The following is a 72089-nucleotide window of genomic DNA, read 5'->3' as shown; positions in this document are numbered from 1 at the left end:
TCAGTTGCATATGTTACCACCACTGTATTTTGTCTGTTGTTAGCTGATAAGTTGGGAAAGGGAAAAGGAGAATAAATTCAATTCAAGATAGAACTGTAGAGAAAACCATCATGTTTTAATTTCCTCTGTTCTTCTGAAAGTTTCCTTTTTATGTTATTGTAAATGTCAAGTTTCCTTCTACTCTGTCTTCAGTGACGCATCTAAGCATTTCTTGTGTACAAAGCCTCAACTGTAGATTCCCTCTGTTTTAACCAATCAGAATGCAGGATGTGCCACATTATGTAAAATACACACACATGTTCTAAAAGAATATAATGGTTAAAAGATTTCTTTATATTTACTTAATATACTTCCTATTTCTATAAAGTAAACAATTTCTAATCTACAAAATATATTGTTGCAATTACAACACTGTAAGGCTTTCTATACTTTCTATACATTAGAATTGATTATATCAGATTAATAATTACTAATGAAGTGTTACTTAATTACACTTGCATATACTTGGCTTGAAGTAATGCATTACTTCAATAATCTTTTTTAATCAAACAATTCTTATTGTGAAATTAAATTCTTCAGCACATTTATAGTACACCCTTAGAGTCTAAACAAAACACCAGAGGCACTGCAGTGACTGATACAATTTTAAAAATTCCCCATAAAATTATAATAATATAAAACCCCTAATACAATTTATAAGCGTCTTGTATTAAGCTCAATGCTCTTTTAAGTATCTGTGGTAATTCAAGTGTTTCACTTAATATCAGTGCTGGATCAAGTGCTATTTTATAAGCTGCCAAATAATGAAGAGTGAAGTCTTTAGTTCACTAGTGTTACATTAAAACTCAGGAATTTAAATTATTTAAAGACATATCGATATTTAACTTTGTTTTACATTTTTATTGCATCAGGGGAATAACAGCATGAACCTTAGCAGAAATAATTATTTTTGATTAAAGATTAACATTTATTTTTAAAAGATTTCTTCTCTGATTGTTCAACCAATAAGTATTAACAACATATGTAAGAGGATCATTGTTGATATTTAAAGGAAATAAACAGCGAAGTTTGAGAATTAAGAAAGAAACCTGTATTTGAATGAAACAGATAAACATCTCCCCCTGCTGAGAAAAAAATCAAGCTTGACTTTTTTACAGTCTGTTTGAGTTTTGTGTCTCTGTGGGCTGCATGGCTGTAACAAACCTCCAGACACCGGGTGAGTAGGATCCATGTGCAGTTTATTAATATAATTCAAAACGACAGGCAAGAAAGGTCAGAGAACCGTAAAGACGAACCGCGATGCAAACTAATCCAAAAAACACTAGACTGACTCAGAAAACCAATGAAACAAAATGAGATCAAAACCACAACAGCAATCAGACAAAGAAACACGAGAAACAGCTTGGTACAGAGCTAGTCACAATACTCTGTAATGTGCATCCAAGACTGTCTCCATGATCAGACCAGGAGAGGAGCAGAGATTAATCACTGAGGCTCACAACTGATAGATTTGTATCTGAAAATACTGTCTCCTAATAATACATGTGTCAAAAATCTAATGTGATTTATAAATATACTCTTTATAAATCACATTAGAGACAGAATTCCTCCAAACATGGCATGTAAATTCAAAATGATCAGTAGATAATAGATTTCCATATAACAAAACTGTGTGAAGGTTTTTGTACAGTGCAGCTGGATTTCCTGTCACTGTGGGCTCCAGAGCACAGTAGTATAGAGCAGAGTCTGATACAGCAGCAGAGGAGATGATCAGATCCACTTGTTCATCTTTAACGTTAGCAGTCATTCTTGGGTCAGTGTTGGAAATTAGATTTCCTTTTTGGTCAACATTAAGAAGGAACTCAGGTTTAGATTTTGGATATTGTCTGTACCAGTGCAGGTAGTCTATTCCACCACTTTTTTTATATGTGCAGGACAGAGTAACATCATCACCTTCATCTACAGCTTTATGAGGGAGAAGTGGCTTTATTGAATCTGCCATGGAGTCACCTGTCATAGAGAAGAGAACATAATGTTTTTAACCTTTAAATAATCAACAGGAAATACTTAAGTCAGACCCACACTCTGCATTTTCACACTGCATCACCACACAGACTAATATTTAATATAATATAGTTAATATTTCTGTAATAATAAAAAGTCAATGTTAACTCACCTAGTGAAAGCCACAGATACATGAATATAACAGTGAACATGATGACTGGTCTTAGCTCAGTGAAAATAGTGGAGATCTTTCTGTAATCTAATATGTTAACACCATAAAGCTTCAAAATTGCTCCACCCCACAGCATCACATGACAGTGTCACCAATGTTGTTGTCAGATTGTTGATTCTTACTGAAACATCCTGGCTTTACATTCAGCCTCATATGGGAAACCTGTCCAGAGGACATTTAAGTAAACACATACTGAAAGCAGGAAATTAATGTATTCCCTTAATGCTCAACTCTAACAGTTAAATCTTAAAAAATAAAACTTTCCTGTACTTATGATATCAAGAGAAGAAGAGAAAGAAGAGTAAAGGCAGATTTACAGATAAGATTCCAGTTTTCAGTGTTTCTCACACAGCAGGTGCTTTTGTTGATTTTTGTATGATTGAAGAACGTCACAAAGGTTTTACTGTGAAAAGTAGCTTTCATCGTCTCAAATAATGTGAGCAGGTTGTGTGGTGCTCTAGTTGTTGAGGCACAATAAGATAAGTGACTGCCCCATCTTGTGTTCACTGAAGAGAAAAAACATAACACACTAATAAATAAATAAAACCCTGCAAACAGGTCATATAGTCACACGTATGCTCTGGATTAATATTTTTATATTTGACCTTAGAATTTAATTGTATTCACAACACACAGAATTCCCTTTAGATAAATTTTCTTATGCTTGATCATGATTCACAACATTATATTTTAAACTAACATTCTTTTATGAAACATTTCTCTTCTTCACACTTTCTCAAACTGAACACTGCAAAAGAGCAGAAGACAACAATGCACTAAAGAATAAGACGGTTCTAGTTACTTGTTTAAAAATACAAGGAATTGGTTTACTGATTAGTTTGACTATTATATATGTGAAGTTACTACACTTAGACAATAAAATGCCCTTCATCTGCAGTGTAATTACTCCAGACAGAACAGAGAGGATCATGAGTCCACTGGCATTGTGGAATTCTGCTATGAGGATTGACCTGAGCCTTGTCTTTAGTGCACTTGTTATCAGTCAATATGGAATTGTACCATGAGGGTAGAAATCTTTCTTTATTAACAATGACACAACACCACACTACAAGAAAACACTTTAAGCAGAAGGATTTTAACAGTGTGATAGCACAGTGACACAGCAGGTAGTGTTGCTGCATCACAGCTTCAGGATCCCCAGTTTGATGATGTGTTCAGGTCACTGTCAGTTTGTGTGCAGTTTTGAATCACCTCCAAAAAACATGACAATCACCAGAAGAGAGAAAGAGAGAATCCCCCAAAAGGGCATGGAACTTTCTCTAAAGCATTGGTAAAGCTGCTTTCAATATAACAAAACTGTGTGAAAGTTTGCTTGTTCCTACATTTTCCATTTCTTGATCATTCTGTAAAATTCTATCTAAGATAGTTTTAATGAATTAAATGTTGCAGTGGTATTTATTGGTTTTGTGTTGAAATTGGTTTTGTCTGTTTTCCTTCCTCTGTGTGTCATGTGTGCAGCAGAAGGGAGCTTATTGTTAGAACCACTATACTTGAGAATAAGGAAGACGTTTTTTTTTTTTACTTTAATTAACCCCTTAATGCTCAGTCCTAACAAACACACAATGTTACAGGGAGTTAAATAGAAAAAATAAAATGTTCCTGTACTCAAGATAGCATCAGAAGTGAAAGAACAATAAAGGCAGAGTTTCAGATGAGTTCAGTGTTTCTGACACAGCAGGTGCTTTTGTTTGTCACAGAAATGACATTAGATGAGTATTTATTTTTATTTCAGTTTAGTCTTAAGTGGTCATATGTGTAGAATTGTGTAGAATGAAAGGGTCAGTGATTAATCCTTGTAGTTTGTGCTCTGCCTCAGATATCAAGGTTTCCAAGTCTGTAAGCAGCTTTACTGTTTTTACCGCCATGTTTGTCTCTTTATTCAACGTTTACACTGTAGGCAAACAGCCTCTGCAAGATTATATAAAAGATAAAAACATTTCCAAATTGTTTTGGTTATATATGTTCATGGTCCTGTCCTACATCCTGTCCTACATCCTGTCCTATCAGGGGAGTAAACACACAATTACACAATTACCTTAAATTTACTTAAATACTTGATTATTAATCACAAGATAATATTTGACACCGAAAAACTTTTATGAAATTATTTATTTATTTTGCCCAAACTGAACACTGTGCAAAACAACAGAAAAAATCACTGTAATAATGAATGAGTTCTAGTCAACCTTGAATGAGTAACCTGTCCTAAGCACATAGTAAACAAATACTGACAGCATATCATTTCTATTAATGAAAACAATCAATCTATTCTGTAAATATTAAATAATAATTAAATGTTATGTTGTTGTAAATTCAATATATATACATTGGGGCATTGTTTGTGAGTTCACAGTGTAGTATTGATTCACCCCTAATTATTATCAGTAGTACAGATTTATTATCAAATATAATTAGGCTCATTTGTGTCTTGGGGCCTGAAACAAAAATCTCACTTAGAAGTTTCCTAAACAATCTTGCTTTCTTTTACAGGTTCCACAGATGCAGGGTCTCAGAGGGTAACAGACATATTCCCAAAACCCACAACAATTAAGTGCTGAAGTATTTCAATCAATGTCAAAAACACACTGGGAAATCAAACTAGTGGACATTCTTATTATTCAAGACTCAAGACCAAAGTAAACCTGCACAGAAACATATGTTAAACACATCAGATCTCAAGCACAATAAACAAAGAAATAACTGTTCATCAAATGGAATGGTGTAACATTTTTGGGTATTTCAGGCATGTAAACTTTACACTGTCATTTACTAAGCTAGCTAAAGTTATTATTATCTAGGCTGATTGGAGTCTCTAAATTGCCCGTTGTGTGTGTGCCCTGCGATTGGCTGGCACTCCATCCAGGGTGTATCCTGCCTTGATTCCTGAGATAGGTACAGGCTCCCTGTGACCTGAGGATAGATTGGATAAGCAGTACAGACAATGAAAATAATGAAAACGTTTTCCTATTTGATTCATTTGTTAATTACATTACTCTTTTTTTCTACACAGAGCACATCAATACAAATGACTAGGTCTGAAATGCACGGCCTATACTGGTATATTGTATATTGTAAAATTCTGCTGTGATGATTGAACCAAGCTTTTACTTTTTATTTCCAGGTTATCAAGGAATATGGAATAGTATCATCAGTGTATAAAGATGTATACCTGACTATCTGAGTAAAGTGTCTGGAAGAGGCTCGGAGGCAACATCCACAAAGTTGTATATATTTTCTGGTAAGGATCCTCAATGGTGGATAGATAGACCCTAATCATCTTTCTAGTGGTTTTCATTATCTTCCATAGAGTCTTCTGCTCTGACACTGAGTGCAGTTTAATATTAAACAGCTGAATAGTTTCACATGATGCTATCAATATTTCCCTGAATGTAATGATGAGGATGGGAGAGAGGGGTCTGCTCTCCTATCTCTACATGAAATTGAGACACTTCTGGGATTTTCTGGCTCAGATAAGATTCTATGTGATGCACCATAAAAACTGTCATCACTGTGATGCCAACAGTCATGTATTTTTTAACCTGTGGATTGTTGCTTTTACATGGCTTTAAGCCTCTTCTTCTTCTTTCTGCATGTAGACTCATCAGAGCATCTAAAGAAATCCCCAAGAAGATTGAATACCAAAATAAGGAAAAGCTACTTTTAAAAGTTATATTAATAATCCCTCTCTAAACCAAATATTATACCATTAATGAATGCAAAATATTTAACTAATTTTTACTTTTCAGGCACTGATGAACTGTCAGACAAAGACATCAGATAGTATTGCTGCCTCACAGTTCCATGGTCCCCAGTTCGAGATTGAGCTCAGGTTTCCCTCATTTCCAGTGTTGCCAAGAAAAGCTATAGATCTCTGAACAGGATAAAGTGGTTAATGAAGCTTAAAAAACAATTAGCTATCTCCTAATAATCCAACATTTGTCAAACTATAACATATTTATGAACCCTTTATAAATTGCAAGAGAGACAGAATTCGCCAAAAATAGCATGTAAATAGCAGCTCAACATCATCAGCAGAACTGCTTTCAATATAACAAAACTGTGTGAAAGTTTTTGTACAGTGCAGCTGGATTTCCTGTCACTGTGGGCGCCAGAGCACAGTAGTATAGAGCAGAGTCTGATACAGCAGCAGAGGAGATGATCAGATCCACTTGTTTAGTTTTATCGTCAACTTTAGCAGACATTCTTGGGTCAGTGTTGGAAATTGGATTTCCTTTTTGGTCAACAATAAGAACGAACTCTGGTTTAGATTTTGGATATTGCTTGTACCAGTGCAGGTAGTTTCCTGTAGTAATGCTTGATTTGTATTTGCAGGACAGAGTAACATCATCACCTTCATCTACAGCTTTATGAGGGAAATCTGGCTCTATTGAATCTGCCATGGAGTCACCTGTCATAGAGAAGAGATCATAATGTTTTAACCTTTAAATAATCAACAGGAAATACTTAAGTCAGACCCACACTCTGCATTTTCACACTGCATCACCACACAGACTAATATTTAATATAATATAGTTAATATTTCTGTAATAATAAAAAGTCAATGTTAACTCACCTAGTGAAAGCCACAGATACATGAATATAACAGTGAACATGATGACTGGTCTTAGCTCAGTGAAAATAGTGGAGATCTTTCTGTAATCTAATATGTTAACACCATAAAGCTTCAAAATTGCTCCACCCCACAGCATCACATGACAGTGTCACCAATGTTGTTGTCAGATTGTTGATTCTTACTGAAACATCCTGGCTTTACATTCAGCCTCATATGGGGAACCTGTCCAGAGGACATTTAAGTAAACACATACTGAAAGCAGGAAATTAATGTATTTATGTTATTTCACATATGTTAGTGATATCTCTAAATTAGAGAAAGTTTGTGTAAACACCAGCAGGCAGATTAATGTTAGAAACACTAAGTGGAAGAGAATATGTTTTATTTAAGAATGAGGAAGAAATTAGTAGTTTCCCTTGGTAATTAAGGTTGAATTAATCCCTTATTTCTCAGCTCTAACAGTTAAATCTGAAAAATAAAACTTTCCTGTACTCACAATAGCATCAGAAGAAGAGAAAGAAGAATAAAGGCACATTCACATATAAGTTTCTAGTTTTTAATGTTTCTGACACAGCAGGTGCCAAAGAAATGACATTAGATGATTATTTATTCTTATGACAGTTTAGTGTTAAGTGGACAGTTGTGTTGTTTAATCAGAATGGTATCTCTGAAATTAGCTTAGGCACTAAGTGTAACCAGGGCAGGGGTTAGGATATTATATCAGCAGTATGTATGATAGAAGAACAAGTATACTCTATGTCTCAGAGAATGTGAGCAGGTTGTGTGGCGTTCTAGTTCTAGACCAACATTAAGATAAGTGACTGCGCCATCTTGTGTTCACTGAAGAGAAAAACCTTAACACCAAAAAAAATTGTTTTTGAACTTACCAAATATGTGCAGAAATATAATTGAAAAAAAAAAAATGTTTCTCTCTCTCTCTCTCTCTTTCACACACACACACACACACACACAGCCATTTGCTCACCCATTCACACCTAGGGGCAATTTAACATTATCAATCAATCTACTTAGACTAGCTTTATTTAGATATTACTTCAAACTTGTTGCAAAATATACACTAATAATATTAAAAATTAGATGATTGTTCAGTAAGTGGCAATATACAGTATCTCACAAAAGTGAGTACACCCCTCACATTTTTGTAAATATATGGCAACCTGTAGCTCTGGTGAACTCCATGCCCAAGAGGGTTAAGGCAATGCTGGAAAATAATGGTGGCCACACAAAATATTGACACTTTGGGCCCAATTTGGACATTTCCACTTACGGGTGTATTCACTTTTGTTGCCAACGGTTTAGACATTAATGGCTGTGTGTTGAGTTATTTTGAGGGGACAGCAAATTTACACTGTTATACAGGCTGTACACTCACTACTTTACATTGGAGCAGAGTGTCGTTTCTTCAGTGTTGTCACATGAAATGATATAATAAAATATTTACAAAACCGTGAGGGGTGTACTTACTTTTGTGAGATACTGTATGTCCATGTGTCCATACAGCCCTAAAACATCAGGCATGTGTGGCTTGGGGTGCAGTCAGAATTCTAATTCATCCCAAAAGTGTTGAGTGGGTTTGAGTTCAGGGCTGTGTGCAGGTAACTCATTTTATTCCACACCAAACTTGTAATAAACATCTTCATTGAGCTGGAACATGTTTTTGTAAGAATATAAAAACATCCTATACAATTGTGCAGCAGTTTGGAGAATGCCCACATACTGGTGTGATGGTTAGGTGTCCAGAAATATAGCCATATTGTACATATTCAGGACTTTGTTAGAATTAGTATTGTTGTAATAATGTTGTAATAACTGGTTGTGCATGTCAATAAAGAAACATATGTAAAAATATGTTAATATAAATACTGAACCCTTCTCAATATCTCAGTACCTCAGGTTATGGACTCTCCTTTCATACATATGCATACTTGTACCCTTTTTTAAAGGGCTACTGTAATATAAGCAGAACATTCATAAAGCTGCAACAAAATGTTCCCAATTATATATTTGCTTGAAATCTAATTTGTGCAAAGCCAATATTAAGGTATAACTTGTACTCAATTCACAGACAGATTAAAGTGCACAGTGGAATTGCACATTTTATTAGGTAGAATGTGTGTGTGTGTGTGTTCAGTGATTGTTTGCAGTCCGAATGGCCCAGGGGAAGAAGCTGTTTGTAAGTCTGGTGGTGTGAGACTTTGTTGACCTGAAGTGCCACCCAGATGGCAACAGGTCAAACAAGTGATGAGCAGGATGTGAGGAGTCTCCTGTGATGGCCTTGATTTTGCTGAGGCAGCAGGACCTGGACATGTCATCCAAGGAGGGCAGAGGGCAGCCGATGATTTTTTGAGCTGTTTTTCACCCTCTGCACAGTTTGTCTGTCCTCATCTGTGCAGCCTGTGTACCACACACCCAGACAGTATGTCAGTGTGCTCTCCACAGAGGTCTATAAGTACTGTTCCCTGGGGTAGCGTGGCCGAGTGGTCTAAGGCGCTAGATTTAGGCTCCAGTCTTTTCGGAGGTGTGGGTTCAAATCCCGCTGCTGCCAGCTGAGCCTTTTCAAGGCAGTGGTTGTGGGCTCTGGCACCGCAAAGGCTTTACAGGGGTTGTGGCTCCTGTGCCTTCTGCAAATGTGCTTAAGAGTTGCTGTTAGCTGGCTGCCTGGCTGCAAAAAAAAAAAACGAGCTCACACGGTACCGGAGCCCCCAGACCCAGGTGCTGAAATAGCTCCCAGGTTTCGGCAACTGGTGTCAACGCCGGCTGCTCCGTTTCACACCTTGCTTTTTCAAACAGCAAGTCCAAACAACCACAGAACGGTACACAAAACACGGTTTCCGCGTGTGTGAGCCGCATCAGTCGTGCCCTTACCATGGTTACGAGCTACCAACAAAACAACAATTCAACCAAGAATAAAAAATCGACATAAGAAGTGGTGGCCAAGAGGTTTGGGCAATGGAGTGCAAGTGCCAGGTGCACTGAGGTGTAAGGTCATGTGGGTGACCTAGGATGCCAAGAGGTTAAGGAAACAGACTGCTAATGCACGTGGGATGGGCTCCAGTTGCTTTGGGAACAGGCTTGTTTAAACGCGTTGAGTTATGGTGCTCCGCTACGGAATTGTTGCGGTCTCTGTGGACATTTGGTCGTGGGTGCCTCAATTGCACCTGACGAGGTGGCCGAGAGGTTAAGGTGATGGACTGCTAATCCATTGTGCTCTGCACGCGTGGGTTCGAATCCCATCCTCGTCGCTTGTGTGCCCTTTAACCTCCTCTTTACCACAACTCTTGCACGCGGAATGCTTCGGAGTGCTAGAGGGGATCGAGAAAAGCTAACCCTGGGTCTAGGTGTTTCGCAACCGTGTGCTGTATTTCCATGCTGGTTGGACGCAGATGCTGTAAGGCTGACGGGTCGCCGCTGGAGATCCATGCAGATCAATGCAGACAGCAGCCCGGATCGTGCACCTTTATATATCTCATCAAAACCAGATGAAATTTCTAATTGGTCTAGATTAACTGAGTGTGTTAAAGATATTAGAGATTGGATGGCCGATAATTTCCTATTATTAAATTCTGACAAAACGGAGATATTACTTATTGGCCCAAAAACTAGTACACAGAAGCTCTCACAATTCAGCTTGCACCTAGAAGGATGCACTGTTACTACTAGCTCAACAGTGAAAGACCTGGGTGTAATATTAGACAGCAACTTATCCTTTGAAAACCATATTTACAATATCACAAAAACAGCCTTCTTCCATCTTAGAAATATTGCCAAGCTTAGGAACATTTTATCTGTATCTGATGCAGAAAAGCTAGTTCATGCATTCATGACCTCCAGACTGGACTACTGTAATGCATTACTAGGTGGTTGTCCTGCATCTTCAATAAACAAGCTACAGTTAGTCCAGAATGCAGCCGCCAGAGTTCTTACCAGATCAAGAAAATATGATCATATAACCCCAATATTATCATCCCTGCACTGGCTACCTGTTAAGTTTAGAATTGACTATAAACTAGCTCTACTCACATACAAGGCTCTAAATGGTTTAGCTCCCACCTATCTATCCAGTCTTCTAACACATTACAATCCACCACGCTCTTTAAGATCACAAAATTCTGGACTTCTAGTAGTTCCCAAAATATCAAAATCCACAAAAGGAGGTAGAGCGTTTTGTATTTAGCTCCAAAACTCTGGAATAGTCTTCCTTCCTTTAAACTGGGAGACTGTGTCTGAGCCCCGAACACAGTCTCCCAGTTTAAATATAGACTAAAGACTTATCTCTTTAGTCAGGCATACATCTAACACTTCCCATAACCTTGCACTCCAGTACATCTGATTAAATGCACATTCAGCTAGTACTGCTAATATTATGAACAGCAGCTACGCTAATGCTGTTCCATTGTTTCCTTTCTTCTACCCATCCCGAGGCATACAGAGACTGTGCCGGCTCCAGTGGCATCCGGAGATGGACCAGCTCCAGCCGGGTTCTGCTTGTGAGGATTGGGATATTCAAGCAGCGCCATGGACAACAACCTCCTTATTGATTCACATAACACTATACACATGCTGTATCTACATCACACAATTGTCACCCAAATGAGGATGGGTTCCCTTTTGAGTCTGGTTCCTCTCAAGGTTTCTTCCTCATACCATCTAAGGGAGTTTTCCTTGCCACAGTCGCCTCAGTCACCTCAGGCTTGCTCACTTGGGATAACATCTAGGACTGTTTGTCTGTTTGTCTGTTCATATGTTTGTTGTTTTCTTATGTGGTTTCTCATGTAAAGCTGCTTTGAGACAATGCTCTTTGTTAAAAGCGCTATACAAATAAAATTGAATTGAATTGAATTGATTGCAACAGACTGGGATGCGAGTTCATATCAGCAAACCTTGTCAACAAGAGCCTAAGCCTTTCAAACCTTTCCTGGGTTTGGATCTTGAATCACGTCTGGTAATGGAAGCATGCGTGGTACAACCATTGCGACCGCCTGCCAGAGTGCCTCTCTTTCCCGACCTGGCAGGCCTCCCTTGACCACAGCCCCACAACCCTCCAAGTGCATGGGTAGCGTCGCCAAAAAAACCATGGTTATTAATTAATGTAATTAATTAACTGATTAAATATGATTGTGATAGTTAAAACTATTGATAAACTGATGAAAATGAATTACCTGTAACTAGAGTGAGAATCAGTGGTATGTATCTCACTATGTACAGTAAGTTGTATAGTTGATCCATTTCTGAACACAGCTCTGTGAGGATTCTGTATAATAGTGCTGTATGTGCTGAACTTTACACATCTCTAGAAGGACACACCCAGGAAGTGATGCAGTTTTAGTGTTATTTTGTACAGATCACTTCACACAGTGTCAGTGACAGAAATCTAGAGTCATTATGGCTGGTGTCGTATTTCAAGATTCATCATCTATACAATACTATAAGCCTTTATCTGTTTGTGTGTTTTTTAAATTATTTGTACATTTATAAATAATTATGATAATTTGCTGTGGAAAATCATAGGAAACTGATCCAGATTTAAACAAAATCTCTCATAAGTAAATTTGCTGTGTCTATAACCAAAAGGTAATTAAATTCAGTTCAATTCAATTCAGTTCACTTCATTTTTATTTGTACAGCACTTTTAACAATGGACAGCAGCTTTACAGAAATACAGAAATTCAGAATAGAAATTACAATGTTGAAAATTAACTTTACCCCTAATGAGCAACTCTGAGGCAACAGCGGCAAGAAAAAACTCTGTGAGACGATATGAGGAAGACTCAAATGTGAACCCATCCTCATCTGGGTGATACCAGAGAGTGTGATTATGAATAAATTACCTTCTAATTGTATATTATCAAACATTAAAAGCAGCCGAGGAGATGATCAGATCCACTTGTTTAGTTTTATCATCAACTTTAGCAGACAGACGTGGTGGCATAGGGATTTACCTCCACACGGAGTGATAAAAAAAGGAACTCAGGTTTAGATTTTGGATGTTGTTTGTACCATTGTAGGCTGTTTACTGAACCACTGTCTTTGTAGCTGCAGGACAGAGTAACATCATCACCTTCATCTACAACTTTATGAGTGAAAAGTGGTTCTAATAAATCTGCCATGGAGTCACCTGTTATAGAGAAGAGAACATAATAATTTTTTAGTTTTGAGTTATATAACTCATATTCTATTTTTTCTTAACATCACACAGGCTAATTAATCATTAATTTATTATCTCCTTTCTGAAAAGATCAATGATAACTTACCTAATGAAAGCCACAGACACATGAATATAACAGTGAACATGATGAATGGTGTTAGTAAAACGACAATATTCTGAGGTCTTTCTGTACTCTATTATATTAATATTACAGAGGTTCATGTCTCCACAAAGTGTGACATTCTCTATCCTGCTCCCCATATTCCAAAGAGAGGCTCCAGGTTGGAGCTTTAATTTTCAGAGGTAATTACAGTGGGATTTGAACCTTCTTGGACCTCTGGAAAAACAAGCTTCCAAGCAAGAACCAAGCCAGCAGCACAAGTTCCCATTAGTTTTGTCCCAACCACTTTATTCCATGTAGGACCAGGGCTCGTCCGGGATTTGAACCCGGGACCTCTCGCACCCAAAGCGAGAATCATACCCCTAGACCAACGAGCCAGGTTGTCCCAAGCTAGCTTGTTGTGTGCCAATGGAGGGTCACTGTACTCTGTAACTGTATGACCTTCCTGTTCATATGGACTGGGGTCCGAGTAAAAGGAACTCGGTTACACAAAGTCAAGTTAACAATAAAGTGAGGGCTCCTGTGGGATTTGAACCTTTTTTGGAATGCAGACGTTAAGTGTGAACCAAGTAAGCAGCTCTTGCCATTGGGCCAAATATATCATTAATCTCGGTGGACATGAAGATCAAAATCAATTCTTGTAGAACAAGCTTGCTTTAGTGTCAGGTGGAGGTTTCAGTATAGGTCAAGTTTACAGGATTGTAGCTTCTTTGCTGGAAACTGTACTGTTGCTCCAGTATAGCTTGGTGAATATTATGAGGCTTCAAGTAGTTTCTGTGATATTTGCAGTAAGTTTAAAAATGATTCCAGTTGGTAATAAAATTGAATTAGCTGGTTGCTAAAGAAACTCAGGTGGCTGGTGGGGTATGGTTTGATAACTGTTACAAGGTCTCATCTGTTCGATAGGGTGACACTAGGAAGCTATAATGGAGTCCCATGTGGTTGCTATGGATTTTAAAAAAATATTTTAGTATGATTTATGTCATTTACAGGGTTGTTACTGTAGTCTTAGATTTCTGTTCTTGGTGAACAGGAATGAAACCCGATGTGGTCTTTAGCTGTTGTAGCTCATCTACCTCAAGAATTGATTATGGAGCACTATTTCAGTAGAGCTTATTTATTTCCTGATTGTGTGATGGAAACTGTGTTTTTATTTTCCACAATTCTTATTCTTAGTTATACATACTTTCAGGTATCCTGTAATTCTCAAAAATATATTAAAGATCCTGCAAAGACACACATGATGAACACATTAAATCTCATGCTCAGTAAAATAAACAAACAAACATAAAAAAAAAATTAAATCAGATCAGCTGCTTGTCAAAAGAGTTGTACAATATCCACATTTTTATTCCTAGAACAGAATCAAATTCCAGCATGTGATCTTTACACTGTCATTAAGTAAATAAACCATCAAACCTGCCACTATTGTTTATGAGAACTGCACTTAATACTGCAGAGGGAGTGAACATGTGGCTTCTTCAAACACACACCTAACTTTTCTATCTGTATTTGGATTCACTTAGAATGTTTTGTCTATTCAATTCAAATAAAGTATTCATATATGGTTATATACATACATTTCTATTGGATCAATAATCAGAATGCTGATGTTATGCATAGCTTCCAGTCTTTTCTTCTTATTGTGATTCTTTAACACTTTCATGTTTGAGGTCTCTGTATGTTTTTGGACAGTGAAGTTGACTTTCCTGTCACTGTGGGCTGCAAGGCGCAGTAGTACAGTGCAGAGTCTGATACTGAAGCAGGCGAGATCTCCAAATCCACACGCTTCAGACTCTTATGAACTTTAGCAGACAAATGAGGATGAGGAGTATCACCTGTCTGATTCCCTCCCGATTCCATCAACAGAACGAGGAATTCTGGTGCTGCATTGGAATATTGTCGATACCACTGTAGATTGTTCATAGAAACAGTGTATTTATAATCACAGGAGAGTGTAACTGCTTGCTCCTCTTTACCATAGACAGCAGAAGATGTTGGAGTAATGCTGTCCTGTGTGCTCTCACCTGAAGAGGACATTTATTTCAGAATATTATCATTTTATATTATACAGTATACATACAGTACATGCTTACAATCTAAAACACTCACACATGGAAACATTTCTTTACTAGTTATAAAACATTTAAACATGATATATGGGGATATATAAAATATAAGCTTACCTATGAACATGGTAAAAAACAGAAACATACAGAAAACCATCATGTTTTAATTTCCTCTGTTCTTCTGAAAGTTTCCTTTTTATGTTACAGTAAATGTCAAGTTTCCTTCTACTCTGTCTTCAGTGAAGCATCTAAGCATTTCTTGTGTACAAAGCCTCAACTGTAGCTTCCCTCTGTTTTAACCAATCAGAGTGCAGGATTTGCCGCATTATGTAAAATACACACACATGTTCTAAAAGAATTTAATGAGCAAAAGATTCATATATTTAGTTCCTGTATTTCCTATTTCTATGAACTTAAACCTTTTCTAATCTACAAAATATATTGTTGCAATTACAAACAATTCTTATTGTGAAATTAAATTCTTCAGCAGATTTATAGTACACCCTTAAAGTCTAAACAAAACACCAGAGGTACTGTAGTGATTGATAGGATTTTAAAAAATTCCCCATAAAATTATAACAATATAAAACCCCTAACAAGGTGGTGTTTGAGAGCATGTGCACAAATACATAAGCATCTTGTATTAAGCTCAAGATTCTGCAGTAATTCAAGTGTTTCAGTCGGACTGCACTCCACACACCATGTATCTGTGCTGAAGCTTTGTTCAGGTTTAATGTTCATGGCTACTTTAACACTCCACATGGTTCTGTTGTGTCCAGGTCCAGTTTCATTTGGAATCATTACAGCATTTCAGCATATCAGAACACAAGAATAACCCGTCTTTTTCTTTTTTATCTGTATTTCTGACATTAACCTAGACAAAAACAAGTCCTCAGATTCAGCATCCTTAAAGAGACAAATTTGCTGGTCTGCTTGTGATTATTGTCCTTTAATATGACCCAGTTTCAGCACAACATAAGCTCATGGACAGTCTTACATTTGTCTCAAGAATATTCTAATATAAAGTGGAGATCATCAATGTCCAAATGATTAAAAGTTTTCTAGAGCCTGTGGCTGCAAAACAACCGAATCCTCACCCCTCCACCAACATGACACTTGGTATGAGGTGTTTGTTGTGATAAACTCTGTTTGACCTTCACCAAACATGAAACTATGAATAATGATTAAACATCAGTCCAAAAAAATATTGTTCCCCAATTTGTTAAGATGCTGCCATGTTTTTTTGTAGAGAAAGGGCTTCTTCCTCTCACCTCCTCCATGAAAGCCATATGTGGAGGCAGGACTGAGGTGGAGCACAGGTTTGTGAATGGAAGGTGGTGCAGGGAAGAGTAAGTGCTGTTTCCACTGGTCAGGGTCGTAACACTTAAGACCTGGGAAATGCAACTGTGAATGGATTTTTGCTGATCCATTTAAAATTTGGCAGACATTGTACATCCATTTAACTGAAAATACAAATGTTAATACACAATTTCCATTTTCATTTCCTTTCCTTTTCCATAATATTTTATACCAACATACTTTTATGAAATGATTTTTTTCTCACACTGAACAGCAGGTAGTGTTGCTGCATCACAGCTTCAGGATCCCCAGTTTGATGATGAGTTTAGTTCACTGTCAGTTTGTGTGCAGATTTGCATCACCTCCAAAAAACATGAGAGTAGGAATTTGCTAGGAGAAATTTCCCCTTTGTGTGAAAGAGTTTGTGTATGGAGCTCTGCAAAGGACTGACATCCCATTCAGGGTGTTTTCTCACCTTATGTGTGACTCCTTATTAACCATGACCCTGACCAGTAGAGAAACAGAGAATCCCCCAAAAGGACATGTAACTTTCTCTAAAGCATTGACAGAACTGCTTTCAATATAACAAAACTGTGTGAAGGTTTTTGTACAGTGCAGCTGGATTTCCTGTCACTGTGGGCTCCAGAGCACAGGAGTATAGAGCAGAGTCTGATACAGCAGCAGAGGAGATGATCAGATCCACTTTCTTATTCGTTTTATCTTGTTTTATGGACAATCGTGGATGAGGTGGTTGAGCCTTTATGACAGTTTCAGTGCGTTCAAGAATCAGCAGCAGAAACTCGGGTCTTGATCCAGCTTTTTGTCGATACCAGTGGAGACTGTCAACTGATCCAGTATATGTGCAGGACAGTGAGATGTTGCTGCCTTCCATTGAAAATACATTGGTTTGATCTGGTTTAATGTTATTGTCAGCAGCCTCTGCTATAAAAACATTACAACAATATTGTGATATTTTAATCATAAATGACACATTTCACATGAAAAATTGTGTCTTCTTAATTAGAGTTATTGAAAAATAATATTTTGTGTGCAGTGTATATGACTTACCAACATCAGAAAGAGTGAAAAACACCACGAAGAGGAACAACATTGTTTTCCTGAGTGTTTAGTTCAAACCTCTAGCTTTAGAAATGAATGTCAGTGTTACTATTTGATGTACATCTCCACCTCTAGCTCCACCTACTTGTATTTATGTATATTCATGACAGATCTGCTGTTCTGTATACTGTTTATATAAATCTGTAGAAATGTTTTTGCATTAATAATAAAATGTGGTTCTAAGAATCCTTGGATTCACTAATACCATTTCTCAGTTCCATTGCCTCATTGTTCTGTGAAATTCTATCTAAGACAGTTTTACTGGATTAAATGTATGTTGCAGTGGTATTTATTGGTTTTGTGTGTATAAATTTGTTGTGTTTGTTTGTCTTCCTCTGTGGGTCATGTGTGCAGCAGAAGGCAGCATATTGTCAGAACCACTAAGGAAGAAAATAAGGTTTATTTGAGAATAAGGAAGAAATATTTTTACAAACTTTAATTAACCCCATAATGCTCAGCCCTAACAACCACACAAGGTTACAGGGAGTTAAATATAAAATATAAAATGTTCCTGTACTCAAGATAGCATCAGAAGTGAAAGAACAATAAAGGCAGAGTTTCAGATGAGTTCAGTGTTTCTGAAACAGCAGGTGCTTTTGTTTGTCACAGAAATGACGTTAGATGAGTATTTATTCTTATTACAGTTTAGTCTTAAGTGGTCAGATGTGTAGAATTGTGTAGTGTAAAAGAGTCAGTGATTTATTCTTGTAGTTTGTGTTCTGCCTCAGATAGCAAGGTTTAAAAGTCCATAAGCAGCTTTGCTGTTTTTACCGCCATGTTTGTCTCTTTATTCAACTTTTACTCTGCAGGCAAACAGCCTAGGCATGATTCTATAGAAAATAAAAACATTTAGACATAGTTTTGTTGAAATATGTACATGGAGGTGTCAAAATACAGTAGAAACAGAAGCCACAGCAACATCTGGCATGTTTTTCCAGACAGCCACTTACATATGCTCTGGATTAATAATTTTATATATTAAGATAGTTTGAGATATCTTCATAACCCCCATATATTTATCTCTCAAATACCTCTAGATTTGTCATTTTGCATTTTCTTTTCCACAAAAAACAACATTATTAATGGAAGAAAACAGATGTGGAGCATCAACTCCACTGAATTAGCCACAATTCCCTTTAGATACATTTACTTAGAAGCCTGATCATGAATCATAATTTGAAACCAACTTAATTTTATTAAATTAGTCTTTTCTTCAAATTCTCTCACACTGAGCACTGTGCAAAAGTGTAGAAAAAACAATGTACTAATAAATGAGACAGTTCTACTTAATTGTTTGAAAATATGATTACAAAATACAATATAATAAGACTGACAAGATGTCAGGTGAAGCTCAGGCCAGTCAGTGGTTTCATCTGTAAAAGATTACGCTTCAAAACAAACAAATCAAACTACACACCATATATAATAAAGCAACAAAACTTTACATCAGACGCACTGCAACAATTAATTATTCATCTTAACAGAAGCAACAAAAGGTCTAATTCCTGAACCATATTCCTTTGTTTTGGGGATTATCTCATTCTGATGAGGTTTAAATTGTTGTTATTAATGGCCACAATATACAGTTTCAGTATTATACATATGGATTTACTGCATTCAAGATAAACACTGTACAGTTTTTGTACAGTGCAGCTGGATTTCCTGTCACTGTGGGCCTCAGAGCACAGTAGTATAGAGCAGAGTCTGATACAGCAGCAGAGGAGATGATCAGATCCACTTGTTCATCATCAACTTTAGCAGACTTTCTTGGGTCAGTGTTGGAAATTAGATCTCCTTTTTGGTCAACATTAAGAAGGAACTCAGGTTTAGATTTTGGATATTGCTTGTACCAGTGCAGGTAGTTTCCTGTAGTAATGCTTGATTTGTATTTGCAGGACAGAGTAACATCATCACCTTCACCTACAGCTTTATGAGGGAAATCTGGCTCTATTGAATCTGCCATGGAGTCACCTGTCATAGAGAAGAGATCATAATGTTTTAACCTTTAAATAATCAACAGGAAATACTTAAGTCAGACCCACACTCTGCATTTTCACACTGCATCACCACACAGACTAATATTTAATATAATATAGTTAATATTTCTGTAATAACAAAAAGTCAATGTTAACTCACCTAGTGAAAGGCACAGATACATGAATATAACAGTGAACATGATGACTGGTCTTAGCTCAGTGAAAATAGTGGAGATCTTTCTGTAATCTAATATGTTAACACCATAAAGCTTCAAAATTGCTCCACCCCACAGCATCACATGACAGTGTCACCAATGTTGTTGTCAGATTGTTGATTCTTACTGAAACATCCTGGCTTTACATTCAGCCTCATATGGGGAACCTGTCCAGAGCACATTTAAGTAAACACATACTGAAAGGAGGAAATCAAGTTTTGTTGTAAATCTGAAAAATAAAACTTTCCTGTATTCATGATAGCATCAGAAGAAGAGAAAGAAGAGTAAAGGCAGATTTACAGATAAGTTTCCAGTTTTCAGTGTTTCTGACACAGCAGGTGCTTTTGTTTGTCAAAGAAATGACATTAGATGAGTATTTATTCTTATGACAGTTTAGTGTTAAGTGGACAGTTGTGTTGTTTAATCAGAATGGTATCTCTGAAATTATCTTAGGCACTAAGAGTAACCAGGGCAGGGGTTAGGATATTATATCAGCAGTATGTATGATAGAAGAACAAGTATACTCTATGTCACAAAGGTTTTCCTGTGAAAAGTAGCTTCCATCATCTCAGAGAAAGTGAGCAGGTTGTGTGGTGCTCTAGTTCTAGACCCACAATAAGATAAGTGACTGCGCCATCTTGTGTTCACTGAAGAGAAAAACCTTAACACACTAATAAATAAAGCCCTGCAAAAAGGTCATACAGCCACACATATATTGGATTTTTAATTTTTATTAGACCTTATATTTAAATTGTATTTACAGTTTGGGGTGTCATCCATTTCTCTCTTAAATACTGCTGGGTTTGTCACTGTATCTTTGTTTTTTATATTTTCTTTACGTTACTTAATACAAAGCAGAAAAAATAAATAATAAGGGAAAACTAAAAGGAAACAGATGTTGAACACGGTTGTAAAAATCAACAACTAAACTAAATTGGCCACTGAGAAATGCTTTATATTCACATGATATACTTTCTGTCCTATCAGGGGATTAAACACACACAACTGCCTTTAGATAAATTTACTTAGATGCTTGATCATGAATCTCAACATAATATTTTAAACCAACATACTTTTATGAAATGATTCTTAGTCTTTTCTTCAAATGTTCTCACACTGAATACAAAAACAAACCAATGCAGTAATGAATGATCCAGTTCTAGTCAACTGTAGTGTTTATAAAATCTGATGACACTGATAATGCATGATGACAGGATAATGCTAGGTGAAGTGCAGGCCAGTTGGTGGGTGCATGTGTAAAAGTTTAGGATTTAAAATAAACACCGTATAAAATAAATAACAAAACTTTACATCAGACGCACTTCAGCAGTTCATTATTTTCTGTGATTTTGTGCACCTTAGTTTATTAGCTTTTTTTATACCATGAATGGTCTTAGCTGAATAGAAATATTCTTTCTGTACTCTAATATGTTCATTTTATGAAGCTCCACCCCACAGCATCACATGACAGTGTCACCAATGTTGCTGACAGATTGTTGATTCTTACAGATAAATCCAGGATTTACATTCAGCTTTAGTTAAAGGACCTATATATATTTTAAGCAAACCCAAAGCAGGGACTATTTGTAATATACAGAAAATAGCAACAATATAATTAAACAAATGTAATTATTCTAATGATAATTATACAACTGTTAAGCCATAATATAAAAATTAAACAAGTTTTAAATTAATTACATCAATTATATGTTTGCAATCAGGTGGCTTAGTGGTTAGCACGTTCACCTCACACCTCCACGTGTCCATCTCCATGTGTCCTGGGTTCAAGTCTTGCTCCTGCTCACTGTGTGTGTGTGTGTGTGTGTAGAGTTTGCATGTTGCTTGGTGGGTTTCCTGCGGGTGCTACAGTTTCCTCCCAAAGACATGCTTCTAGGCTGATTGGAGTTCTGTAGTGTGTACATGAGTGTGTGTGTGCACCCTGCGATGAATTGGCACTCTGTCCAGGGTGTATCCTGCCTTGATGCCCGATGATGCCTGAAATAGGCACAGGCTCCCTTTGACCTGAGAATAGATCAGATAAGTGGTACAGAAATAAAATGTTAAAAAGTAATCAGTGGTGTCTGCATCTACATCTGGAATATTCCAATCCAAAATAGTTTCTAAAGTATCTAAACCAGTGGTGGGCCATCAGTGCCAGCAAGGCCTTCTCTGCTGGCCTAAACAGCAGTGATCTGAATCACTGATTTGCATTTTAATATATTTTTCCATGCGTGTGTATTAAATTATTCCCAATAGTCTATTCTCTACATTTCCTAGCTTTGCTCTTGGTTGCGCTGCTTCCAGTAATGATAAGAATATTTATCTAATCATATTTCAGCCAGTGGCTGACATCATGTGTTGCCAGAGTGAAAGAAATCTGTCTTAAGGCCTTCAGAATGAATAGTGCAGGCGCCCGTAGCTTATTATAAGTGGCAATTAAAATTGTTACATTAACCAATCAGATTTCGAGTTGGCGTCATTGGCGCCATCTAGCAGGCATACGATTACGTCAGCAATTTCCCGTCCTTTGATTGGACAACTGGAGTAGTCAGAGGCAGAGAACCACACAAACTAAATAAAATTATTTTAACTCACAATGACTGACAGAGGAGAAGAAATCGATTTGGTGGCAGACATCCTTACACATGCATTTTCAAGGCAGACTGTAATAAAATTGACTATTCCTTGTGAGGTGTGAAATACTCTAGCCTAATTTCTATTTTACTTTGCTATTAAACGGTTGAGGACACCAGTGAAGACCGCAGGACGCGGTAACCATAGTAACCAGTGATTTCCGGATTGGACCTAAGATTTCCAGCCCAGCTACAGCTTAAAACCCGTCCATTTAAAAATAAAATAAAATAAAATAGCAGCCCCAAATGCATACTGTGATAACTAATACATTAACAAACAGAAAACCCAAAACAAATGGGTAAGTGCAAAGGGCACTATTTAGACACACACACACACACACACACACACACACACACACTGACAGACCCGCAGCACAGGCGATCTCACCCAGTGTCCAGCTCTTCAAGTCCTGCAGAAATCCGCGGAAGTTTTGATAATTTTATGATCATTCCTAAATATCATTCAACATTACATTAGTAATATTGACTGTCAGATACTGAGCCAAAAGTGGTCACGTGATGAAAGAACGAACGAACCAGACCCGAAGACGGTACTGACTGCAGAGCCGAAGTCTATGAGGCTGTCACGTGACGAGCAAGTTTCCCCGCACAGAACCAGGTAGGATCTTGCGCATGCGCGGTCAATAAAAAATGAATCTCTCCCGAGTCATATTACGGATTCATTCAAAATGAACGAATCTTTCAAGGAATCGAATCAGAGCCACGGAGGCCAGCTGTACGCCAACTGCATCTTGTTAAAACGTAAAGAAAACAAAAAAAATCTCTGTAATTCACTTATGGTGTTCTAGATGGCTACTTAATTTACACCTTAACACGAAGCAGGATGTAAGCCTAAACATGTCCTGTTCTCCAAAAAAGATGATGTACTGTACATTTCCTCCCGCCGCCCCATCATAAGTGCTTCTTCTCATCGCAGTTTCATAATAACACATCTAACATTCTGTCACGTTCCTTACAGTAAAAACAGCTTGAGTAAAATAAAGGAAAGGTTTGTTTACTGGTTAAAAGGTTTGCTTTACTCATTACGATATTTATCTTAAACGTCAGAGAGACCCTGATGTTTCTAGTGTTTTTTTTGTTCTGCTGTAGGTACTTGTGCTCTGAGACTCTGGGACTCAGAGACTGAGGGAGATGTCTGTTGTTCTGTCTCTGCAGGAAATTGAATCGCTTTTGGGATTTTCTGGCCCAGAAAAGATCCTAGGTGATTTGCACCCCCATACCTGGAAGCTTTCAGTTTAGACAAGAATGGCATTCAAGCCCAGATTGTCTCCCACTACCTGGACAACTGTGAACTTAACAACACCATGAAATTCGGGGGTATCAACAGTGATGCCATCCCTCTCAAGACACCTGATCTCTTCAACAATAGGGCACAGCACTGCATCAAGACCATAGGTTGAATTGCATTATCTGATTTGAAAACTGCTAGAAGGAAGTGTGACCGTAAACTTGATAGCAGGTCTGGTGGCAAGCTCTTCATGATGAAATATATAAATCCTAACTTGTGAATCCCAGTCTTCGATCCAAGAGGATTGACAGTTTCACAGTCATCACTATACAGCAGTAGCAGAACTGAAACCTCAAGTGGATACGTTTTACAAAACTCCCCATCAAAGACATCCTGAAGTGCATCACCCTCTCTCTGCTGCCATTCTATCATGGCCTTCAAAATACCAGGAATTTCAAGTAGCTTGACAAGAAGGCACTGTAGTGGAATACGCTGATAGGAATCAGGAACTGCAACTTGTCGGACAGTGCCAGTGGTGGAATCCCATTGCTGTACATAGGAAACCCCAGGCAAAAACTCCTCAACTGGCTGAATAAAGTTTCCTGATTTAGCAAAATACTGCATCTGTTTATAGTCTGTTTCCAGTTCTCTGAAAGGCTCAGCTGCAAGAGCATGAGCTCTTCTACTTTTGGGCTTTGATCAAGACCAAACTGACTAAATAACGACATAGTCTGCAATTGTAGTCTGCTCACAATATCGAAGATTAAACTAGAGGTCTGTTGTACCACAAAGTTTAAGTTAGAAAATGTCTGGGCAGATCTAGACTTCAGATTAGCTAAAAAAAAAAAGGGTCACCCATTCGATAATGTCCTCTTGCTGTAGTTCATCCCATTCATCCTCAACTTCCTGTCCTAACTCCTCTTCGGCATTAAGTTCATCATCAGGCTGGGCCAGCTGTTCAACTTGGTTTTCATGCTGCTCACTAGGTGTCTTCTGTAAGACCTGATGTAAGAAAAAGTTCTGCCACAACCATTTTCACTACATTGGAAATATGTTGATGAACTGTTTATATGGTGTACTGCTTGTAAATGTTTAAAGATACTCCTGACATCCCCAGGAATTTGCCCTTTACACCAAAAGCAAACATATGCCTTGGGAACGTTTAAAAAATGATCTGCTAAAATAATAGTGCAAAAAGTGGGGAAAATTAAGCCCTTTCCATCTGCAGTGACCGTAACTACTTACAAATTCTCTGAAGTATTTCATGAACTTTAGCCTTGGGCCAATTTTTGGGATTATGTAGTTGATGGTCCCCTCATCTAAAAGCAGAAAGCTTTCTTCATCTATTGCCTGATCTGAAAGACAAAACGACACAGAACACAAAGACATCTTGTCAACATTAAAATCATGGAAGCTAGTTATAATAATAATAATAATAATAGTTATAATAATATTGTCATAGCTCGGGAGAAATGCGGGAGAATTTTGATCACGGAGTAAATGGGGAGAGGGTAACGTTAATAGCTATTGTCAGCTAGAGTCAGCTAAACTATCAAGCTATGTAGCTCAGACCAGGCTGAAAGTTCGAGTGTAACGTTAACACGGTAACAGTAATAAATGTTACAAACACAATGATAATTTTTTCTGTCATATGTGACTTAAGTGGGAGAAAATGTGTATACAGACCTTGTATTTAGCGTTATTTTCGCTTAAATGCATGAGGGAGATGAACCGTCAGCGGTGTTGGAGCCCAAAAGAGAAGACACGAAGTTGACACAGCTGTTGAATACACCGCTGAACTTTGGGGGAGGGGCGGTCTTGTCTGTGATGTGTCAGCAGTCACTAGCTAACCCAACCCAAACCCAGCGGCTGGGTTACACAAAAAGTACCCAATTCTCTGTAAATAACCCAGAAAAATGACCCAACAGAGGCAACCCAGCATTTGGGTAGAAAAAATAACCCAGCATTTTTTAATGTATACAGTTAATCATGCTAAAGCTGGTGAATCTGATCAAATCTGTTGCTTCAGGTCTTAGCTAGCCACTGAGCTGAAATTTTCAAATTTTCAAGCATGCAGTTATAGCTTTTTTCATAACCTTATGTTAAATGTTAATTAAAAACAAAGTACCTGCTTCAGTAAATCCAAATACATTTTTTAAATCAGGGATGTCAAAAAACATAAGTTCACATTTATTAAATTACTAAACCTTTTAAACTATCAAAACTCTATCAACTTAACAAAAGAATATAAGTTAGGAGACCTGTGACCTTACTTAGTAAATTGAGTTAAGTCAACTACTTGGGTTAAAAGTTGAGTTAACTCAAAAATGCTGTGCAGCAAGTTGCCTTAAAATTTTAAGTTGAGTCAACGTTGTATTTTTTACAGTGCAGTTGCTTTGGGAGTATAATGGTATAATGTGACCAAACTCTACTTAGCTACTTCCCATAAATTTTCCACTATAAAATCAAACATTTAAAACCAAGATTTTTTTACCACAACTCTGCTCAAAACACATATCGGCTGTGATTACCTCCGACCAGATCTCAGGGTGCTGATATAACAGCATACCCTTTTGTTTTTTATATTGTTTAATATCTCACATAGTTAAAACATTTTAGACAATAAAAGCACATACTGCACTCATAAAATAAAGGACAATAAAATTCTTTACAAAGTGGTCAAAAGCAGAGCTTGCAAACACTGAACATTGTCTGTAAGTTTAGTACAGCTTTCCTAATTCAGTTCTCTTTAAAATTGTCTTCTAATAAAACTATTCTAAGACCAATTTAACATTAGGTAAACTTGACATTGTTCAAAACATCCTTATAGATATTTTTCTTTTTCAACAATTGGAAATCACTGAACTATCAATGTAGTACTGAAAAATTTCCTTTAGAGTTCTCTTAAAGACAGCTCTATTTACTCTAGCTCAACTCAGGAATGGTTTACCATGGGGGAAAAATCACATCATAGCAATGATTTTACTATTACTGCATCAGGCGATTTTTTAGTGATTGGATTTTAGGTTTGAGTGACTTGTGGCCAAGAGACAAAATCACTCTCTGTATGAAATCAAATGTGCTCTTCAGAGCTGCAGGATACTCTAAGTTTAGATCATAAATCAGTCCAAAAAGCAGACACATTGCTTGTGGAAGATTTTCCACATCATCCACAACCATGGTACCTTCCAAAATAATAGCTGTTGTTTTGGCATCAAGATGCAGGGAGTAGGGTAATGTTGCAGTTGCAGAGTGCTCGGGAATCACCAGTCAAAATTCCAATTGCAATTTCGGACATTTCTTCATTGTCATCTCAGTCCTAAAAACAGGGCATATAGCAAAAATAAGGTCAAAGTAAGACACAAAACATCTTTTAAGAGCATATACTCACAGTAAAATGTGAAACAAAATTAATAACACTACAATATGTCTAAATGTACAGGCCTTTTCAATCAGGACACAGCAGTGGATGCAGGAACGAATACAGACATTCAAACCACTGCATGAAAAGACAATAAATCAAACGGAAGGCCAGCTATATAAATTAAAACCTATTCTAAAACTCACAATTTGATATTTGAAAAGTTATCAAAATACATAATTATGAAGGAGAATTGACTGAATTTTTAAAATTTTTTTCTTTCTTTCAATCTAATCTCCTTTCTGTATTTTATATTTATTTTACTGTACTTTGTTACCTCTTTTACTGACTTCATCTCTGTTGCATCTGTCCTTTATACTTCCTACCTGTCTAAATTTCCAACCTCCTGTTTATTGTCCTTCTTACTATTGTTTTTCTTTCTTTTCTTTATGTATTATAAAATGTCTTCTTACTGTCTTTTTTTCTTAATTTATCTTTACTTTCTTTTCTCTACCCCAGGTGTAGGCAAGTTCGGTCCTAGAGAGCAGTCCTGCAGATTTCAGCTCCAACCCTGAAAAAAAGATTTGCTTGCCTGTAGCCTTAGTAATCCTGAAAACCTTGATTAGCTTGTTCAGATGTGTTTGATTAGGGTTGGAGCTGAACTCTACAGGATTGCGGCTCTCTAGGACCTACCCCTGCTCTACCCCTTCTGTGTTTCAGTTTCCGTACTGTTTAGATCTCAAAACTGTTTAAAGAGCAGTTTGCCTGTCGAAACTACTTACAAAACAGGTCTTGTAAAAATCGGTGGGGTCCTCTCCAAGAAGGAATGGTAATCCATAGAGAACGGCTGTTCATCTCACGTTGATGTTGGATTTCTGCAAAGTTATGAAAATTATTATTTAATAGCGCTCATGGCACTAACACAACACAAAGCAAAGAACAACAGCAAAAGCAACAGTTGTTTTAATATAAAAAAAAATTGTGATGTGTGTGAGGAGCTTACATCATTTTTAATCTGGTGCAAAATCTTCTTAAGTTTGGATAAAATTCTGTCATCATTCACTTGCCCTCTGGTTTTTCCAAACCTGTATAAATGTCTTTGTCCAGCCGAACGCAAAGGAAGATGTTTGTGAGAATGTCAGTAACCAAACAGATCTCATCCCCCATTTACTACCATAATAGGAAAAATAAATACTATGGAAGTAAATGGGGGATGAGATCTGTTTGGTTACTGAAATTCTTACAAATACGTTCTTTTGTGTTCAGCAGAACTAAAACATTTATACAGGTTTGAAACTATCTGAGTAAATGACAGTTTTAATTTTGGGTGAACTATTTCTTTAATGATCCATAAAACCAAGAATATTTATTCACCTGACTCTGTGTGAAAAGGGCTGGCCACCTTTCCACTGTATTCTTCACTGCAGGTTCCTTCTCTATCAGTTCCTTTCTACACAAGGCAAATGTAGAATTCATGTTCTGGGCTCAGGCACTTTTAACACGCGGTTTCTACAGTCCTTCAACCATCTCCTTCCTTTTAGACTCCATGCTGGCTTCATCTTCACCATCAGGGAAGTTCGGTAGAAAGTTGATTTCAAACCTCTTGGGACTTTTGATGTTTCTCTGAGGCTGCTGTCCCCTTCTTTTCCAACCATTTATGGATATCTCCAAACATCCAGCTTGATGCAGTTTTGAGTGGTAGTTACCCATTTTCCATCTGAGGCTATCATACCACCTATTCCGCCCCTTAGATGAGCTCTCCTGACACTTGTAGATATGTTTTATCTCGCATGTATTGTAGATTTCCCTGATGTAATCTGTATTCAACGTCAACAGGAAAAGTAGGGATCTCAAAATATTCTGGCCATGCAGTCCATAGACTATGAGATGAATGATCATCAGAAGCCACAGACAGGACTTCAGTGTCAGCTGTGTTAGGGGTTGTTGTCATCACTGTTCCATGTGGGCTTATCTGGCAAGTCAGCAATGTAGGTAAGATTCACAAGGGAATTGCTGAATTCTGGATCTTCATACTGAAGCTTTTCTTCAAGTTGCTCCATCAGGGAGTCAACTGTCTGTGGTTTCGCAGGAAGTATGATTTTTCTGATGTCATTTTCACAAACTATAACTCAGAGTACAGTCCTTGTCTCCATATTTATTCTCTCTACAAAGGTTAAAGAATTGGGTTGGTTTTCTTAAATTAAAGTAATAGCTTCAACCGAAAAACAGTTGTCCAATTGCATAATTCTAAACCCATCCTTTGAAAAAAATGATTTGAAAAGTTTCACTCATCCTTGTTTAAATGTACTTTAAAAAGTACACAAAATAATTAATAATTTAATGTGACATCTGCCATACAGTCCAAGCATTTAAGGCAAATAAATTGGTTTGCTGAGAAATCAACTTCAATATATAATCCATTTCACTGGATCAACCCTTCACATAGAATAGCATTTAACTGCTGCTCTCTCAGGAGTGCATGCAGGATATGACCAGTTCCTATGACCAGGATATTTCAGTTTGTTTCTTAATAAACCCATTGATACTATTCAAACACTTGAAGTTGAATGAAATTATATGATGCTTTTGTGTCCTCCTGAAGTTTGAGAAGCAATGCTTGCTATCTTCTTACATAGTAGTCAGACATCAGCAATCAGAAATCATTTCAAAAATAAGCCTTTTTGTCTTCCAAGTAAGAATGAGAGTAAATAATTTTTCAATAATTTCAAGTCTCTTTAAGCCTGAATTATCATTCATTCAGCATATGATATAATGTTGGAGTGTAACACAGGTCCTTCCCCGAAGTTTATAAGAGTTCTGAGAGTTTGGTGATTGTCAGTGATAGCACATGACAGCAAAGTTCAAAAGAACGCAGGTGCTGAATGTACCAACATGTCAGATCTTTACACACAAACAGAACAGCACTGTTGATGACAAGAATTTTGAAAAAACTGTCTGAAATCAGACAGGCCTGGAAAAGTACCAACAGATACAACCATATCTGGATTATACTTGATTCCATCATTGCTCACAGATGATGCTGTGAGGACAGGATATCAAGGGCCACCATGAGGGGCAGAAGTCTAATAAATGTCCAATTCTCATGGGCATTACCCCCAGTGGTACCTTATGAGGCAAATGTGCCTGGGATGATCTGAGGCTGATAAACTTTGTCTGAGAATTTGTAAGGTAACTGCTTGATAGCTTGAGTCAGGGATTCAAGAGATATTAATTTCCTTGATACCAAATCATTAATGCACAAGGACATTTCAATAGGGATGACACCCTCCATAAGGTTGTGCATTATGTCAGGTGGAAAACCACCAACTGTGTGAAAATGTTCCAACCTTTCACTTAACACACAGCCACCTTTCACACCATGTTCCCGACCAGACCTCCTTCTCCTGGATTTCACTCCTCTTTGCAAAGCAGAACCGACATGGGTGCTCAACACTGAAACTCTCCTGTAGTCCTGCAAAAGAATGTGCACCCAGATTATCAGATGAAACAAAAAGCAAACTTCCTTTCAAACAGTCTCCTAACTGTTCAATATATACACCATGCTTTTCAAGAGTTTCAAGGTCCCTAACAAGTGGGTGCAAGATGTCTTTGTAACCATGATGTTAAATTGCACTAGCTCTGCATAAAAAATGCTAGCTGAATTGACTGAAGTGATGAAAGATCTTTTGAGGAAAGGTTGGCTAGAACCCAATAGAGAGCAAATATTTTATGTTTCTTTTGAGAAGTGCCAAGGGGATTGGCAAGCTCAAATTCATCAAAATAAAGACCTAGGACAATCCTGAAGGTCTCAGTGTTGAAAAAGTCATTTTCTTGATACTGAGAGAATCCATGGCCACTTCCAGAACAGCGGAGACTCCCGGCACATGTGGCAGGGCATCCAGGCGATCACCAACTACAGAACATCACTACCTACCTGTGACAGTGACGACTCCCTTCCAGATGCGCTGAACGACTTCTACGCTCGGTTTGAGGCACAGAACAACACAACAGCGAGGAAGACCATCCCTCCTCCAAACGTCCAGGTGCTCTGTCTCACCACAGCTGATGTGAAGAGAACTCTATGCAGAGTTAACCCACGGAAGTCTGCTGGACCAGACAACATTCCTGGCAGAGTGCTGAGGGAGTGTGAGGAGCAGCTGGCATATGTCTTCACTGACATCTTCAACATCTTGCTGAGCAGCTCCATCATCCCAATGTGCCTCAAGACAATGACCATCGTCCCTGTGCCTAAGAAGTCTACGGTTTCCTGCCTCAATGACTATCAACCCGTCGCACTCACACCAATTGTGATGAAATGCTTCGAGAGGCTCGTCCTGAGGCACATCAAGTCACAGCTACCACCCTCACTGGACCCCTTGCAGTTTGCGTATCATCCTAACCGCTCCACGGATGACACCATCACCACAACCCTCCATCTTGCCCTCACACACCTGGACTGTAAAGACTCCTACGTTCGAATGCTGTTCATAGATTTCAGTTCAGCATTCAACACAATCATCCCTCAGTGGCTGATTGAGAAGCTGAGCCTGCTGGGCCTGAACACCTCTCTCTGCAACTGGATCCTGGATTTCCTGACTGGGAGACCTCAGTCTGTCCGGATCAGGAACAGCATCTCCAGCACCACCACACTGAGCACTGGAGCTCCTCAGGTCTGTGTGCTCAGTCCACTGCTGTTCACTCTGCTGACTCACGACTGTGCAGCAATGCACAGATCCAACCACACTGTCAAGTTCGCTGATGACACAACTGTGGTGGGTCTCATCAGTAAGAGCAATGAGTCAGCTTACAGAGAGGAGGTGCAACATCTAACAGCCTGGTGCAGAGCCAATAACCTCTCCCTGAACGTTGACAAGACTAAAGAGATGGTGGTTGACTTCAGGAGAGCACAGAGTGACCATTCTTCGCTGTTCATCGATGGATCCTCGGTGGAGATCGTCAAGAGCACCAAATTCCTTGGTGTTCATCTGGCAGAGAACTTCACCTGGTCACTCAACACCAGCTCCATCACCAAGAAAGCCCAGCAGTGCCTCGACTTCCTGAGGAGGCTGAGGAAAGCCCATCTCCCTCCCCTCATCCTGACTGTGTTCTACAGAGGGACCATCGAGAGCGTCCTGAGCAGCTGCATCACTGCCTGGTTTGGGAACTGCACCGTCTCGGATCGCAAGACCCTTCAGCGGATAGTAAGGACAGCTGAGAAGATCATCGGAATCTCTCTCCCCTCTATCACGGACATTTACACCACACGCTGCATCTGCAAAGCTAACTGCATTGTGGATGACCCCACACACCCCTCACACACACTCTTCACCCTCCTGCCATCTGGAAAGAGGTACCGGAGCATTCGGGCCCTCACAACCAGACTGTTGAACAGTTTCTTTCCTCAAGCCATCAGCCTCCTCAACACCCAGGACTGAACTGTAGAACAACTCTCTCTCACACACACACATAAACACACACACACACTCAAGACTGAACTGTACAAAACTCTCTGTCTCTCTCACACACATACACACACACACACTCTCTCTCTCTCTCTCTCTCTCTCACCTGGATGGATACACTCACACACACACATACACACACACATAATTTAAATTGTTCATTACTTGTGGCACTACCACTACCTGTCATACGCTGCTATAGTTATACTTATGTTTATTTCTATTTGCACTACCTCAACTGCTGCTGTTGAATTTTTTTTGCACAATATTTTTTACATCATTTCTTTTTATCTTATTTTATTTCACTTATATTCCATTACACATGTTCTTTTCTTTCTTTTCGGCACTAAGTGTCCTGTGTTTTTGTGTTGCCTTTTGTTTGTATTTATTATTTTTGCACTGTCTTGTCTTCGATCTGTTTGCACCTAGCTGCACACTGTGCACTTTATGTGGCTAAGACAAACTTCTGTCCTAGCTCTGTGTTTTTTTTGTGTTTGATCTTTATGTTGTATGTTTCTGTAGCACCAGGTCCTGGTGAAACGTTATTTCATTTCACTATGTACTGCGTCAGCTATATGTGGTTGAAATGACAATAAAGCTTCTTGAATCTTGAATCTTGAGTGCCATCTCTGTAAGTCTTAAATTCATTAACTAATCGATCATTGCAAAGAACCCTATATAGAATGTCAGCCCAGTTTAGCATTTTCTGCAACATTTGCAGAACTGGCACATAAGAGACTGACTCTGAATCAAGCTTGTATTCAACTGGCATGGCAATCAGAAATTCACTCTGAAAATATGATGCTCCTCTGCTTATTGTGGAAAGAGGCTCACCATCTTTGGTCATTGTCAAGATGAAAGAAGTAAAATTTGATTTATATGTTGAATTATTTCCTGTGCAGCCAAATCAGAAACATGCAAAATCACCTGCATTTTGAGAGAGTGAGGCTATAATTTGAGAAAGAGTGAGGCTCCAACTGAGGACGCAATTCATCAAAGTTTTCAATCTCTATATCATTTATCTCCAAAAGTTCATCTACAGGATCAGCGCTCAAGGGCTATTCTTGTTGCACATTATCTACACTGTGTGTAGCAACATACAAGAGAACGTCAGATTTTAACTGCCTCTGATCAAATGCTCCATGCTCTCTACATTTATGGGAATTAAATGTAGAGTAGATATTGCTCTCAAAATTGCAATTGTTGTAGGGAAACTGCACAGTTCTATGATTTTTGAGATGCTGCCGCAAATGAGAAAAAAAATAGACTCTGTGCAGGGCGCCTCAAAACTGCAAAGTGGGCAGTGAAATATCAAAGGGATGTTATCACATGGACTGGATAGGCTACCATGTGCCTGATGTGAATGATGTTTTGTTAAGTGTACACTTATTGCATTAAATGATTTGAATGAGCACAGACAATCTGTGTAGAGACATGGAATTGGAGTACTTCTAGTGTAGCTTCCATGTTTTATTCTGTAGTGTTTCAACAGCTGAGCCCACTTTTCACACGAAAACAAGCAAAACCTACACTTCCACTGCATGAATTTAAGTCCCCAAAATAAGCATACACTAAATAAAAAACACAAAATATGGTACATGCTTGTTAATTAAGCTATCTTAATTCAGGCATCATGTTGTTCATTTCCATGTGAACCACACGTGCGGATCAAACGTTCTAGAAAGAATGTTCATAAAGGCCGCACAGGTTTTTACATATCATTAATTATAAACCATGAACTTACAACCGATTAAAATAGCTTAGAAATGTAATAAAACAAGTGTTCAGTAAAAGTCGATTTTTGCAACGTAGCACTGGTCGCATTTGACATAAAACTACTTCAGTGTGCCTTTTTATGTCTTTTCCTCTTTCCACACAACTAGCAAATAAAATTGTATTTAAGTTGTAAGAGACACTGATGTTTATAAACAGATCATTGTGAGCATACCTAGTCATTCTACTACATCCCTAAAACGTGCTGTTCTTTGAGTTCTTCTTCGTCAATGTCTTCTCCAAACACCTGTGTTCTGTCACATTGCGCATGCATGAGACAAAAGCGTGTTTAAGAAATTAGAAGAGTAATTCTAATTGTGATAGTAATAATAATTGTAATAGTAATTGTTTCGTCCTATGCTGAAACTTGACCAAAGGCCAGTAAATATATCAAGCTCTGTTCATACAAATATGGTGGATTGTGATGTAGCAGCAGCTGATTGGCAATAAGCTTAAATCTTACTGGTTTCCAGGTTATTTTATAGCGCAAAGGGGAAAAAGACCCAGAACCTATAAATAAATAAATAAATACTCTTAAGTACTCTTAAGTTTAGTTCACACTACACAGTCTAATCAATTTAAATCAACAAATTTTCTAAAGTCAGTTAAATTTACAAGTTTTTCTTGAGTAGATTCAACAATTACTTTTTACAGTGCATGTGTTTGACTGGTCTATACCACAAAAAGAAAATACTGTATATTACTGTTAAATTCTATGGTAACCTGCTTAAGATTTTACAAGTATGTTACTGTATCGTACTGTTTGGAAAAACAGTATGTTGCTGTTAGAATTTGGATGTAATTTTACAGTCTGTCACTGCTCGAAGTCCATGTTCATAGCTTGATATTGGCTAATATGGCCCACAAAAATTAATTTTGTTATAAATCATGATCATTTCTGAAAGTAATTGAATGAAAACATTCAGGGGGAAAAACACTATCTTATCTCTATTATCCCAATAGGTGGCAAAATAAGTCAACAAACATGATTTAATATACAGTATTATATATATAATCATGATATACTGTGTAATCCCAGTTAAGTTCATTTCAGGTCCAGGTTGTAACAGTACAAAATGTGAAAAAAATATATAAGCACTTAAAAATGTATATTTCTTTGCAGTATGTCTTTCAATAGATTATGCAGTATGTTGGCGATATATCCATGTGTACAATCAGAATATAGTATGTAGATGCTGATAAATGAACGGATTCAAGAGGAAATGTGTTTTTTGGTCACTAATCTGGTTTTATTTCTGGCCCACTTGTTCATTTCTTTGGCATGTCCCATGTTATCTTTTCTTGGTGAAACTAGTTTCTCTGTTGTCCTGGTTTCATGGTTGTTAAATTTTTTTAGCTACTTATTTGGGTAAACAGGTTCATAACATAATTATAGATACTTTAATGTAATGAACGTGAACAGAGTCAGAAACTTTAATTTAATGAAATACTTTGCAATTGTAGATTTAAATCAATCATGAGTAACCGAAAGGAAACAGTTACATGGAGGAAACCTTTGAGATGACATGAGGAAGAAACTTTATGACTTTAACTTATTAGAGAATACAGGTTGTAGCTACTGTGGAATAAAAATTCTACTGTACTCACTACTAAAATCTGACTCCAGCTCCACACTGACCCGACAGCTCAGTCTAAGTGAGACTCATAGTTAGTAAGGCCTCAAAACTAAATAAGCCAATCAAGCAGACTAGATGAATGCAGATAAGAGATTTTATTTTGTAATCAGCGCTGACACAAGAATTGAGATGCTCACGCATGAACGTCCCAACAACCTCTCTTCGGGGAACTCCAACTACAGCCTTTATATACATTTCCCTTATCTTCCCAATGCAACACGTCACTGGTTCTTTGCCTAGACAATCCCACCCATCTTTCTTTTTTAGACCTTTTAGACTCTTTTTTACACCATTATCTTTGAATTTACAACTTTTCAAATACCATTATAATTAAAACTTCCCTACATCATTATATTAACAAATTGGGCGTTTCCGCCCCCACCAGTGGGATTGTCTACGGCCTCACTCTTGCCAACACCTCATTCTTCTTCAGGAGACAGCATGGGTAAGTTCTCAGTCCTTCAGGGGCCAACACCCTTTCTTTTATTACACTCTACACTTCACGGCTTTTCTGATTTATCCACTGTCTTCTACGTATGTACTCTAGATATTTCGCCTGGTACCACCATTGCCATCCAGCACGCGCTGCGTTTACTTCATGATGAGATCACTGCCGCTCCAGGTACCAGCGGAGCGAAGATTGACCATAATAATCTAGGGTGCATCTCTGCCATTGATTGGTCCAAGTTTGGAAAGCCTGGTACCACAGAGAAGGCCTGCCAGACTGACATCATTCATACAACTATTTGTTCTTCAAAGCCCTTGCAGCCTGTGTGCAAGGCCCGTGACAGGCCAACATGCCGTGTTAAACCTTATATTGTTCTTAAGCTCAAACGACCTAACGAGTAAACCTTACCTGAGAACTCACTCCTGCTGTCCCCCGATTATTTCACACTACATCAAACACACACCGCATACATATATCCTCATTTACAAAATTATCTCCCACACTACTCAGGCAGTGAGGGCTTAACAGACATACATGAGACAGCGAAGGTTAAAATTCACAGTGTATTTATTTGGTGCACATAGGGAAAAAAAGAATCTTTGAGTACAAAATTCAGTGAAAATAGAAAAAGGAGCAAAATAGGGAAAACATGGTTACACAGCCTTGGTTGATGGCTGAAAGGGGCTGAAAGGGGTCCAGGTACGGTGGAGCAGTGACGAGTGCAATGGCTTAGGGATGTCTTCTTCGGTCTCCAACAGCTTTGCCATGCTTCACTCGCTCCACACCGCAGCCATGTGCTCCTCTGCTATCCAAAACATTGATGGTGCTGAACCAGCACAGCCTGTTCAGGTTATTTATCAAGAAGAAAAACCTTAAAACATGTATCTTCAATTCAGTAAAACTTTCAATATAACAGAACTGTCAAAATTTTTGTACAGTGCAGCTGGATTTCCTGTCACTGTGGGTTAGGGTTAGAGCAGAGTAGCATAGTGCAGAGTCTGATACAGTTGCAGAGGAGATGAACAAATCCCCCTTTTTTCTCCATGGACTTTAATGTTGAATCAGAAAAAAACACTTTAGTCTAAAGTGAACAGTTGTTTTATATGTCTGAAATTAGTTTAGCTCCTGAGATTAACAATGGCAAGGGTTAAATATTTGTGCAGTATGAATGATAGAAGAACAGGCAGAGCCTATATTACAGAAGGTGCTCTTGTACTTGTCAGACCATAAGATAACCAAGTTCGCCATCTTGTGTTCATCAAGAAACATATCTTTCTTTTCCTCTATTTATGCTATTTATATTCTTGAGTCTACAAAACTTTCCCTAGGTTCTACCTAGCTATAACCTTGCCATTTTAAAAAACATGTCCCCACCAAGAGATGTCAGAGTGACCATTTTAGCAATTATAAAGGAAACCCAGCAAATCTGTACACTCTATAGATTACACTGAACACCTGCTTAGATACAGAACTGCTCTGAACAGCAGCTGGTCAGCGTATTTCTCTAATATCAATAATGCCAGCTGTAATAATTGATTTATTTTGAAGATGAGAGCCCGAGCTGCTTCTGTATATTTTCACGTTCGCCTAACACACGAAAGGCCCCCGGTTCGAAACCAGGCAGAAACAACCCAAGGCTTTTGAGCTTTGCTTCAGTATGTGTCCACGCATCCTAATCGGCACCCTGAAGGTGACTGGAGCAGTTTCTCCACAATGTGATGCCTAGTTTGAAATGCGCTTTAGTGCATAGAAAATGAACAAGTGTATACTTCAAATCAAGCAGCGCTTAGGGGCTTTAGCTGCAGGCCGCAAGCCATCACTTACACCGCAATTGGAAATCGGAAAGAGCTCTCACCAAAGAACTCTGGCCAAAGCCTGTCAAATGCAACTGGTGGACTTTGCCGTTCCGTTTTGACTTTCGAGACCGGGCAGAAACAAGCCTTGAGCTTTGCTCCAGTAAGAGCCCACTTGTCCTAATCAGGACCCTGAAGGTGACTAGAGCAGTTTCTCCACTATGTGGTGCCTAGCTTCAAATGGGCTTTAGTGCATGAACAAGTGTTTGCTTGTTTGAGTCGAGCAACAAGTAGGGCTGTTTTTTTTTGGCCTCAGGCAGCAAGCAACCACTTAGAACACAAGTGGAAATCACTTGTGGAAAGACCTCTCACAAGCAGAGAAGCCTTCGTCACACTCTTGCCAAAGCCTGCTAAACGCAGCTGGCGGACTTTCCTGTTCCGTTTGCCTTTTCAAGGGCGGCCCTCGTACATTTGCCACGCTCCAACATGCGGCTTAAATGTAGTGCGTTGGCCGGGAATCGAACCCGGGTCAACTGCTTGGAAGGCAGCTATGCTCACCACTATACCACCAACGCCTGAGGCCGCGCGCTCATTACTCGGTTGAAGGAACGCTTAAGCCTTTGCGTTGATCGATTATTTATTTATTTACTTACTTTGCGGTTCCCCCGCCAAAAGGAAACACTTTCCTTCGCTTCTGTTTCTGTAGTGTAGTGGTTATCACGTTCGCCTCACACGCGAAAGGTCCCCGGTTCGAAACCGGGCAGAAACATCCTTTGGCGGTCAGGGGCTTGTGCTTTGCGTCGAATTAGACTCGAGTTTTGCGCTCTGTAGCACCCGTGCCTTGGGAACAAGCTGAAACTGAGATCCGGCCCCACTCCCACATAGTTTCTGTAGCGTGACTGTTTTCACGTTTTCTGCTCATTTGCACTGGCGAACAAAAGTCTTGATATTGTCTTTTTTTTGTTTTCTTTTTTGGTTTAATTGATTTATTTTGAAGATGAGAGCCCGAATAGCTTCTTTGTAGTTTCTGTAGTGTAGTGGTTATCACGTTCGCCTAACACGCGAAAGGCCCCCCGGTTCATGCATGGTGTCCTATAAGAGGCTTCAATCCAAGGACCCACCCTACTCCCAGCATTCCTGGGATAGGCTCACGGTTGGAGCTTTGATTTTCAGAGGTTATTTGGTGAAATACACCATGGGATTTGCACCTCCTGGGACCTCTCGATAAACAAGCTTCCAAATGAGAACCAAGCAGCCGGCACTCCAAGTTTCCATTAGTTTTGTCCCACTCAGGCTATTCCATGTAACATTTTAACAATATAGGAAGGGCTCATCTGGGATCTCTCACACCCAAAGTGAGAATCATAACTCTAGACCAATGAGCCAGATTGCCCTGGACAGGGAACTTGTGCACTGATGCAATTTCATTGTACCCTGCAAATGTACATCTTCCTGTTCTATGGGCTCATGCTAAACTTTTCAGTTGATGACTATTGTAATAATTTCACTAACTCCATTTTGTTGGAAAGGAGACATCAACAAGCAGTGTTCTTGGGGATGTGCCCAAAGAACAGAAAGGAATGAAAGGAAGCCAATATTAAGTGGCAGGACCTTGGTTCATTTCATGCAAACAATCAACATTAACTAAATATAAATTAATTTCTTTTCATTAAGTAGCACTGGTTTCAGTAGAGATGAAAATACTTACACAAATAGTGACAATGTGCAAAGCTTCATGTACATGTACAATCTCAGTACTTTTTCCACACCTGTGATATGGTATATTCCAGTGGTGGGCTGTGCATTTCACACCTAGGCCTTCACTGGTGTCCTTCCTGAATTAATCCACCTCTATACCATCATTATGACGCCACGGCAATAGATACTAATCAACCGTTAAATAGCAAAGTATATATTCTCTGATTATCCAATTAAAGGACGGGAAATTGCTGACGTAATTGTATGCCTGATAGATGGCCCCAGTGACACCAACTCGAAATCTGATTGGTTAATTTAACAATTCCATTGCCATTTATTTTAAGCTATGGGCGCCTGCACTATTGATTCTGAAGGCCTTAAGGCAGATTTCTTTCACCCTGGCAACACATGATGTCAGCCAGTGACTGAAATATGACTGGATAAATACTCTTATCATAAATATACACTACTGGAAGCAGCGCAACCAAGAGAAAAGCTATGAAATGTAGAGAATAGACAATTGGGAATAATTTAGTACACTTTCATGGAAAAATATATTAAATATATTAAAATGCAAGTCAGTGATTCAGATCACTGCTGTTTAGGCCAGCAGAGAAGGCCTTGCTGGCACTGACAGCCCACCACTGGTGTATTCCCTCCTTATGCCTAGTGTGTCCATGATAGATTCTGGAGCCACAGTGACTCTGATTAGGAAGATTAATGAATGAACCCATTGTGGAATTCAGTTATGTAATGATACACATGTAAATACATAATTAGTCATATTAACATGTTTGTGTTGTAGCCTGGGAATTATGTTCTGTTGGCAAAATTTCCCGTCTTCTGTTTAGGTCAGTAAAACATTTTAAAACTTTATCTACTGCCATCTGTACAGAGTGTGTAAGCTCTTCTCTCTGGCAATACAGGTCCATCACAGACATAATTAAACTGATCAAAGTGTGACATTTATAGAATGAGAAATGCAGCATAACTAACCAGGTTTTAGAAATCTTTAGGCAGACTGACTGCATTTACTGTCATGGACTGCTGGACAGTTCCCTGCCAGGACACCAGAGGGCGGTCTGGCAGGGTTTAATTATGTTCCCATGTTTTTTTGTTAACGTTGTATGCACCCTACTGCCCCACCGCTGCACACCTGTTCCTTACTTTTCAATGACTTTATCAGTACCTACTGCTTCTGATTCAGTATCTTCTGCTCGGCCACTGATACAGTACGCATTGATCAGTATAAGTGTGTAGTATAAATACAATATTGATATTCTTCATCTGTCATGTTGACATGGTGACCTGCAACTGCAAATCTGTAACAGTCTGCCAGTTAGAGCACCTGAACTTATTTTAATGATATTTATGGCTTTTGTCTGCATTTTGATGACATTTGGAAGTCCAAGACAATGGAGGCACCAGACAAGTGCTTTTTTTAAATCAAAATACATAAGTATCATCATCATCAAGCACACTGCATAAAATTTACCTCAGGTTTGATTCCCTGACTCCCCTGTCCTCCACAAAACCTTTAAGAGAACAATGGGGGAAAATGCCATTGGGATATTTTCTGCAAGGTTGACAATGTTACTTTGGGACACCTTTGAAAATATTATTCTCCTTCCCTAGATTATACTACACCTCTTAAATTAGACACTTCTGAATGTTGTGAATCCCCAAACAAGTTGTACAATATTGTGCCTCTTAGAATACACGACAAATCCTAATTTGTGTTTGTACATATACATGAATGAAAATTCATTCGAATTAATCATGGGGAAAAACTGCAGCAAAGTACAATGAATTAAATTTTAAACAGTACACACCAGCAACAAGTGACACAGTGTCTCTTTATTTTATTCTCTTTCTTCAGCTGCATATGTTACCACAAATGTCTTTTGTGTCTGTGGTTAACTGATAAGTTGCTCAAGGAAGTATCTTTGATATTAAACGTTGAACTTCAAATGAATTATTTCATAGGTTTTTGTACAGTCTCTCAGTGACTCTGTATCACTGTGCTACTACTGTAAGAGCACAGTGATAGAGTGCAGAATCTGAGATCTGCAGATGTTTGATAGTGAGTTCAGTAGAGTCTGGGGATGTTTCTGCATTGAATCGAGAGCCAGAGGGGTTGTGCTGAGCTGAACTTGCTGACTTTGCACCTTTATACAGTAAAAACTGTGGTGTGCTGTTAGGATATTGTCTGTACCAGTAAAGCCAAATGCTATCACTGCTTGATTCATATGAACATCTCAGAGTAACAGTGTCTGTTTCCTTCCCCACAATGTTGACATCTTTGTCCTTCGGCCAAATTTTATCAGCAGAACTGCCTGTTGTATTGAACAATTATTAATAAAGACATAATACAAATATCGAAACATTCTAAAAATCTTTTTTTGTGTAACACCAAAAACACTGACATTAAAAATAAATGAATTAATTCTATGAATATTAGTTAATTCCATTAATTAATTGATAAACTGATGAAAATTACCTGTAACTAGAGTGAGAATCAGTGGTATGTATCTCACTATGTAGAGTAAGTTGTATAGTTGATCCATTTCTGAACACAGCTCTGTGAGGATTCTGTATAATAGTGCTGTATGTGCTGAACTTTACACGTCTCTAGAAGGACACACCCAGGAAGTGACACTGTTGTGCTGTAACTGTATACAGATCACCACTTCACACAGTATCAGTGAACTGTCACCATCACAATACAACATTATTCCACTACAGCTGAATAACTACAGTCAGGAATTATTGTTCTTTTGTCTTTCATTTGCAGTCAGATAATACAATAAGAATATAAACAGCAGTTAATAAATCTATGACTGAATACATTTTCTCTATTAAACACAATTCTTTGCTCATATATTCTGTAGTATGCTTCTTCAGAGCTTCTCTTATTAAACTATTTGTATTTAAATGCATTTCAGATGTATTTGTCTGAATCTTGTTTACATGTGAATATACACATACAATATGAATCACTTAAAAACATTCAAATAGAAATTAGTACGTCATGTTAATATAGATTTATTGATATTAATAACAGCTGGTATAACAGGGTGGATAAGTAACATTTGACAGTGACAAGGTGGGAAGACAGAACAATAGGAAGGGTGTGACACAAAGTGCAAGGGAAAACAAACAGAAAAGCAGGCTCTGCTGATCCACCTGTCAGCACCTCTCCAGTGGAACTGTCTCAGTGATTCCTGACACTACCAACAGCAGTTATAGTTATGTAGGTGTAATCATGTATACATACATGATAAGTGCATACAAACCCTCTCTACCTCATAAACAATATAAGCAGCTGCTTACTGTCCTGCAACTGCAGCTTAAAAATATTAGCGGATGAAAATATGTTGTCAGTAAAGCATGAGTACTAGTATTATAATCAGGTCAAATATTATCAGGACATTGTCTTAGCTTAAATGCAGCAAAGTAACATGCAGTTGTTTGTACATGCATAATGACTGTCTGAATAGATGAATAAACATTTGTTACAATGAATCATATAAACTGTAAAGAAACTACATCCCTATACATATTTATATATGTATGTATGTTTATATGACATGCTTGACATGGTTCATTTTTTTCTGGTCATCCACGTCATCCAGATCTTCTCTATTAATAATTTTATATTAGATCATATAAAATTGCAATTTACAGCACTGGGTAGTCTGATGGATTTATAATTCCCAATGTATTTCTATCTGAAATGTTGCTGAGTTTGTATTTGGGCATGTTATTGTTTTAAAGAGTTGTTGAAAACAGTGATAAACCTCAATAACTAAACTGTATTGGTTGTTTCAGAAACATTACATGACAAGAGCATACCTAATAATCTGTGGTCTCTGGGTTTGTAACAGTGTTCAGAGTTAAAACTGAATTGAATTGAACTGAACTCAAACTGGACACTGTGCACAAGAGAACAAAAATGCTGGACTAATATATAAGGCAGTTCTAGTCACTTGTGTAAAAATACCAGGAATTGGTCTGTAGTGGTTATACCATCTGAAGAGATAATTCTATGTGAAGTGCAGGTTTCCTGTGTAATGCTTTAACACAAAGATTAAAGTACACACAACATATAAAATGAATTGACAAAACACTGCAGTGTTAAATTACACAGATATACTCCATCCCAATAGAAGCAACAAAGCATGAGAGGTCTAATTCTTATATCCTGCAAAGCCTCAAACTCATTCCTTAGTTCTGGAGATTTCCTCATTACCTCATCACTGGTCTGAGTGAATTATGCTAGATGCTATATATAGTTCAATGTTATATATGTGGAGCCATAGCTTGTCTTTAGTGCACTTCTAATTTAATTAGAAATTGCCCCTAAGAGTGAAGGAGAGTGTGAATGTGTGTGCATGATGCACTGTGAAAGACTGGCATCCCATCAAGAAATGAGCTGTCTCTAAATAATACAACATTTACCAGTAATATAAACTAAATTAAAAATATACATTTTGAGAGAGAAAGAAAACTGTGTAAAGGTTTTTGTACAGTGCAGCTGGATTTCCTGTCACTGTGGGCACCAGAGCACAGTAATATAGTGCAGAGTCTGATACAGCAGCAGAGGAGATGATCAGATCCACTTTCTTATCTTTAAGTGTAGCATTCATTCTTGGGGGAATGTTAGCACTTAGATCTCCATATTGGTGAATATAAAGAAGGAACTCAGGTTTAGATTTTGGATATTGTCTGTACCAGTGCAGGTAGAATCCTGTAGCACTTGTTTCATATTCACAGGACAGAGTAACATCATCACCTTCATGTACAACTTCATGGGTGAAAAGTGGCTTTATTGAATCTGCCATGGAGTCACCTGTCATAGAGAAGAGAACATAAAGTTTTACACAATCAAGCCAGAATTACACACAGAAATCATGCTTTCTATAACACCAGACAATTAATAAACAATACATAATATCTAAACTAACAAAAGGTGTTAACTCACCTAGTGAAAGCCACAGACACATGAATATAACAGTGAACATGATGACTGGTTTTAGCTGAATGAAAAAGCTCTTTCTGTACTCTAATATATTACCATGATAAATGTTCAGGAAGCTCCACCCCCCAGCATCACATGACAGTGTCTCCAGTGTTGATGACAGTGAAACATCCTGGCTTTACATTAAGCCTTGTTTGGGAAACTGTGCTGAAACTCTTTACATTGTAAACAAACAAAAACTGACAGCAGGAAAAAACATGAGATGAACACAGAACACAATATGAACACAGAACACAATATGAACACAGAACACAGTATGAACACAGAACACAATATGAACACAGAGCACAGTATGAACACAGAACACAATATGAACACAGAGCACAGTATGAACACAGAACACAATATGAACACAGAGCACAGTATGAACACAGAACACAATATGAACACAGAGCACAGTATGAACACAGAACACAGTATGAACACAGAACACAGTATGAACACAGAACACAGTATGAACACAGAACACAATATGAACACAGAACACAATATGAACACAGAGCACAGTATGAACACAGAACACAATATGAACACAGAGCACAGTATGAACACAGAACACAGTATGAACACAGAACACAGTATGAACACAGAACACAATATGAACACAGAACACAATATGAACACAGAGCACAGTATGAACACAGAACACAGTATGAACACAGAGCACAGTATGAACACAGAACACAGTATGAACACAAAGCACAGTATGAACACAGAACACAATATGAACACAGAACACAGTATGAACACAGAACACAATATGAACACAGAACACAATATGAACACAGAACACAATATGAACACAGAGCACAGTATGAACACAGAACACAGTATGAACACAGAACACAGTATGAACACAGAACACAATATGAACACAGAACACAATATGAACACAGAGCACAGTATGAACACAGAACACAGTATGAACACAGAACACAGTATGAACACAGAACACAATATGAACACAGAACACAATATGAACACAGAGCACAGTATGAACACAGAACACAATATGAACACAGAACACAATATGAACACAGAACACAATATGAACACAGAGCACAGTATGAACACAGAACACAGTATGAACACAGAACACAGTATGAACACAGAACACAATATGAACACAGAACACAGTATGAACACAGAACACAATATGAACACAGAACACAGTATGAACACAGAACACAGTATGAACACAGAACACAGTATGAACACAGAACACAGTATGAACACAGAACACAATATGAACACAGAACACAATATGAACACAGAACACAATATGAACACAGAGCACAGTATGAACACAGAACACAGTATGAACACAGAACACAGTATGAACACAGAACACAATATGAACACAGAACACAGTATGAACACAGAACACAATATGAACACAGAACACAATATGAACACAGAGCACAGTATGAACACAGAACACAGTATGAACACAGAACACAGTATGAACACAGAACACAATATGAACACAGAACACAATATGAACACAGAGCACAGTATGAACACAGAACACAGTATGAACACAGAACACAGTATGAACACAGAACACAGTATGAACACAGAACACAGTATGAACACAGAACACAGTATGGACACAGAACACAGTATGAACACAGAACACAGTATGAACACAGAACACAGTATGAACACAGAACACAGAGCACAGTATGAACACAGAGCACAGTATGAACACAGAACACAGTATGAACACAGAACACAGTATGAACACAGAACACACAGTATGGAGACTTTGAACATTGATTTCTGGCATAAATTGGCATAAATGTGAGTGTTTACACTGAATAACAAAATTTAAAAATTATGAAACTATTGAATATTATACTTATTTGTACACTCCTTTAAACACCAGACAATAACAAAGCACCAGTTCAAAATAAAATAAACAGTGATTACATTTAAGTTAAATTAAAAATGTAATTTTAAAAATTCCTGTTCTTTTATTTAGTTTCTTTAACCAGGGCTGGGGTTAAGATAATATTTGTGCAGTATGTATGATAGAAGAACACCCACTGTGGGTGGAAGGATCAGGATGGAGTTGGGAGGGTGTAAATACAACCATGAAACTATGTTACTGAACTTTAATACATAAAGTAATAACATCATTTTCATTCAACTTTTGGCCCTCAACAATAGAACAAAAACAAACAAATTAAAAAAAAATGTTTAGCATTTAACACCTTTTACATGACACTCTTTCTTTCTTTAAGGCCATAGGTTAAAGTAAAATAAAAAAAATCAGTTGAAATGAAAAAAAAGAAGAAAATAAAATCACTATTTCAGTCAAAAATCATTTCAGTCCTCCTGATGTTCTCTCGTATACTTTCCTGAAGAACAAATCTTTCCCAGTAGTCCCTGATTACCAATTAAGTAAGCATGAAAGTCTCAGCTGCCGTGATTGCTTCCATCAAACAGCACAATAAGGTATGTCTTCCCGTGCTTTCAGAGCTAAGTCGACCGAATGTGGCGCTATCACAGCGTTAACAATTGCTTCAGTCTTCGTACGAGACTTCATAACAACCTAAAAATGCAAATAAAAGTTCACAGACAAAAAGAGGTTTGATTCATCAAAAAGAGTATTTAAACTTTGTATATTTATAAAGGATTTTTTCTCTGTAATACTGTAATACATTATATGTCTGCTTGTGGTGGTGAGCATGCTGTTGTTCACTGCAACAAACTCAAAATATTCAGTACTGCCTTCCACAATATAACCTTATTTGAGTATCTGACATTGAAGGTGGTTGGTCTAACACCACTCATTATAATTCTAATCTATTGACCACCTTAGTGAACACAACATCTTCACCAGTAATACAACCTGATGACTTCAATATCCATGTAGACACGGATTCTGCTAAAACCGAGGAACTTATGTCAATACTGGAAAACTTTAACCTTATGCAACATGTAAACTTACCCACCCACTCTCATGATCACACACTTGACCTAATCTATTCATTTGGGTTAAGCTGGGTATCTCTGACCATAAGCTCATGGACAAGGGATTGACCCAATATGTTTCTCTTCTCTATTTATGCTTTTTCTATTCTTGACTCTGCTAAATTTTCCCACCCTTCTGAGATTCTGTCCAGCTATAACCTTGCCATTTCTCAAGCTTTAGAAGGACATGTTCCCACCAGTATAAGTATATATATATATATATATACTTATACACCAGTATAAGTCTGGTTCCCTCTTTCTGCACCTCCCTGGTTCACTCCTGAGCTTCAGAAAATGAAAGTGATTGAGTGACCCCTTGAGAGTCTATATATGAAAACCAGCCTAGCTGAACGCTCTAGGTTACTGTCTGTGCAATGGCTTTCTGTATCCTCTGATAGAACTTATAGATCTCTGACCAGGAAAAAAAATAATAATAATATTAGTCTCCTAATAATCCAACATTTGTCAAAACAAATTTATGAATTTTGTATGAATTGAAAAAGAGACAGAATTCCCCTAATGCCACGTAAATTCAAAATCATCAGTAGAACTGCTTTCAATATAACATATGTGAAGGTTTTTGTACAGTACAGCTGGATTTCCTGTCACTGTGGGCCTCAGAGCACAGTAGTATAGTGCAGAGTCTGATACAGCAGCAGAGGAGATGATCAGATCCACTTGGTTTTTATTTTTATCAATTTCAGCAGACAGACGTGGTGGAATGGATTCACTTTTATCTCCATTTGGAGTGATGTAAAGAAGGAACTCAGACTTAGATTTTGGATATTGTCTGTACCATTGCAGGTTGGTGTTTGCTGCAACAACTGTTTCATATTTGCAGGACAGAGTAACATTATCACCTTCATCTACAACTTCATGAGTGAAAAGCGGCTTTATGGAATCTCCCATGGAGTCACCTGTCATAGAGAAGACATCATATGTTTTTAAACTTTACACAATCAAGTCAGAATTACATAAATCACACCTACAGTCTGATGCTTCATAACACCACAAAAAGTAATTATTTAGTAATTCAACAATGAATATTTCTGCAATAACAAAATGTCAGTGTTAACTCACCTAGTGAAAGCCAAAGACACATGAATATAACAGCGAACATGATGAATAGTTTTAGCTGAATGAAAATATTCTTTCTTTGCTCTATGTGATCATTATGATGGTTCATGAAGCTCCACCCCACAGCATCACATGACAGTGTCACTAATGTTACTGATTCAGCCTCGAAGGAGGAACCGGTCCTAAGCACACAGTAAACAAATACTGACAGCATAGAATTTTTTAATAATGAAAACATTCAATCTATTCTATAAACATTAATTAATAATTAAATTACTATATATTGTGTTTGTAAATTTAAAATATATACTGTACATTGGGGCATTGTTTGTGTGCTTATTTGTTTGTTTGTTGTGATAAACCTGTTGTTATAAATAGGACAGTTTGGAGGGTATTTCACTGAGGTGATGAACAAACCAGCCTCTTTTCTTTCCCTTGTCATTTGACTCATTTGAACATAATTAATATAGCCATCTGCTTAATAAAGCCAGGATATAAAAGTAGTTTATCAATCAACATCAACATCTCTGGGGTATGTGAGCAGGAACCTAGTCCTTTGCCCACAATAAGCTAACTGACTACGCCATCTTGTGGAGAAAGGAGAATGACTATACCACAACAAGGTTTTGTTTGTTTGTTTGTTTTCTCTACTTCTTTACCACTTTGCCCCAATTTGTACTGATGAATTCTGATAAAACATGTACAAAGTGGGTGATTTCTTAAATTCATTTTCCTGGTAAGGCTCAGCTGAAGTAAAAGAAACTGCACAGGATGCTGAATGTGGATGTGAATTCCGTGAATGTAGTGATGATAGAAGAGGCGAGGTTTAGTCTCCTGTCTCTGCAGAAAACTGACAAACTGATGGGATTTTATGGTGGACTATCATTGTGCTTAGTAAAAAAGGTGTAGTATTTCCTACACTGTTCACCCGATTTGAATGAAAAACTCTTAAATTAAAGGTGAAAGTATACACTTTAATCTCATTTTCACTCATATTTGGTTGTTTATTTCATAGAACATTTTCTAAGGCATTTCACTAAAGTGAGAAGAAAATCTTCTGCTGGTCTTGGTCATACTATCAAAGATGCCAGAAAGCCATTAAGCCTCACAGGAGAGAGGTGTTTGGTATGTGTGCATGACATTTGCTGATTTGAATGAAGGTTGGTTTTCACTTGGTGTGTGTTTGGTAAACTGAGTGTTTTATTTGCTTTAGGTGTCTTACCTCCTCCCTGTGGCTTTCATATACATTTAGATTTACTTTTATCAATACCACTGTAATCAGCTAATCTTTATGGACATGACTGTAGGTGTTAATCATGAATACACTATATGGCCAAAAATATAAAGATGCCTAAATTGACCCCCATATCTGAAATAGGAGGCCATGACTTTGCAATAGGATGTTCAACAAGCACATGTGGGTTCCTTGGTCAGATGTCCACATACTTGTGGCCATGCAGTGTACCTACATGTACCTCGGTGTTGACAGGTTGGGATGTGAAGTACACATGGATAATTTCTATGTGGTGTTCTCCTTGAGTCCTGTGTGTGTTTTCTCCAGGTTATCCAGTTCCCTGTCACATTCTAAAAACATCAGTAAGTGGATTGGAGATACAAACAGAATATCATCTAGACAGAAAAAGATCTGCAGAGGAACAGAAACTTTCTCCAACAATTCTCTCAGTTAAAAGAACATTCTTACTATAACCATATTTCACTGACAACCAGAAACTAATATAGATTTAATTTGTGTTCATCTAATAGTTATGTTTATCTACTTAAAGATGCTCAGTGTGACTACATTAAACAGTTTATTCTGAGTGACTGAATGAGCAGAATGTGTTATACACTCAATAAATGCAGAGCAGTGAGACTATTTTCTTTAATATCAGTTCATTAGAAAACTATGTTATATCTTGAATTATATCCTGATCACACTCCCACACCTGTCAATATACACCTACATTCATTCATCTTCAATAACTGCTTTATCCTGGTCAGGGTTGCAGTGGATCTAGAAGGCCACACCCAGGAAGTGATGCTGTTGGAGCATAATTTTACACAGATCATCACTTCACAGTATCAGTGACAGTGAACTGAGTCACTAATACAACACAGAACTATTCCACTGTTGCTGATCGACCCACTGCATCTGACTTCACCTCTTAAACATATCTTTTGGAGTTAGAGGTCAGGGCTGTCTCCAAAGGACACAATAACTCACAATACTTTAACCTTTGATACTTGAACTTTTGAAAATAAGTACATTTTCAAGTATGTATTTTACTTTATTTAAATAGAAAAGCTATACTTGTATTCAGGCTGTATAGGTAACAAGAGGTTTTGTGTTTTTGTTAGCTGATAATTCTGAACTACTGTATGAGTGCAGCATTTGACTCTGCAAGCTACTATTATAAACAGACATAGCTAATGTTAGCTATTTTTATATAATTAAAAAATAAAAAATGATTAAATTAAATTATTAAACTATTTTATCCCTATTTTATTTTATGCCAAATGAGCAAGCCTGTGGTGACGGTGGCAAGGAAAAACTCCCTGAGATGATATAAGGAAGAAACCTTGAGAAGAACTAGGCTCAGAAGGGAACCCATCCTCATTTGGGTGACACTGGACAGTAAATAATGTAACTGTAGCTGATTAATGTCCTTTTTACAACAGCAATCAATGGCTCATGAGGAACTATTAGGTCACTGTAGTTTCTGAGGTCATTAAAGACACTAATTCCTTGCTGTCTCAAGCTGACAGATGTAATGGCAGATCTGTGATGGTGTGAAAGTCCCCAAGTGGCTCTGTCCATGGCTGTCTCCTGGGTCAGGCTGTCCACACAGATCCATCCACAGCATCAGTGAGCACCACCAAGCAACAAGACTCTGACCAGGGGTAGAGGCAGTGGTCACACCGGAAGCTGGAAAATAGGATATTAAGATATTAAGATTAATAAGATATTAAGTATGCTTCTGATCATGTGATGTTTAAAGACTCCTGCAAGACTAGCTATGACAGCATAACTAAAAGGGAGAGCCTGAAGGTGACAGACATGAAGGCTTCCCGGGACATAAAGCATCCAACCACTTCACAGTCAGCAAACCTGAGCGACTTGCGAGGGTGGTAAGGCGACAGCATCCACACATCCCAGTCACCAAACACTATGCCCATGAAACTTCCAGATCTGCTCCTTTACTTAAGAAAACTATACATTAAAAGCTTGACTAAACAAATGTGTCTTCAGCCTAGACTTAAACATTGAGACTGTGTCTGAATCCTGAACACTAATTGGAAGGCTGTTCCATAACTGTGTGGTTTCTACTTGAGGTACTACCAAATAACCTGCACCCTTTGAACAGAGTAGGCGTGTCGGATCATAAAAGACTAAAGATCGCTCAGGTACTGTGGCGGGAGAACATTTAGTGCTTTATAGGTCAGTGACAGTATTTTATAATCAATGCGAAATCTGACTGGGTGCCAATGTAGTGTGGCTAAGATAGGAGTGATGTGTTCATATCTTCTGGTTCTAGTTAGGACTCTAGCTGCTGTGTTCTGGACTAACTGGAGCTAATTTATGCTCCTACTGGTACATCCAGACAGTAAGGCATTACAATAATCCTATTGTAAGGACTCGTCTGAGACCGGAATGTTCGAATCCATGCGCAGATCTTTACTGATAAATCCACATGCAGAAATCGGAAACCATAAAGCGAGGCACAAGTCAAAAACCGGAAAGCAAACACTAGAAACCAAAACAGAAACTCGTAGTCAGATAATAACAGGCAAGGTTCATAGCAATATCAAGGTAGTAATTCAACAAAGGCTTGGTACATCTCGAGGGAATGATACTTTGCGTGTAATAAAGGGTGTGTGCTGCTTAAATGCCCAAGCAGACCCGGAATTGAGTTTGTGTGTGTTAATACTCGGGTGAGGGCTCCCTCTGGTGTTCTGGATCTGGGCATGCTGTTACACCAACCTAGAGGTAACAAAAGCACTAAATAGCAACTAGTTTTTCTGCATCATGAAGTGAAAATAAATAAAACATTACAACTTAATCCCTATATTGCATGAGTTTAATACTGTTGCATGAAGTCAAACACATTAAATGATGTGCTTGGCCACGGAATTTCTCTCAGAAGCAGATTAAAACAAGCAACAAAGAAAGTAAACGTGTGGAATTCATATTTAACTTGGTGTGAGGTTTTATTGCGTGTGATGGAAGCGTGAAGAGCGCGTTGCCCTGCAGGCAGCTGAACACGGAGCGCGAGCCTCCATCAGGATACGTTTAAAAAAAATCTTAAGATTCTACAAATGCGCCCTTCTTCTACTTACGCACTCGTTTTGAGTGTAATGGATAAAACATATTGTGCCTAAAAGCTATTTCAAGCCATTGTTATAATATTATAGCAATATGTAAAAAATTGTTTATGGATTGGTCAAATGGCTCTAACATTTTTATGGCTCAGTTATTAATAGTTTTTACATCATACGCGTTTGATCGTTACTGTAGCACTTATATATTATCTTATGTCACGTTTATATATTCTCTAAAACACTTCTAAATATGAAATATATCTATCTATCTGAACATGGTCTCTGTTTAATAATCACTGCAGCATCTCCCTCCCGCAGCCCGCTGCTATGTACAGTACTGTAAACTCATGCGCTCTGAATCTTACTTCCCACATTCATCTGAGTTTATGTAGCGCAGTTCTTTGACATTAAATGGCATATAAAAAAGCTTTACAGGAGCCTCCGCCTACTACAGTAGTTCTGATATACTATCTGATTTAATATTGTTTGTTTATTGTTTCACAGCTTAAATATACATTAATATACATAGACAGCAGGATGTTTGTTAGTGGATTAAATTAGGGGAGGTTTTAGGATGTTTTTGAGGCGATCTCTTCGCCTTTCTTCCCCAAAGAGGTGCTAAATGTAATTTACATGTAAAAACCGGTTCGAGCGGTGTTCAGACGATCTGAGAGATCCTCCCCCACACTGACTTTTAGGGTTGGGGAGGGTTTACTCTTATGAGTTAGATTGTCAGAACACGGTGCCGAATTCGGGGATAAAACTGTACAATAACTCACCTTTGTATGTCACAATCTAGTCTTTAGTTAGTTTAATCGGTTTAATACTTTCTAACCAAAATGATGAGCAAGCTGAAGAGTCTGCATAATGTTTATTTTTTATTTAATGCAATCAGACCACATTTTTATTATTTTAAGGTTTTTATTGAGTGATTACATTGGGCGGCGGTTTCTTTTATGATAGCTTCCTCGAAGAAAGACCGGTCCATTATCCCTTCAAATATTGCAATCGCTCCTGGTCCAAGTCTGGATATCGCCCCCCAAACAGTGCTTAATTTGTAAATGAATAATTTCCGGAACAAAACCAGCAGTGTCTCGCCGCTGTGACCGACACCAACCACACAACTTCAGTTTTCCTGGAACATGACGTCACTAACCGGTGGTAGCGCAATTATAAACATTAATCCGTTGCTGAATGGTCTCGTGTATTATTCTGTTCCATATTGATCATATATTTCAGATGATATGTGTTCCTAAATTCTGACGCCCGCTACATTAGAATGTATATATGCCCCAAGTTGAAGCCATTTAACTCTTTGCCAGGGGCGATTCTAGGATTTTCATTTAAGGGGGTCTCAGCCCCCAATGAGGGTAAATAGTAAAAATAAATTAATTAATTAATTAAAATAAAGGTTTGACTAACAGGGTAGGATGGTAAACATTTGAGTACTGAACAAGCCAAATACGAGTCTTCCTGATCACACACACACCCACACACACCCACACCCACACACACACGTCCTCTGATCCTCGCTCTGTGACGCCGTGGTCTGAGGATTGAAGAACGCGCTGAAAGACGGGGAGGAGCCAAAGTCTGTTTTTATGTAAAATTTAAAGGGGATTGGGGAGATCACCATCCTACCCTGTTAGTCAAACCTTTATTTTAATTAATTAATTATTATATTTTTACTATTATACCCACATTGGGGGTTGAGCCCCCTTAAATGAAAATCCTAGAATCGTTCCTGGTGTAGAGTTTATGGAGAATGGCAGAATTTTAGGAGGGCTGAGTAGAAATGTTAGGGGGGCTAAAGGCCACCTTAAAATGGCCTGGCGTTGTCCATGCTGCTACCATATGCGATATAGTAGGACTGTGCTCAGTATCATTTATCTGATCAGTGGAGGTTTCTGTCTCCGTTACTGACCGGTGTAACTCGCTTTGCTTCTGTCTCCCACTATCTTGATAAAAGGTGTGCAGTTCCATCTTCTCAGGATCTCTTTTGATCAGGCACACCATCAGCTTTTCTCATGGATTTTAAAAAATTAAAAAATATGTTTGACGGTCTCTTTGACATTTTTAAAATATCATATTTATTTAGGTAGATCAATAAACCATTCTTTTTTCCGCTGCTCTCTGCGCGCGAAACAATAATCACCAACCAATGAGAGTAACTGTAACGAGTAAAGTTTCACTTTTATGCGTATTCTCATATGCATTAAGTCGTTTTATTAATACCTTAATTTCACTATACACAAATAGGCCTAATATATTATTCATCACTCTAAACACGTTAATGTAAATAATGACATTATTCTCAAAATATCACGAATTTAATCCCGTATTGCTACGAATCTCGTGATTTTTACGTTATTCTCATAGTGTTAACTTTCTTTGCGAAATATTACTACTTTGTCACAATTATATTTAGTTTGACTTTTTTTCTGGAATAACTACCAGTTAAATTTTGCAATATAATGACTTTAATCTGAAGAGGTTTTCCATTTTAATTTTTATCTTTGCACAGGCAAGTTGAACAAAAACAAGTTATGTGCAAATGGCAGGACAACACCAGCGCAATTAAGTATTTACAAAGCACATAAAATACTTCGCAGCTTTACACTCACACAGTCACGGGTAAATTTATACATATTCATTTAAAATGTAAATATTATTATATATGTATTAAAGTATTAAAATATATATATAAGAACTGCGTTATACTGTATAATGTGCTCAGGCCAGAGTTGTACCATGTGCCACCTGGTGGAAATTCGGTGAAGTACAACACATGCATTTAAATACCAAAGCGCCGACTCGCAGGATCTCGCGGCACACTGCGGGCGGAATCGCGGCATACCGTGGGAAAAAGCGCGCATTTTTAAATGCCACATCTGTAGCTGCATGTGCTCCAAGTACAAGCACCTCTGTCTTGTCAGAGTTGAGCAGGAGGAAGTTAGTGTTGCACAAGGTTCTGCTGCATATAGATGGTGTGTGCTTTTTTACAGTGGTTTTACTCCTAGTTAGTTTTGCTACAGTACTAAATAAAAATTTAGGATTGTTTTTGTTATCGTCGATTAGGGCAGAGAGATATGCTGATCTAGCTGTACTAGAAAGATACTTGTTGGGTCCTGTGTTACTACATGTTCCAACGTTCAGACACGGCTGCCGGGTGCCACACGTGTTTAGGTCTAAACCGCACACACACACACACACGCACACACACACACACAAACACGCACACGCGCACACACACACACGCACACACACACAAACACGCACACGCGTACACACACACACACACACGCACACACACGCGATCACATCTCGATCTACACCCCGCTCCAACGATCCACTGATATTAATATCAGTTAGCATGTGAGCGTTAGTTATATGCTAATAACTTTAAAGTATATGGTAATATCGTGCACGTTTCCATGGAAACTGGACTACCTTTGTCACAGAGCAGTCCTCCCCAGTTGGTGTCGCAGAGACACTGCCACGGTTCCTCACAGGTACCATGCACACAGCCGGGATATGGGATACACTGATTGCAGTACTCCCCCTGCCACCCATACGAACACCTTCACACACACACACACACACACACACACACACACACACACACACACACACACACACACACACACACACGGTGCTTATGGTTAGACAAGATAACCAAATGTCTCTGTAAAAATTTGCACACCAGGAATAATTTAAAGGCTGTGGATATTTGGCTAGCTATCACATAACAGTTTAGTACGAGATAGAAGTGCAGTGAAGGTGGAAATGAGACAGAACTATCAGGAACGTCAACATGTCGCTCCATACAACCAGAGTTAAACTGTAGCTAGACCTAGCATCAAGTGCTAGCAAAAAAAAAATCCTTCATAATGAATATATCAACATTCAGTGGCATTTATGAGCCAGGTGTTTTAACATTATGCTATTTTCCAGGTTAGCATTTAACTACACACAGAATTTGGTTAGCGCTTGATGATAACATTAGCAACTCTGAGTGTAGCGAGACTTTTCCTAGTAAATGACTACCACATCTGAGGAAAAAGTTGATGTTCCTAACGCGTCTGTCTTACTTGCAGAGTCATCGCACTTTGCATAAAACAGTTATATGATACACTATATTGCCAAAAGTATTCGCTCACCCATACAAATAATCAGAATCAGGTGTTCCAATCACTTCCATGGCCACAGGTGTATAAAATCAAGCACCTAGGCATGCAGACTGTTTTTACAAACATTTGTGAAAGAATGGGTCGCTCTCAGGAGCTCAGTGAATTCCAGTGTGGAACTGTGATGGATCTGGAACTGGATGCCACCTGTGCAACAAATCCAGTCGTGAAATTTCCTCGCTCCTAAATATTCCACAGTCAACTGTCAGCTGTATTATAAGAACGTGGAAGTGTTTGGGAACGACAGCAACTCAGCCACGAAGTGGTAGGCCACGTAAACTGACGGAGCGGGGTCAGCGGATGCTGAGGCACATAGTGCGAAAAGGTCGCCAACTTTCTGCAGAGTCAATCGCTACAGACCTCCAAACTTCATGTGGCCTTCAGATTAGCTCAAGAACAGTGCGCAGAGAGCTTCATGGAATGGGTTTCCATGGCCGAGCAGCTGCATCCAAGCCATACATCACCAAGTGCAATGCAAAGCGTCGGATGCAGTGGTGTAAAGCACGCCGCCACTGGACTCTAGAGCAGTGGAGACGCGTTCTCTGGAGTGACGAATCGCGCTTCTCCATCTGGCAATCTGATGGACGAGTCTGGGTTTGGCGGTTGCCAGGAGAACGGTACTTGTCTGACTGCATTGTGCCAAGTGTAAAGTTTGGTGGAGGGGGGATTATGGTGTGGGGTTGTTTTTCAGGAGCTGGGCTTGGCCCCTTAGTTCCAGTGAAAGGAACTCTGAATGCTTCAGCATACCAAGACATTTTGGACAATTCCATGCTCCCAACTTTGTGGGAACAGTTTGGAGCTGGCCCCTTCCTCTTCCAACATGACTGTGCACCAGTGACCAAAGCAAGGTCCATAAAGACATGGATGACAGAGTCTGGTGTGGATGAACTTGACTGGCCTGCACAGAGTCCTGACCTCAACCCGATAGAACACCTTTGGGATGAATTAGAGCGGAGACTGAGAGCCAGGCCTTCTCGTCCAACATCAGTGTGTGACTGATGCTCCTCACAAATGCGCTTCTGGAAGAATGGTCAAAAATTCCCATAAACACACTCCTAAACCTTGTGGACAGCCTTCCCAGAAGAGTTGAAGCTGTTATAGCTGCAAAGGGTGGACCGACGTCATATTGAACCCTATGGATTAGGAAAGGGATGTCACTTAAGTTCATATGCGAGTCAAGGCAGGTGAGTGAATACTTTTGGCAATATAGTGTATGTATGTATGTTTATATGACATGCTTGACATGGTTTATTTTTTTCTGGTCATCCACGTCATCCAGATGTTCTGTATTAATCATTTTATATTAGATCATATATTTAAATTGCATTTACAGCACTGGGTAGTGTGTGATGGATTTATAACTCCAAATGTATTTCTATCTGAAATGTTGCTGAGTTTGTATTTGGGCATGTTATTGTTTTAAAGAGTTGTTGAAAACAGTGATAAACCTCAATAACTAAACTGTATTGGTTGTTTCAGAAATCTATCAATTCACATGATATACTTTCTGTCCAATCAGGGGATTAAACACACAAAATTCCCTTTAGATGAATTCGCTTAAACGCCTGATCATAAATCACAGCAGGATATTTTAAACCATTCAGAAGATTTAAGAGATAATTCTGTCTTTGCTTCACACTTTCTTCTTTTTCCAAACTTTTGCTAGAGTCTCTCTAACTCAAACTGAACACTGTGCACAAGACAAAAAAAAAACTGATGGACTAATATATAAAGGCAGTTCTAGTCACTTGTGTAAAAATTCCAGGAATTGGTCTGTAGTGGTTATACCATCTGAAGAGATAATTCTATGTGAAGTGCAGGTTTCCTGTGTAATGCTTTAACACAAACAGATTAAAGTACACACAAAATATAAAATGAATTGACAAAACACTGCAGTGTTAAATTACACAGATATACTCCATCCCAATAGAAGCAACAAAGCATGAGAAGTCTAATTCTTATATCCTGCAAAGCCTCAAACTCATTCCTTAGTTCTGGAGATTTCCTCATTACTTCATCACTGGTCTGAGTGAATTATCCTAGATGCTATATATAGTTCAATGTTATATATCTGGAGCCATAGCTTGTCTTTAGTGCACTTCTAATTTAATTAGAAATTGCCCCTAAGAGTGAAGGAGAGTGTGAATGTGTGTGCATGATGCACTGTGAAAGACTGGCATCCCATCAAGAAAGGAGCTGTCTCTAAATAATACAACATTTACCAGTAATATAAACTAAATTAAAAATATACATTTTGAGAGAGAAAGAAAACAGTGTCAATGTTTTTGTACAGTGCAGCTGGATTTCCTGTCACTGTGGGCACCAGAGCACAGTAATATAGTGCAGAGTCTGATACAGCAGCAGAGGAGATGATCAGATCCACTTTCTTATCTTTAAGTGTAGCATTCATTCTTGGGGGACGGTTATCACTTAGAGCTCCATATTGGTGAATATAAAGAAGGAACTCAGGTTTAGATTTTGGATATTGTCTGTACCAGTGCAGAGAGAATCCTGTAGCACTTGTTTCATATTCACAGGACAGAGTAACATCATCACCATCATCTACAACATTCTGAGTGGAAAGTGGCTTTATTGAATCTGCCATGGAGTCACCTGTCATAGAGAAGAGAACATAAAGTTTAACACAATCAAGCCAGAATTACACACAGAAATCATGCTTTCTATAACACCAGACAATTAATAAACAATACATAATATCTAAACTAACAAAAGGTGTTAACTCACCTAGTGAAAGCCACAGACACATGAATATAACAGTGAACATGATGACTGGTTTTAGCTGAATGAAAAAGCTCTTTCTGTACTCTAATATATTAACATGATAAATGTTCAGGAAGCTCCACCCCCCAGCATCACATGACAGTGTCTCCAGTGTTGATGACAGTGAAACATCCTGGCTTTACATTAAGCCTTGTTTGGGAAACTGTACTGAAACTGTTTACATAGTAAACAAAAAACAAAACAAAAACTGACAGCAGGAAAAAATAATACTAATAATTAAAATGAGTAAATATTTGATTTTATTATTGTTTATATTTTATAAGTGGTGTCTGGACAATAAGGTATTTGAAAGCATGTTTATTAAATAGGATTACATTTTCATGAGGTGGTATTTTATTATGTGAGGAACAAACCAGGCTCTTTTCTTTCTGTTATCTATTTTTCTTTATTGTCATTTAACTCATTGCTTAATAAAACCGCTGTGTAAAACTAGTTGACTTGATCTCATATCTGCTGATTGGTCATTTAAACATGAAACTGTGTTTATATAGAAAGGGTAAAGTTTCTTATCCTATGATGAGAGAATCTGTCCAGAGCCCATTTTATTCAATGCAGCTGTAATGTGCTTGTCCTTGCTGGAGACAAATATATTACAAATATAAGTCAAACATTTTTAATGATATTGTATGTAATAACTGCAAATTCTACATATAGGTCTAGCACTATGTATGTAGGATTGAACAACAGATAGAGTCTATATTATTTTTCAAAGAATTATGTATAATCACAGAAGTCTACATATTTGGGCATGTGAGCAGGGTTCTAGTATTTGGCCCACAATAAGATAACTCACTACACCATCTTCTAACATCTCTAGTGCATTGGTTTTCACTTAGAGTGTGTTTAGTAAAGTGAGAGTAAACTGAAAGTCTGCACTTTAATCTCATATCCATTCATTAATTTCAGCTCCAATATTTCACTTCACACAGTTACATTAACCATAATAATATTTGATTTTCTGTCTCAGATGTCTCCAAATGTAGCTCTGCCCACTCATATTTATTCATATTTACTACATACTGCTATGTAATATTTCACTCATCTACTACACCATTAGCACAGCCTAGAATGAAAAAAACTACAGCTTTAAACCTTGTGGAACCAAGCCCCAGATCCACCCTGAAAAATCCCCAACCTTGCTATGAGGAGGAGGAGGACAGAAAACTGATACAGGACTTCGTTGCATGGTGTGACTGTAACCATCTGCACCTCAACACAACATAGACCATGGAGATGGTGGTGGACTTCAGGAGGCCCAGGCCTCAACTGGAGCCTGTGACCATCAACGGTGACTGTGTGGAGTTTGTCAAGACCTACAGATACCTTGGAGTACAGCTGGATGATAAAATGGACTGGACTGCCAACACAGACACTCTGTGCAGGAGAGGACAGAGCCGCCTGGACTTCCTTAGAAGGCTGGCATCCTTTAACATCTATAGATAGATAGATAGATAGATAGATAGATAGATAGATAGATAGATAGATAGATAGATAGATAGATAGATAGATAGATAGATAGATAGATAGATAGATAGATAGATAGATAGATAGATAGATAGATAGATAGATAGATAGATAGATAGATAGATAGATAAAACTTTATTGTCATTGCAAAGTACAGGTACATAGTGACAAAATGCTGTTTAGCATCTACCAGGACAGTTGCAGATAAATATGTAAATATGTACAACAATAAATAAGGCTATGTCAGAGTGTGCATAGAGAGGTATGTGCAGTTTGTATTTACAACAGATAAAGTGTAAAGTGTAATCATAAAGCACAGTAGTATAGAGCAGAGTCTGATACAGCAGCAGAGGAGATGATCAGATCCACTTGTTTATCATCATGAACTTTAACAGACATTCTTGGGGGAGTGTTGGGACTTAGATCTCCATTTTGATAAATATAAAGAAGGAACTCAGGTTTAGATTTTGGATATTGCCTGTACCACTGCAGATTCTCTACAGTACCACTGAAGTCTTTGTAGCTGCAGGACAGAGTAACATCATCACCTTCATCTACAACTTTATGACTGAAAAGTGGCTTTATTGAATCTGCCATGGAGTCACCTGTCATAGAGAAGAGAACATAATGTTTTTAAACTTTACATAATAAAGCCTAAACTGCAAAAGTCAGACTCGTATTTTGCCTTGGACTAATTAATCACGAAATCAACACATATTTTAATAATAAGAAAAATTCAAAACTTTATGCCAGAATCAAGCCAGAATTACATACAGAAATCATGATTTCTAACAGCACACAATTAATAAACAACACATAATATATAAACTAACAAAAGGTCAATGTTAACTCACCCAGTGAAAGCCACAGACACATGAATATAACAGTGAACATGATGAATGATTTTAGCTGAATGAAAGTTAAAAGCTTCTGAACTCTTTTTGTACTCTGAAATATTAACATGATAAATGTTCACGAAGCTCCACCCCCCAGCATCACATGACAGTGTCTCCAGTGTTACTGACAGATTGTTGATCTTTACTGAAACATTCTGCCTTGTTTGGGAAACTCTACTGAAACTGTTTACATAGTAAACAAAGAAATTATTCTATTATTGTATTTATTCAATTTTATACAAATATAAAATAGTAAATATTTTAGTTTTTTATATTTTATAAGTAGTGTCTTGACTTGTGGCATTTATTTGTTTGTTGTGATAAAGCATGTTTATTAGAGTTCATATTATTCTGCAAAGAAGTATTTATAACAGAGTCTACATCTTTGGAGGATGTGAGCAGAGTCCTAGCACCTGACCCACAATAAGATAACTCACTACACCATCTTGTGGAGAAATAAGAAAGACTTGGTTTTTAAGGTAATTGAAGGTAATTTATTTATTAATGACATTAATAAATAAACTTCTGAACTATAATTAATATTATATAATGTATATATTTAGTATTTTTTGCATTTCTTTGTATAGCCTTCCCATACAGAGTTCCATAGAGTTCCTGGACTAAATCGCTGTTCCAGTTCACTTCAAATATTTTTCCATCTGATTTTATTCAGTAAGATTAGCTATGATTGCACTGGTGTTAATTACAATCATACAGGTCTCACAAACAGAATATTGTCTATAGAGAAAAAGAGCTGCAGAGGAACAGAAACCTTTACAACAATTTATTATTAAGCAACTTAATTAAAATACTTGTTCTTTTGGTTTTTAACTTGCAAACTAAAGGACTTAGCAATATCAGCAATAGTGAAGAAAACCAAGTGGGCATAATAACATTGTTATCCTGAGTGTTTAGTTAGTTTGTGTTTATCTTTTGAAATAAACATCATATTTATTCATATTCATGACAACTCTGCTTTACCTCACACAGCAACTCTTTCTCATCTACTAGACAATTAACAAATCTTAGTGTGCTAAAACTACACTAAAACCAAGCCCCAGATCCATAATCTGCAGCTGCAACCTAATGAATGGTCATTCAATCAGAGTTTATTTTTAGTACCTACTTTATCCTGGTCACACTTCCACAACTGTCTATATACATTATATATACACACCTTCATTCATTCATTCATGCTTTGTCCTGGGCAGGTGAATCTGGAGCTTCTCCCAGCAACACTAGGGATGATGCAGGAATACACCCTGGATGATACAGCAGTCTAATGCAGGACAAAATGCACAGACACATTCACACACTCATTCAGACTTAGGGGAAATTTAGTGTCAGCAGTCCACCTTAAGTTGGAACGTTTACATGACAGTACAAATAAGAAAACAGAGGACAAGCTCAAAAGGCTAGAGTCATCATCCCTCCATCAAATAATTATGTTTAAGATTATAGACATTACCCTTATGTGCAATCAAATATTGTCACTAATGTTTTATTATTATTTTTTTTATCTGTATGATCAAACTCACATCTGTTCAAATGAACATGCAGAATAAACACATGAACATATGAAAGATTTAATAAATGAATGTAGATGTAGATTTATGAATTAAAGTATAGTTGTGTTAATCCCTCATTTTCTTTTCAGGCTATTAGCTCCAGCTGCAAATGTTTTCACAAATGTTGTTTGTGTCTGTGGTTAACTGATAAGTTGGTAAAGTGAGTCTGTTTCATCTTCTGTGGTTAGAGAAACTTAATATACCATGTTGATGTTTTTGTAAAGCCTTTCAGTGACTCTGTATCACTGTGCTGCTACTCTAAGAGCACAATGATAGAGTGCAGAATCTGAGAGCTTTAGACCTCTGATAGTAAGTTCAGTAGCGTCTCTGCTTGCTTTCGAATCTAGTCGACGATCATCAGGAGTGCTCCCATAACGTTCATTTGACCTTGCTCCTTTATACAGTAAATACTGTGGTGCGCTGTTAGGATATTGTTTGTACCAGTAAAGATAAATACCATTACTGCTTGCCTCATATGAACATTTCAGAATAACAGTCTCTGCTTCTTTCCTGACAATGTTTGCATCTGTTGGCTCAATTTTATCTGCAAAGCTACCTGGTGTGACAAAAATATAAAGAAACATGTCAGTGAAGTATTTTTTGTAATTCCAATATTGACTTAAGGAATCAAGAAATTACTAGATTAATACAAACATGCTTATTAATTAATGCAATTATTTAACTGATTAAATATCACTGTAATAATTAATAACTGATTGAAAATTACCTGTAACTAGAGTGAGAATCAGCGGTATGTATCTCACTATGTACAGTAAGTTGTATAGTTGATCCATTTCTGAACACAGCTCTGTGAGGATTCTGTATAATAGTGCTGTATGTGCTGAACTTTACACGTCTCTAGAAGGCCACACCCAGGAAGTGATGCTGTTGTAGTATAACTTTTTACAGATTATTACTTAACAATATCAGTGAGAGTGAACTGAGTAACCAGTACAACACAGAACAAAAACACTGTTACTTCACAAACCATTGCATCAGACATGCTATTTTATCATTGTAAAATATTTATTCCTAAATAAAAGGATATAAAGGTTTGACAGCGGCACACGCAGCACCGCACGCGAGTGGTCTCCTTGTTTGTAGCAGTATCCATTGTTCAACTTAAACTGAATTGACTTTATTTTACTGTGAATACTGTGCACAAGAGCAGAAAACAAATGATGCACTAATAAATAAGGCAGTTATAGTCACTGCTAAAAAAACCCAGAATTGTTCTGTAGTGGTTATACCATCTGTAGAGATATTGCTATGTGGAGAGCAGGTTTCCTGTGTCAAGCTTTAACACAAACGAATGAAAGTACACACATTGCAGTGTTAAAGTACGCAGATATACTACATAACTAATAAGACTAAGTAATCTAATTAAAAACAATTTCTGAATCTACAAAAATCAATGTTAACTCACCGAGTGAAAGCCACAGACACATGAATATAACAGTGAACATGATGGATGAGCTTATAAATGAAAATAAAATTTCTGCAGTCTGATATATTAACATTATAAACATTCATGAAGCTCCACCCCACAGCATCACATGACAGTGTCACTAATGTTACTGACAGATTGTTGATTCTTACTGAAGCTTTCTGGCTTTACATTCAGCACCACATGGATAAATTTTCCTGAGCACATGGTAAACAAACACAAACTGATAGCATGAAAAATACTTCAATAAAATAAATGAACTAATGAATGTGGAAGTGAGTGTGCATTGTGGGAAGTGGAGTCTGGTACAATGCAGGATGGGAAATGGAAATTTAGGTGTGTGTAGACCTAATGACCTGTTTATTAAATAGGATTACAAACAGTTGAGGAGTATTTTACTGTGGTGGGGAACAAACCAGCCTCTTTTCTTTCTCTAATCTATCATTTTTTATCAATATCATCTGTATTGATGGATTTTTATATCATTATTTTTCATTTAAGCATGAAACTGTGTACAAATAAAGAGTGTAGTATTTATATTATCTCATGACAAACATCCCATTGCAAGTGAACATGTACATTTCATTTTTACAGAAATTGCATGTATAGCCCTACTACAAGTTCAGTTTCCTTTCTGGATTCAAGCAAACTCCTTTCAAGGCTTGATGATGTGTTGAAAATGACACTAATTAGCTTGATTGTACAAGCAGAGATTATTAAAACATTCTGATTGGTTCTAGACTTTTTTATATATAAAAGTATTATCTATGTAAGGCTGAAGAATAGCTGTAGTCTTTATAATTGTGTAAAGTATTCATAATCATAATGTCAGCATCTCTGGGGGATGTAAGCAGAATCCTAGTACTTGTCCAACAATAAGATAACAGCCTCCACCATCTTGTGGTGAAAGGAAAGAGACTTTAACACACCAAGGTCTTTTCTGTTTGAACTTAGTTATTTATTTATTTTTTACTCAATCATAAAACTATATCCCAATTTGCACATAAAAAAGCCTGCTGGGAAAAAGAAGCCATGGTTTTGTTTGATTGTTTGTTTTTTTTCACAAATTATGACAATAATAATTTTCAGAACATTACTTTATTCAACTCCTGAACTTGTACAGAGCCTCAGCTGCTTCACTGAAGTTCAGAAATGGTCCCAATTGGACCCTCTGAGTACCTTTCTGTTTAACTTTCTGTCTAATGTAACTTCTGGTTTCCTGGCCAAAATAGAATAGTTATAGAAGAATAGAACAAGAATGAATGAATGAATGAATGAATGAATGAATGAATGAACGAACTGTCTACTAATAATCAAATATTATAATAATATAAAATCTTTATAAATCTTAAGAAAGAAAGAAAGAAAGAAAGAATGAAAGAAAGAAAGAAAGAGAGACTTCCCCAAAAGGGCATGTAGCAAAACTGTGTGAAAGTTTTTGTACAGTGCAGCTGGATTTCCTGTCACTGTGGGTCTCAGAGCACAGTAGTATAGAGCAGAGTCTGATACAGCAGCAGAGGAGATGATCAGATCCACTTGTTTATCATCAACGTTAACAGACATTCTTGGGGGAGGATCAGAATTATAAGTTCCACTTTGATCAATATAAAGAAGGAACTCAGGTTTAGATTTTGGATATTGCCTGTACCAGTGCAGGTACTTGTTTCCTGAAACACCACTGAATTTGTATGTGCAGGACAGAGTAACATCATCACCTTCATCTACAGCTTTATGAGGGAAATCTGTCTCTATTGAATCTGCCATGGAGTCACCTGTCATAGAGAAGAGAACATAATGTTTAAATAATCAACAGGAAATACTTAAGTCAGACCCACACTCTGCATTTTCACACTGCATCACCACACAGACTAATATTTAATATAATATAGTTAATATTTCTGTAATAACAAAAAGTCAATGTTAACTCACCTAGTGAAAGCCACAGATACATGAATATAACAGTGAACATGATGACTGGTCTTAGCTCAGTGAAAATAGTGGAGATCTTTCTGTAATCTAATATGTTAACACCATAAAGCTTCAAAATTGCTCCACCCCACAGCATCACATGACAGTGTCACCAATGTTGTTGTCAGATTGTTGATTCTTACTGAAACATCCTGGCTTTACATTCAGCCTCATATGGGGAACCTGTCCAGAGCACATTTAAGTAAACACATACTGAAAGGAGGAAATAAAGCTCTATTTTAAATCTAAAAAATAAAACTTTCCTGTTCTCACAATAGCATTAGAAGAAGAGAAAGAAGAGTAAAGGCAGTTTTGCAGATAAGTTTCCAGTTTTCAGTGTTTCTGACACAGCAGGTACCAAAGAAATGACATTAGATGATTATTTATTCTTATGACAGTTTAGTGTTAAGTGGACAGTTGTGTTGTTTAATCAGAATGATATCTCTGAAATTATCTTAGGCACTAAGAGTAACCAGGGCAGGGGTTAGGATATTATATCAGCAGTATGTATGATAGAAGAACAAGTATACTCTATGTCACAAAGGTTTTTCTGTGAAAAGTAACTTATAATAAATAGTTGTTAAAAAAGTAACACTAATAAATTAGCAAATTTTATATTTATAAAAAATATTAATTGATCTTTCTTTCTTTCTTTCTTTCTTTCTTTCTTTCTTTCTCTCTCTCTCTCTCTCTCTCTCTCTCTCCATTCCTTTGCATTGAAATACTTGTCCTCTATGTGTTATATTCTAACAGTTTGCCAGCTTGTGTGATTTATAATAGCTAATACTATAATTTTCTGTTGTGTGAAATAGTGTGAGCAGTTAGGAATCTGAGTAATGTATGTGAACAGTGAAGAGTTACAGTTGTAATGAAAGACACAATAAACTGTCAGCGGTACACAACTACAGACTTTAAAGTTATTTTAGATCATAGAAACATATACTTGTAAGTACAACAACATCCTGAATTCATTTTTGAATCATGGTTCATTTTCACTCTCTGGTTTTTACGTGTTATTCGGTCGTGACGCCAATGCTTATTTCTGTTAGCATGTCTATGGCGCTTCCCAATACATGTTATCATCAAGCTAACAGACAGCACGCTAACTATCTTCCACATTTTTGTATCAATGTTGCTAGTTATATTCTGTCTTCTCAATTTTTCATAGTTGGATTTATAATAACTCAAATATGCTTCTGAGGTGAACAATCAACTTAATGTTCTTTTTTTGTTTTTTTTTATAGCTTTGTAGTGCCTTTATATTAGAGGCAATAAACTTTACAACTGCACAAAGAATTTTTGTCTCTCATTTGAAGAACAATGTATTTGTGTTAAACGCTCAGTAATCCACATTTCCTTCAGCTGCAAATGTTTTCACAAATGAGTTTTAACAAAAAGTTGTTAAATTGAGTCTCTGTATACAGAGGATTCTGTATAATAGTGCTATATGTTAGAATAGATTTTTGAGTGACCTCAAAATATGTTTTCCTACACCCATTATACATATTTTTGGAGTTAGAGGTCAGGGCTGTGTCACAGGACTCTAACACCAAAAGACATGTGAACTTTACACTGTCATTTACTAAGCTAGCTAAAGTCAGTGGGCTAAAAGCTGCCACCACTGGCTATGAGAACTGCACTTAGTGCTGTGGAGACTGAGTGAACATGTGGCAGCACAGTGAGAGTCTGGAGTGGAGCAACCATTTCCATTTCAACCACAACTTGTGATTTAGTGAGATATTTTTGCCTGAATATCTTTCTGTCTGCTCAAAGGGTTTAGAGCAGAGAAGTCTTTTCTGTTCAACAAGGCCTTGTGTTTTAATTAGTTTGCTATCTTGTGCTGTCAGCTCTTGACTGATCACAAATAACATGCAACACCAACACTAACAGACAGAAGGAGCACACAGCTGCCTGAGAAAGCTGACTGGCTAATATCAGTGCTGGATCAAGTGCTATTTTATAAACTGCCAAATAATGAAGAGTGAAGTCTTCAGTTCAGTAGTGTTACATTAAAACTCAGTATCTTAAATTATTTAAATATGTATTGCTATTGAATTTGTGTTACCTTCTTATTATTACATCAGGGCAATAACAGCATGAACTTCAGCAGAAATAAATCTTTCCGATTAAAGATTTATTTTTAAAGGATTTGTTCTCTGATTATTCAACCAATAAGCATTCCCAACATAAGAGGATCATTGTTGAAATTCAAATCAACACCAGAGTCTGAGAAATAAGAAAGAAAAGTGTATTTGAATGAAACAGGTATACATCTCCCCCTGCTGAGAAAAAACATGCAGCTTGACTTTTTGTACAGTCTGTTTGAGTTTTGTGTCACTGTGGGCTCCATGGTGCAGTAGTACAGTGCAGAGTCTGATACTGCAGCAGGAAAGATCTCCAGATCTACTTTCTTCTCATTTTTAAGAACTTTGGTGGATATTCTTGGGTCGTGTTTAGATTTAGTGACACCATCTGTGTATTTAGAAGTCAGCAGCAGAAACTCTGGTCCTGATTGAGGTTTTTGTCGATACCAGTGGAGATATTCAGCTGAGTCATCATATTTGCAGGTCAGTGTGATGTTGCTGCCTTCACTTGAAGATATGATGGTTTGTTCTGGTGTAATGCTGCTGTCAACAGCACCTGCTGTAAAACATTACAACAACATAAACATTTCTACTTTCATTGCTTAAGGGTGTTAATTTTTTTTTAAAAGAATCATGTTTAGGTATCAGGTTCCTACAACATTCATCTAAAGTTTGTGTATAATATAAATGACTTACCAATGTTTTTACCAACTATGAAAATAAAGAAGAGTAACATGACTGTTGTGTCTCTCTTGCAGTAGGTATAAATGGCAGGATCTCTGTGAAACTTTCTAAACTGTATCTTACCACATCTAGCTCCACCCACTTTTACTTACTCATAGTCATGTCAGCTCTGTCACATGAATTTTCATAATAGAATTTATTGAATGTTGTTTAAGGCTGATTTTTACTAAATATAGTGACAGTGACCCTATCACCATCACCTTGATCCTGGTCAGGTGTTTACTGAAGATTAATGAATGAATCCTTTGTGGACTTTAGTTATGCAATGATACACATATTAATGCAAATTGTAATTCGTCATATTAACATATTTGTGTCACAGCCTGGGAATTATGTTCTGTTGGCTAAATGTCCCATCTTCTAAATAGGTCAATAGGTCAGCTCTAAACCACATGAAGCCTCTCACCAAAATGCATATAAGATGCTCAATCATTTGAATTGATGTGCTCCCTGTGCTAAAAAGAGAAAAGATTTTATTTAATAAGTAAATGAAATATGAAAACATCTTGGAACTAATATGAAGTGTTACATCCTGTGAGGTTGTATTGTATATTCTGTCTTATATGTGTTTAGTCCTTCAGGTTGGTCCCCTCTGTACTCTAGCCCTCCTTACTGCTTCAGCTCCAGCAGTTAACACTTCTGCCAAGGCTGGGATGGAAGCCAGTAGCCCCAACTTCAATGCTCACTTGGTGTGTTGTGCTTGTGTGTGTGTTGAGATTCAGTGTTGTGTTTTACTGTTCTGATTTTGACCTTTGCCTGCCTTGACTACAAGTTTGATCTGCTTCTTGTTAATCGTTGCTGCCTTGTGTATATAATCTTTCTTTGCACATGTAAATATTGAGACATTGTATGTATTCACTGGCACGAGGGCTTTTTTTTGTTTAGGTCAGATAGCTAATCTCAGTTTGTTTCTGTTTTGTTATTTTTGGTCTTGGTCCACCCTGAAGTCTTCCCAGTTCACTGTGCTGTACATATCACTACATCACAATATATCACCTTAACTCACTGCTGTGGCATCACATACATGTTCTGTTCTACCTCCTATATATATAACCCTGTGCTATTTCTCACACTTCATGTCCCAACTTGGTCATAAGAACTAATATTAAGATGAACATACCTAGAAGAAGCATTAACAGTAAAAGATTAAAGATCAGCATGATAGAGATGGTAATTTGCTGAAAGATAAAGCTGAAGGAGTTTACTGTCATAGCCTGTGGAGCTCCACACTTCCTGCAGCTGACACTGTTGATCAGAATATGTCTCACCAGGGGGCAGAGTGATGCCAGGGTTTATTAGATGTAATGTTTTAGTTGTAATTACTGCATCACACTGAGCGATTGACAAAATGTTATTTTATGATAGCTTAGAAAATATTTTTCTTCACTAGATTATACTACACCTCTTGATTTAGACACTTCTGAATGTTGTGAATTGTTGACGACAAATCTTAGTTTGTTTTTATACATGTAAATGAATATAATATATATATAATTTAAATGAATCATGGGAAAAACTGGCCAGCAAAGTACAATGAATATAAAACAGTACACACCAGCAACAAGTGACCCAGTGCCTCTTTATTATTTTCTCTTTCTTCAGCTGCATATGTTACCACAAATGTCTTTTGTGTCTGTGGTTAACTGATTAGTTGGTAAAGGAA

At 37.6% G+C, this 72089-nt stretch overlaps 1 long non-coding RNA gene, 5 other non-coding genes and 2 gene segments (V, D, J or C); 3 read left to right on the top strand and 5 right to left on the bottom strand.

Annotated features, from left to right (window-relative positions):
- Positions 1-4245: 4245 nt before the first annotated feature.
- On the bottom strand, positions 4246-6870 carry LOC131349625 (T cell receptor alpha variable 13-1-like). The segment is given in 3 exon segments: positions 4246-4257; positions 6373-6665; positions 6831-6870. Coding segments are annotated over 3 exon segments (345 nt in total).
- Positions 6871-9314: 2444 nt separating this feature from the next.
- trnal-uag (transfer RNA leucine (anticodon UAG)) lies at positions 9315-9396 on the top strand. Its single transcript has one exon. It is a non-coding gene; the product is annotated as a tRNA-Leu (tRNA).
- Positions 9397-10011: 615 nt separating this feature from the next.
- trnas-gcu (transfer RNA serine (anticodon GCU)) lies at positions 10012-10093 on the top strand. The gene has a single exon. It is a non-coding gene; the product is annotated as a tRNA-Ser (tRNA).
- A 3329-nt stretch (positions 10094-13422) lies between these two features.
- trnap-ugg (transfer RNA proline (anticodon UGG)) lies at positions 13423-13494 on the bottom strand. Its single transcript has one exon. It is a non-coding gene; the product is annotated as a tRNA-Pro (tRNA).
- Positions 13495-38654: 25160 nt separating this feature from the next.
- Positions 38655-38726, bottom strand: trnag-ucc (transfer RNA glycine (anticodon UCC)). The gene has a single exon. It is a non-coding gene; the product is annotated as a tRNA-Gly (tRNA).
- Positions 38727-38847: 121 nt separating this feature from the next.
- trnav-cac (transfer RNA valine (anticodon CAC)) lies at positions 38848-38920 on the top strand. Its single transcript has one exon. It is a non-coding gene; the product is annotated as a tRNA-Val (tRNA).
- An 11824-nt stretch (positions 38921-50744) lies between these two features.
- LOC131349639 (uncharacterized) lies at positions 50745-56798 on the bottom strand. Its single transcript, XR_009204096.1, has 2 exons — positions 56717-56798; positions 50745-51872 (listed from the first exon to the last, which is right to left on the bottom strand). It is a non-coding gene; the product is annotated as an uncharacterized LOC131349639 (long non-coding RNA).
- A 5227-nt stretch (positions 56799-62025) lies between these two features.
- On the bottom strand, positions 62026-62613 carry LOC131349633 (T cell receptor alpha variable 12-2-like). The segment is given in 2 exon segments: positions 62026-62324; positions 62574-62613. Coding segments are annotated over 2 exon segments (339 nt in total).
- Between the last annotated feature and the right edge of the window lie 9476 nt (positions 62614-72089).

The sequence above is a fragment of the Hemibagrus wyckioides genome, unplaced genomic scaffold (assembly GCF_019097595.1).
Source record: "Hemibagrus wyckioides isolate EC202008001 unplaced genomic scaffold, SWU_Hwy_1.0 Contig1, whole genome shotgun sequence".
NCBI lineage: Eukaryota > Metazoa > Chordata > Actinopteri > Siluriformes > Bagridae > Hemibagrus > Hemibagrus wyckioides.
Note: the sequence above shows the minus strand (reverse complement) of the source record. Positions and strands in the feature narration are given on the sequence as shown.